Genomic DNA, 72,089 nt, shown 5'->3' with positions numbered 1-72,089 from the left:
GAGAAAGAAAATGCAACTGGTTATTTTTGATAAAAAGTTTTAAAGTACAAAATTGCCTCCACCTCTTCTCTCTTCTCATCTCTGTTTTTCTCTTTACATTTTACATCACACATATATATGTGGTTGAATGGTTTTCATACCCCTTTGGGTGAAAAGACACCCCCCTTTTAAATAAAAATAATTCCAAATCCCGAAATTGCCTTAGTTTATGTAATTAATTGTCACTTTACAAGTTGTCTAGGCATATTAGAGGTATTTTAAGGCTATTTTATGGGTATATAATGGATAAATGGTATTTAAATGATGTAAATACCCCCTTTGGTGCTTCACAATCCATTTTTTATGACCATTATTATGTTTATGTTATGGTTTCATATTGTGCAACAAATATAAAACATATTACTTGTACCTGTTCAATATATATATATATATATATATATATATATATATATATATATAGAGAGAGAGAGAGAGAGAGAGAGAGAGAGAGAGAGAGAGAGAGAGAGAGAGAATTTTTCTTGCTCCCTGTCTTGGAATTTGGAATTCTAAAAATTGCAAATTTTAGGGTTCCAACACCTGTCATAGGATATAATTCTTGTGTTGGTGCATGAATGAGATTCCCATGGATCTGACATTGTTTGCATTTTCTAGCATATGTCATAGTAGGCCAATAGTAACCCATATGAAGAAGTTTCTTAGCCAGTGTTAAGCCACTTGAGTGTGTGCCACAAATACCTGCATGAACTTCATTAAGAACTTTCTCAAATTCTTCTTGTTCCAGACATCTCAACAAAGTACCATCTAGACCACGCCTATATAGGATATCTGCAATAATAGTATAGCAAGAGGACTGACGGATAAAATTCCTTTTCTGATTATGGGATAGGTCAAGAGGAAGGATATTCTCTTTCAAGTACTGATAAGTTTGACCGTATAAGGATTGATTGGTTCTCGTTATATGGAAAATTCGGTAGATATGTTGGGATTGAATGGTAGGGGTTAAGATATCTTCCACGATAAATTCATAATGATGTTGATTCTCCTTATTTTGCAAGAGAGATGCTATTGTAGCCATTGCATCTGCTACTTTATTCTCATTTCTTGGAATCTAGGTGAATGATATTTCTTTAAAGTGTTCTTTAAACTCCTCTACCAGTTGTTTGTATGGCATGAGTTTATCATCCTTAGTTTGATAATAATAATTTATTTGGTTGATGATAAGTTGTGAATCACCATAGACATGTAATTCTTTGACATTCCATTCAATGGCCATTTTGAGCCCAATAACCAACACTTCATAGTCTGTAGTATTGTTTGTGCATGGAAACCGCAGTCTATATGATTTCAAAATTGTGTGTCCCTGAGATGTGATGAAAAAGATTTAATCCATATTATGTATAAGAACCATCAAAGTACAATTCCCAAAAGTTTGTACTTACTGTCAGAATGTCTACATTAGGAAATTCAATGTGAAATGGCATGTCATTTTGTAAAGGAGCTTCAACCAATTGATCAACAATGACCTGTCCCTTGATAGCTTTTCGGTCAACATACTCTATATCAAATTCACTCAGTATCATAACACATTTGGCTAGTCTTCCTGTCAATGTTGACTTGCTCAACAAATACTTTAGTGGATCTATCTTTGCTATTAGTTTCACATAATGAATCAACATATAATGTTGCAACTTCTGAGTTGCAAATACAACTGCTAGACATGTCTTCTCTATCGAGGAATAATTTAATTCATAGCCAACAAGCGTTCTACTAATATAATACACTGCTCTTTATTTTCCTTCTTCATCATGTTGAGCTAGGAGAGCTCCTAATGATACATTTGTCGCTGAGATATAGAGCAACAATGGTTTCCCTTTGGTTGGTGATACCAGTACTGGAGGATTCATGAGACATTCTTTGATTTGCATAAAAGCTTCTTCACATCTTTGATCCCATTTGAATGGAATGTTCTTATGTAGAAGATGGGTGAATGGACGCCATCTATCTGCTAACTGAGAGACAAATCTCCTGATTGATTGCAGTCTTCCTTGTAAAGATCACAATTGACTTATGTTCCTAGGTGACTCCATTTGCATGATGGCTTTGACCTTTTCAGTATCTACTTCAATTCCACAAGTTGATATAATGTACCCAAGAAGTTTTCCAAAGGTTACTCCAAATGCACATTTCTTTGGATTTAATCTCAACTGATATATTTCCAACCTGTCAAAAATCTTGCTTAAGATATTTAAATGTTCTTGTCTTGTATGAGATTTTGCAAGTATATCATCTACATAATCTTCCATAAATGTATGCATCATGTCATGGAAAATTGTCATCATAGCCCTTTGATAAGTCACTCCTGCATTCTTAAGCCTAAATGGCATAACTTTTCAGTAATATGTTCCCCATGCACAAGTGAAATTTGTCTTTTTCTTGATCTTTAGGTGCAATTCTTATTTGATTATATCCCGAAAAGCCATCCATTAATGAAAACATCTCATGTCTTGCTGATAAGTCCACAATTATATCAATCTTTGGTAACGGGAAATCATCTTTTGGACATGCTTTATTCAAATCTTTGAAATCTATACAGACTCTTATGCTTTTATCTGGCTTTGACACTGGTACAATACTTGAAACCCATTCTAGATAAGCAACAGGTCTTATAAAACCCACATCTAATAGTTTCTTCAGCTCGGTTTTTACAAGAAGAGCAATGTGTGGATGCATCTTTCTTAGCTTTTGCTTAACTGGTTTTGCTTTTAAATCCACATTAAGATGATGCATGATAAGATCTGGATTAAGTCCTAGTATGTCTACATAGGACCAAACAAAAAAAATTTGTCTTTGCTTAAGGAATTACATGTATTCTTTCCTCTCTTCATCTGACAATGAGGTAGCATAATGAAGTATTTTAGGGTCCTTTGATGTACCAATGTTTACTGCTTCTGCTGGTTCTATTAGGATAGCAGATCTCTCCTGAAAATATGCAGGAAGAATGTTAAACTTTCCATCTTCTGGCACCTCAAAGAGGTTTTCACCATTAGATACGTCCTTTATTTTCCCTTTTGATTGATCTAGTGTTGCCATGAAATGGTTTTCAACAGTAGGTCTCTTTCCTTGTTTTATTTCAATTTTGCGACTGGAAAGTTTGGCATTCTCCTGACTACGAGAAAATTTATTTGATTTTGTAATGGAAGATATCTTAGGTGTTATGGGTTCGATAACATTAAGATACATGACTAAGTCACGATCATTGGAAAAGACATCCAATTCAGGGTTTTCTAAATTATCCCAATCAATTAGTTCAGGATGAAGAAGGGGTAAGTCATAATCACTATCATCATTAGGTGCTTCAAAGTTCATGACATAATGATCATAATTTGGCATAGAGTAGGTAATGTCATAGATTGAATGATTTTGAGAATTGTCTCTCCCAAGCGTCTCCCAATTATTTCTAACAAAATCAGTATTAGTATTTTGTGGTTCACACTCAAATGGTTCTTCAACTGACGTTTGTCCCTTAAACGAATGGATTATATCAACACACGCATCTTTAATATTGCAAATTCCTTCTGATTATTTTCAAAGACTTCATTTGCATTTTGGAGTTGGCATACTTGTGTACATGATAAAGAGGATTCTTTTTCTAGATTTTGTCTCCTTTCAAACTCAACTTCTTCTGGACTAATAGTCAATCCTACTTGACTATTTCTTAATTCTTCTATGGTTCTGCCACATCTTGATACATCTTGTTCATCATTTGATAAAAATATTATATTTCCAAATGCTTGATCTATCCCAGTTTGTATTCTTGTGGCATTACTTCTTTGTCTTTGTCATTCCCTTTCCTTTGTTGTTTTGCATACGCCTCTTTTCTCTAAATTCTGAGTTCTTCTCGTCTTCTTTCTAACTCCATCTTTTGTTTTGTATTAAATAAGTCTTCCTCTGTAATAGATGTTTGTTCTTCATTGTTTTCCTTACTTGATGTACTAGATAAGACATATGGACCCCATTCATACTCATTTGAATATGTCTTTGAACCATGGTCTAGAACTACCCCGTTATACCATACAGGGATGTTACATGGTGCAAAAAGTTCCTTGATTTCTGCCATCTCTATTTTTATTGCTTCAAGAATATTTTGTTCAGATTCTGCATTTGCTTGTATTTCTTGAACTTGTTGACAAGATTCTTCTTTTCCTTTAATGGTAATCTCTTCTTCTTGCTTCTCATGTTCTTCTTGTTTCTTTTGTTCATTGGATACTATTTCTGCTGCTTGATGTAGTTTTTCTTGCCAATTTTCTTCTTTAGAGACTGATTTCTTTCTCCACTTTGATTGTTGATAATTATGGTGTTTTTTATTTGACTTTAGATATCCCAGTCCTGTCTTATCTTCTTTAGATTATGAGTGGGGACAAATTGGTTCTAAAATACCTTGATGTCGTTTACCAATTGGTCCTTTTCCTTCATATCCCATTTTTTGCATGATTTCATAACCTTTGCCACATTGTTCTGTGGGAATATTAACTTTTGTTGTTGTTGCTATAATTTTATCTTCATCCTTGTACAACAAACCAAGAATGTCCTTGTCTTCATTTTCTTCTTCAAGAGTTCTAGCTCTAACAAATGTTCCTTTAAACATATCTTTTGATCTTTCTGATATCTTTGATTGAATATCTGTAGGCTTTCCATATGGCTTAGGGGAAAGTGGAAAATTATGCAAAGAATATTTTCCCATTCCTTCATCATTTAATTTGAGCTTTTCCTCAAAGGTTTCCCGTAACTTTTCTTGAATTTCTTTGGTAGGATATACTGATTCTCTGTTATGTGGAACTCTTGTATCTTGTGTTGGCTTCAAATTATTGCAATATTGACTAGAATCTGCAACTATAGTGATCTCTTGTCTTTCATGAGGAAATTTTACACATTGATGATATGTAGAAGGAACTGCTTGCATATTATGAATCCATGGTCTTCCTAGAAGAATGTTGTAAGAGAGGTGCAAATCTAAAATCTGACACAATGTATTCCTTTCCACAGGTCCTATTTTGATTGGTAACACAACAGTTCCTTTAGAAGAACGTTCTACTTCATCATAAGCCTTAATGGTTATTTTCTTCTTCGGGTCCACTGCATTTTCTGAATATCCCAAAGCTTTTATCAAACTTAATGCACAAATATTGAAGTCGGCTCCACCATCTATGAGTACGCGTTTGACACGAGTTTTATTAATGGTGACTTCAAAATGTAAGGGAGCATTGTGAGGATGTTGTAAGGATGCATCATCATTTTCAGAAAATGATAAGCAATGAGGAGCTATAAGGTGTCCTACCATGTTTTGGAGCTGATCTATATCCAAGTCTTTTGAAACTATTGTTTCCACTAAAGCTTTCTCCAAAATTTCCTTATGCATAGGTGAAACTTTAAGAAGTTCCATAATTGATATTTGAGTGGGTATTCTTTGTAATTGCTCTACTAAATTGTATTGTTGTGAAGTGGATGTTCGGTCTTTTGTTATACCTGGAAAGGTAACCTTTGCTTTGCTTCTCGTAATAACATTGATTGGCTCTGAAGATGGATTATCTTTAACAATGATAATATTTACCACATTATCATATGTATAAGTATAATTCACTTTGGTTTTTCCTTTGTCATCTTTTAATTGGGATGGTTTACCTTTGTCATAATTTGGAAGTGGAGTTTTGAAAGCTAGGTGTGATTCATTTGACTTGTGGCTATCCACTGTGATAGTTCCATTATCGATTAGATCTTGGATAAGGTGTTTCAATCTTTGACAATCATTTGTTTGGTGTCCTTTATTCCGATGGTAATTGCAAAAATGATTGTCATTCCACCAATTCGGCTTGACTGGTGGTTCATAACTTCTTGCTTTTAATAAAACAATCAATTTGTTAGCAAGCAAAGTTTTTAAAGCTAATTCCAATGGTTCTCCAATGTTTGTGAATTTCCTCTGAGGATTGGAGAAGAAGGACTTGGTCTTATTATTTTCTTGATTGTTATTTCTTGGGATTTGACTTGATAGATTAAAAATTGGTTGTTGTTGTTTTGTAGAACTACTATCGTCATTTCCTCCATTGCTGACATTCCTATTCTTTGACTAGAACTTGGGTTTGTCATTGTTGTAGGAAATATTGTAAAGTTTTAGCTCTCCTTTCTTTACCATCGCGTTCTCTATTTTCAGACCATTCTCAATCATCTTGGCAAAGGAGGGAGGACATTGCATTCTTAGTCGGTAACTCATTTCAGTGATAAGATTATCAATGAATATGTCCATTTTTTCTTGATCGGGCACATCTCTTGGATACCTATTAAACATGTGTTTCCATCATTGTAAGAAGATCATAAAAGATTCACCATTCTTTTGTTTAACATTGCATAAATCCAACATTGTTATCTCATTCCTTATATTGTATGAGTATTGTGAAATAAATCTATTCACAAGTTCTTCAAAAGATTTGATTCTGAATGGTAATCTTGAAAACTCCATTGATTGTCCATTTAAACTCCTAGGAAAAATATGCATAAGGTAAGTTTCATCGTGGGCAAATTCCATGCTCATAGTACAAAACTCCCTAATGTGATCCCGAGGATCGAATTTTCCATCGTATTTGTCATATTTAGGGATCTCGCAATGTTGTGGAAATGGTACCATATTCAAATTTTTATCGAAAGGATATGGGCATATATCTTCTAATGAGTACTTCTTGGAGCTTGTTCCATTTTGCATATCTTGCATCTGTTGTTGTAGAGTTTGCATTTGTTGGGTGAGGTTTAACAACAAATTATCCATATAATTTCTCTTTGTTTCTTCGTAAGTTCTTTTATCACTACTCTCTTTTCGTGTGTCATCCCTTTCTTTTCTTGTCTCTTCATGACTTTCTTTATTCACATCTTTGTTATTTGAATCATCTGTGTTTTGGGTGTTACTTGCCTCCGCATCTTGTTTCAAGCTTTCTGAGTTAAAGTCTTGTGGTAATTTAGCTCCAAATTTTGCCAACATCAAGAGATATTTCTCTTTTTGTTTTGCCAACAATTTTTCCATTAGCCTATCAAATTTGAAATCTTGCTCAAGGTCTCTAATGGTATTATTGATTGCTTCTTCATCAACTACAATATACCCAAAAGTTTGGAATACAGGATTATCTTCTTCCTCCATTTGTTTTTGTTGTTTTCTAAGTTGTTTGTATTGAGCTCTAGTCCAAACTGACATGTGATTATTTCAAAAAAATTGAAATTTCCAAAGGATAAAGTCAATAGGTGATTATTGGTTTAGGAAGATATGCTTTGTTGATTTTATCACTATTGTTTGTTCACTGTGATTGTCCGTCTCTTTGTTGAAAATCACGTCCTTGCAAAATTTCTCAGTCAAACTTTGTACCGCAATCGCGTAAGTAGTGACGAAAACGGTGTAGGAATGTCCTATGTTTTAAATAAGATCTTGTGATTGATATACAAGAATCTTATTCTTTTTTGAGTAGCTTTATAGCTGGGTTTTCTTTTCTTAAGGTGATACTTAAAATTCATATAAGCATATGACAGTTTACAAGTTTGTTTGATTCCAATGTTGGTACAATTTTGATTTTGATATAACCTAGATTCAAAATAGGAAAGATATATCCAAGATTATGAACATAGGATAAATTGATCAAGCTTCGTGATAGAGTATTTGATTATCCTGATGAGAGACTTGACAATGATGTTGATCTTTTGCACTTAAGATGTTTGAATCAATAGCTTGTTGAATGTTTATGCTTATAGAAACCTTTCGGGAATAGCCCGTTGGATTAGTAACCCAGTTGTTGAGCTAGTTTGAAAATATGTGATGGTTTAGAGACAGATCTACTCAAGAAGTATTTTGATACTGATGTTTTTACACTTTAGTTTGATTTGGTGTTCAAATGTTGGAAAGCCTTTGTCTTACCCTTTTGATCAATTTTTCCGGCAATTGGTTGGATTTTTCCTCACTCGTAAATAATGATTTTCTTCAATTTTTGACCATTTGGAACATGTAACAGACATAGAAGACACAATGTTTAATAAACAAAATGCACAAGCAAGTACAAATCTTATGGCAGGCTGAGGCAATAATTGTTGAATCTCACATGGGGTTTCCCCCGAGGCTACGCTATTCAAAGTAGATATTTAGATGCTCGACCCCACTAGCTCCACCCTCGGCACTCACTTCTCTGAGGCAACCAAGCACTAGTTTCCATGAAAACTCCCCATGGAAAACTTTATATCTCTACTAAGAACTGTATGTGTGTGAGTCATTTCAGAGGTCTGACCTCCTGCGTCAACAACTAGAAGGATTTTGGCAACTAGTACAAGTGGTTTTTAGTAAAGGCTTCCGGTCATGTGGCCATACATGCGACACTTTCAGCTCTATAAATACAGAAGGTTCCTAGCCTATACAGGTTACGCTCCATAGGGTTTATAGGGAAACATAGTGTCGGTATGAACTTATCAGCACATGTTGTTTGGGACTTTCGTCACAAACACGATTTATTTAGAGTGGATTGGAAGGACTCGGTAATAGCTCGTTTCCACTTTAGGTCGTTCCCCTCTCACTGACCCCCTCAAGGTAGCTCGGGAAGGCAGGCCCTCTAAAGGATTTAATTGCTTGAAAGTAAAGAAAGCATAAAAGAGTGGGTTTGGCTTTTTGATCACCCAATTAAAGGGAGAGCATATACCTACCACTTTCAAGACACGAAATATAAGTGTTCTTTTTAACTTTCCATAGTAATGTGATCTATCCTCTATTTGGAGATGTTGCTCCAACACGCATGGTGTTTATTTTAACCTTTTTAAAAGTTTACGTGCAACTATTTTAGAGAAGTTACTCAAAATGCAAGTTGCATGCTGTCAATTTATCCCCTTAGTTAAACTAAATGAGAAAGACATGATATATTACTTTCCAAAATAGAGCTTTTAATTAACTAGGTGAGGAAATGCATAAAATTTGCCTTAAACACAATCCTGCACATGGATGTCAGTAGTTGAAAAATTCAAGTTCTTGGACATTCGGACCTGCAAGAAAATTATGTCAGTTGAAAACAAGAGCACTATTCTAACAAATGCGCTATCTTTCACCTCAAAAGCGCTAATCTTCAAGGCAAAAGCGCTAACCTGCACTATAAAAGCACTGCTTTGTGGACTCAAAAGCGCGACTTCTTTAACAAATGCGCTAATCTAGAGGACAAAAGCGCTAACCTGTGATGCAAATGTGCAAATTTTCAAACAAAAGCGCTAACCTACATGACACATGCGTTAACCTATGATGCAAATGCGCTAACCTGTGATGCAAATGCACTAACCTATTGAACAAAAGTGCTGTCAGAATTCACACATGCATGAATCTGCATTACAAATGCATTAATTTTACTTTTGTGAGATTTTTAAAGGTATATGCGAGGCCCATGAGCCCCACGGTGGGCACCAAAATGTGTCGACTTGAATTTCATCATCAGAATACTACTTGCAACATATTAGTTTCACAAAATAAAAATGGAAATGCTACAGGAAATCCAAACTCAACCAATGAAACTACATGAAATACATATAAAATAAAAGCACTATCATTACCTTCATGATTTAAGTCTCATTATGTCCCAACTCCACTGTTCCTGGTTGCAGATAGTGTGCTCTCAGACAATCACTGATAGCTTCCAAGATGACATATGAAGAATAGACTGATAACTGATAGTTAATTGATACTATGATATGCAATGCTAAATGATTATGCTATTTTCTTCAAGATTAAAACTTACAGATGCATAAGTTTTCACAAATGACTAGCTTTGAAAACTCACTTGAAGACTCACTCTCTCTCAACTAAAACTCTTGATTTTATAGACCTTGAGAGGATAAGATGATGTGGCCTGGATCAACGATCATGATCAGATCTGTAGATTTGGATGGCTGTGAGCAAAGGTGAGGGTTGAGAGAAAGGGGGAAGGAGAAGACAAGTGCCACTTATCTCACCTTGACTGGGTTGCTGATTGAGGGAATCTAGGGATGGTTGGAGAAAATTTAGGCATGAGAGGACAAGTGGACTCAAGTCCTTCCTAAGATGTAGGGATGTTGGAGAGAATATAGAAGGAGGTTATGAAATATGTGTACGTAGACAATATTTCATTAAGTTTGGAGGTTGAAGATAAATGATGAATTAATATTTAAGAAATATTAATTTCCTAAGCCATGTGTTTGATTAGTTGGCAAAGGGAAGATGAAGTGGAGATGAAAGGTGAGTTGGAAAAGGGGGATTAAATAATTTAGAAATTATTTAATATTTGAGACTATAGGATAGAAGAATAATCATTAAATATTAGATATTCAAATGATTGGAGAAAATAAGTAAATATTATATATTTAATTAATTGATCAGGAGAATAATTAAATATTAGATATTTAATTAATTAGAGGAATATGATAGATGGATTAATTAATAAAATATTTCAATTAAAGTAATTAATAGAAAGACATGAAATGAATTAAATAGATTAATCTTTTCAAATTAACTAATTAATAGAAGATAAACATTAAATAAATATAAAATTTAATTTAATTGCTCATAGCCATTTTTATGTGTATATAGGTGGAAATGATGGTTTTTGCAAGAAGGTTGCTGATGATATGCAAAGAGTTTGAGATGCGTATGCTTGGTGAGATGAAATTCTTTTTGGGATTGCAAATTTCTTTGTTGGATAAAGGTATTTTATATCTCAATCTAAGTATGTGAAGGAATTGTTGAAGAAGTTTGGTTTGGATGATGCAAAGCCAGTTGGTATACCTATGGTGACTAGATGTAAGTTGACAAAGAATGATGATTCTCCAAAAGAAAAACAGACTAGATACAGATCTATGATTGGTGGATTGTTGTATTTGGCTCAGACTAGACCTAATATTATGAATGTTGTTTGTCTTGTTGCTAGATTTCAAGCTGATCCTAAGGAATCTCATGTAGTTGCTATGAAAATAATTTTCAGATATTTGAAAGGGACAATTGATTTTGGTTTGTGGTATCCTAGAGATGATGATTTCGCTTTGAGTGCTTTTACAGATGTTGATTGGGTAGGTGATGTAGATGATATAAAGAGTACGAGTGGTGGTGCATTTTTCTTGGGAAAGAAATTGGTTTCATGGATGAGTAAGAAGCAAAATACTATCTCTTTGTCTATTGCAGGAGTCGAATACATTGCTGCTGCTAGCAATTGTACACAGGTGATTTGGATGAAGCAGATGTTGAAGGATATCAGAGTTATTTTTGATGAGCCTACTACTATATACTGTGGTAATTCAAGTGTTATAAATATTTCTAAGAATCCGGTGTTGTATTCAAAGACTAAGCATATATCAATCAAGTTTTATTTCTCGAGAGAGAAGGTGAATGAGAAGGAAGTCAAACTGGAGTATATATCTAGAAAGGAACAAATTGAAGATATCTTCACAAAGCTTTTGCCTAAGGATACTTTTGAGTATCTCAAAGAGAAGCTATGGGTGATTGTCCCTACTAATGAGAACTAAGATGCATGGAGTTGCATCAGTCTGATGGACTTCACAGAGATATCTTATGATCCAGATTGATGAGTGAGGCTTCTACTCAAGGGGAGTAGTCAGTGTGTGGTTTAGATGTTCAAATTTGTGAGCTTGTTCTAAGGGGGAGAGAATAATGATTTGTATGTGCCTTTTTCATTGATGTCAAAGGGGGAGAGAAGCATGTGAAAAACTGCTATATCATGTGCATGATCTCAAGGGGAGATTGTTGAGAGTTATGGATATTTATTGGTTGTTGATTTCTTTCTTTGCATTGATTGTTTTTTACATCCATATGTTGTCATCAATGCCAAAGGGGGGAGATTGTTGGATATTGTTAAAAAGTTTGCTAAAATGATGTGTTGACATTGATGTCAACATATTCTCGTGTTCCAGTGTTGCAGTCAGATTGGATGAGTTGGTTTGGTCAGTGTGTTGTAGATGAGTTGTTGCGGATTAATGGGTTTTGAGATAAGTATCTCTAGTTCATTCAACAGAAGTTTCAGAAGTCCGCATGATTATTTGATCGAGTCATGAGATCCGGTATTGAGGTTGGCTTTTTAGTTGTTCGTGTTATTTGATATTCTAGATTTTGTTCAACATTGCTTTGGAATTGCAATATCTTTGTTTGCAGATTTGGAAGAGTGTTTGGGACGTTCATATGTGTCCTCAATTCAGATGGTTCGTGATTTGAAGGTCCGCAAGTGAATCTTTTAGTTTGACAGTAAGTTTAGTTGGTGTTCTTGAGGCTCAGTATAATGATGATGAAGATTATAGTAAGTGGTGATGTTGTAGTTATTGCTATGGTAATTCATGTCACTTGTGGATGTTTCTAGATCGAGTCCTATTCGTATTGATGGTCCACATTGATCGTTGTGTGCATTATTGATCATTTTTTGATTCGACAATGTTTTTCGTGTTATGCGACATTCATGATAATTGTAGCGTGTTGTAGATGTTTGAGGCATAATCCTTGGAGGTGTTTCATATTCGAGGTGTTGGTTTAGGTCCCGACCATGTTTTAGTTCGCATGTATTGTTATAGCATGTGAGGTTATATTCTTTGTAATTTGTGTTGAGGGTTGAGCCAACCTTGAAATATAGGTTGATGATTTGTATAAATATATGTAATAATCATGTGAGAGATGTATCTGCATGTGCGAACATTGATTTGATCTTTCAGTAGCAAAGGAGAAGCGTGAAAGATGAGTTTGTGTTGTGTACTTAATTGGAACTGTAACCAGGCATGAGGAGATGCCATCTTATCAATTCATGATCCTCCAGATGTAATCCAAATGTTTTTGTAAGGCATCGAGCCTTCCCAAGGGTTGTAGCCCTTCTTGTTTTGTGATTTGAGTTGTGTGCTCTAGGCAGTGTGCCTGAATGCATGTGCATTCCCCATTGTAATATTTCATTTACTCCTAACAGGGTATTATCTCATTGTGGGTAGGTTCCCACCATGGTTTTTACCTTAACCGAGTTTTCCACATCAAAAATCTTGGTGTTTTGTGTGTTGTTAATGTGGTGTTGATTTGTGCTTTCATTGCTAATTATCAAATTTGAATTTAAGGTTGAGTTGAGTAGAGGTTGTGAGCAAACTGATTCACCCCACACCCCCACACCCCCCCCCCCCCCCCCCCCCTAGTTTGGTGCATTGTTGGCAATAGATTCATATGCTAATAGATCACACAAATCGAATATCACTTACTTATATAATCTTAATTTTTTATATTTAAATACAAATGAAGAAAATATTAAGCATTTTATAGTTTTCTCTCATATATAAAACTATTATTTATGTCCCTAAGATTATTTATTTTAAAATTGCATTTAATGTGAAAATATATATCCTGGAAAGCTACCTAGTCATTTGTAAAAACCCTTTTTCAAAATTTGCGACATAACTATATATGTTTATATGAATATTCAAGTTGTTTGTATGATTAAACTTTTTAACGTGACAAACACAAGGCCCCGTGGGGGTTTGAACCTTGGTGGTTACAACAACACCACCACTTAACCAACAAACCATGGGAAGAATTCCAAATCAAATAAAGGTCTTCAACATCATGATGCATTATAAATAGTATGAAATCAATTTTTTGTAAAGGTTTTAAAATATATTTTTGTAATTGATTGGTATTTGAGAGTGCAAATTAAGGTTTTATGAATAATTTAGCTAAGAGTTAAAGATTAAGGTATATTTAATACATGTTTAAATTGTTTAGATCATGACCTTCTCTTATCTTCAATAAAGTACATTTTTAAAAATAAAATAAAACAAAATATCATCTTCGTTATTAGACACTATTGAAGTCATTTAATATAATAATTTAATTTAAAATATTAGATTACAGTTGAATATACTAATCATAAAATAATATAAATATAATATTAAAATAATATCCATTAATCAATATATATCCCAAAGTGGGGTCCCCTTGAGGGGTATCCATTTTGCCCAAATTTGTTTGGGGCATTATCCTAGCCTCATCCCCTATGGTGTTGGGGCCTTGCACTCAACAAGACTTGATCCCTCATGAAGCAAGGTGTTGTTGACATGTTTATTATAATTTAAATAAATATATACACTAATTATAATTTTTTTGGTCAGTAATAGTATATTTTATTAATATTCAAAGCATATTACAAAGTAGAAATATCATCCATCCACCCTCCATAGAACTGTATCAAGAAAACTCAAAAAAGAGATGTTCAAAATCAGGTAAAACATTAATCGAACCCTACCTCCTCCTGCCAGATTCAACCCCAGACACCTATTACTACAAAGACATTGAAGACAACCATAGAGACAAAAAACACATATTGCCATAGCCTTTATTCAAACCCTACCCTCATCAACCAGAGATCCACCCAATTCATCCATACATACATTATAACAATTTTAAGCATAAAGTCCACACAAAAATACTAAAAACATTGAACAAGAAACATTTCCATTGTTTGTATCAGTTCTTTCTCATTGCTTTCAAGGGTCCATTGACCCAATAGTCTTTTAGCTCGAATCTCACGCTAGACTCCTCCTTGGTCTCAAGCTTTCTCTTGCCTCTGGGTCGTTCTTCTCCTTTGCACATAGGAACTGCATCAATGAATCCCAACCAATGAGAGCTTCTACCCGACGCTCATCTTTGTTTATCCCTTTTGCTCATCGTATGAAAGGCATCAATTGTTGGAGAGTATCATCCGAGCCCTTGTTTTCCTTCGTCGACATGAAACCCACCCCCGTAATAGCCCTCTCCAACACATATTGAAGTCCATACAAACAATCTTTTGCCACATACCCTTCAAAACCCATTCCACATCTTCCTTCCACCCAACCTCTAATCCCCATCCCGCCACTATTGAGACAATATCAATATTCGTCCGATACTTGTGCTCTATCTCCATGAAACCTTCACCAAGAAGTACTTCCATAATCTGTATGAAGATGTCATCGTTGAATTTAAAGAGGTTCTTTATTCCTTTCTCACTTATTTTACCCATAAACACCAACCACTATCAAGGTGTTATCAAGGAAAAGGTGGCCTCCATCTTGACTTGCATTCACCACCCGTCCTCAAATGTGGGCTCCAAAGCACCATCAGTAGGTTTTATTCCCAAATCAACCCCTGTCACATCAACTCATTACCACTTCTTTCCATTAATAACTTTCTGAAATGGCGACGTACCACCTCATCTCACAAATTGAGCTCCAAATTACAAAGATCTTCCACCGTACACTCCGTCCCATCATCAAATTACACAACCCATTTAGACAACCCATCTGCCACCTCATTTTCCAATCTCCTCACATGCCCAATTTCAAAATCTTCATAGGATTCTAAAATTTTCTTGGCAACGGATATGAATTCGTTCAACTTCCATGCATCTATTTCACCTTTATTCAATGCATTTATAATAATCGACGAATCTCCCTCTAGATAAATTTTTGAAAGGCCAAACCTTTTCCCCATTTCTAAAGCTCCTATAGTTGCTTGAGCCTAGACCTCATTGTTCGTTCCTTTCGCAAGCTTCAAGGCACCAAAAGATATAATTTTGCCATCCCAATCTCTTGCTGCAAATCCAACCCCTGATGGTCTTGGGTTACCTTTTGAAATTGTCAAAATTTATTATATACCAACCCTTCCTCGATTTAGTCCACTCCACCACCTTCTCTTGATCATCCTCTGAAGTAACCCAAACATATCCATTAACAAGCCAATATATACACTAATTATTATGTATATCACAAACTTAAATAAATAAAAAAGTTATTTCAAACTAAATAGAAGCCCCACAAATTTAAAAAATAACTGATTCCAATCAACGAGCCAAAAGGAGTAAGACCCAAACACAACCCCAAGGACCCAAACCCGGAAACTTACCCGAAGTCGACTACCTAAGGAACTTAAACCATAGCGAGGGGTAAGAAAGGAAAATAAAATTGAATTGAAGCGTCCAAAGACTCCAAACACTTCCCGCGCGGGCTACTTCACTGCGGACATTGGACAAATTCTTTATACAGTTGGTAAGAAGCAACAGGGTAAGCAGAAGCAAATGGAGAATCGGAGCGACTTTTTCTCTTCTTTAATCAAGGCCACCAAAACCTATGTTGGCGACGATCCTCTTCTTCCCTGGCTGCAGTAAGCTTCAATTCTCTTTTCTATTTTTTAATTTATTCTATCGATTGTGCTCTGCAACGGTAAAGAATAGTAAATTCCTTTTTCCAAGTGTTGTGGGTTTGTTTATTTATTTATTTTAAAAAAAAGAGGCATACAGAAGATCAGGGAAGCTCTTCCTCCTGAAGCCGTCAATCAGAAATTACCTCGCTTTCTCGAGAAGTGCACAGAACATTTTCAAAATGACAGGCGTTACAGAAATGACTTGCGATATCTGCAACTCTGGATTCAAATGGTACCTTATTAAGTTAATTAATCGATTATTTTAACTTTTCATTTTAAAGGAAATATGCAATAGATTTTGGCATTCATAATTGTTTCAAAGTTTCAGATTTAATGAAATCCGCACCAGAACATCAAAGTGGGTTTTCTGATTTCACTGTGTGCATGTAATTTTCCAGTTGGAATATGTGCCCAATCGAGGAGAAGTTCTATCTGTTATGGAAAGACATAAGATTGGGCTGAAGCATGCACTTTATTACAAAGCCTATGCCCTCCACTATGAGAAATTGAAGAAATTTCCAGATGCTGAGGCCATGTACAAGCTGGGAATCCAGAGGTTTGCAATCCTACTAGTTTTTTTCTCTTTTCTTGGTAAATCTTAGGTATGGTTATGGGATGTCTATAATGTTTTAAGGGCCACCTTATTGTTATGTGTAATTGTAATCAGCTTTGGTTACGTTGATGTGGCCTAAGCCATCTGTTGTTCCAATAAAAAACGATATTACATACGAAAGTTTGTAACTGGTCAATGCTGCCACATGTTGGAAAAACCCTTCCCGCGCTCTGTTTTCTTCATAAATTCCCTAAATTTTCTTAAAGAAGGTTATTTAGTCTGTTCCGGTGCTGTACTCAATAGTCTGTCGCATCTTATTAAACTTATGATTATACGACTTCTTGCTCGGTGATTTTGAGGTGGCGAGGCTTAGGGGAGAAACTTTAACCTGGGATTATTAGGACACCCTCGTTGAAAGTTTGGATGTGAATTCATTCTTCAGCAGGAGGCAAGGGATCTTGATGAGTTGCAATTACACCTAATCATAGGGTGAATCACCCTGGTGCAAGAAATGGCAAAAGTCCACCAGTCTCACCTCTGCATACCTTTCAAGGTTTGCCCAAGGGTCTTGACCTTGGTTCTTCTGTGGATTTTTATCTGTATCTTCAGCCAGGTCTTAGTTTGTCGGACCGCCAATGATCATTTTTCTTTGCGTATTACATAGTCTAATGTTGGGGTCCCATGGAAGTTATTACCGGTCTTACTTTCAGTGGACAGCAGCCCTTTGGAAAATTTCTATTGGAGCTATAGAAAAATATAAATCTCCCATTGAAAAATTGGAGAGGCAATTATTTTTGCGCAGAACTGGGGTAGGCACAAAGGTGCTGAAAGTTTATTATGTGCTTTAGCTGTTTTACGGTTAATTTTTTTAATATTACTTCTAGTTTTAATTTATTTTTCCACAAAAAGCTTCCAAATTTGAATGAAGTCATAAAAGGATAAAATGAGGATGATGATGGGGATGTCTGCAATAAGCCTAGATGAGATGGTGTACGAATGCGAAGTGTTGGCATTGTGGACGTAATTGGCGAGGAGAATGAAAGTGTAAGGGATGCTTGGGTTGAGGTTGGAGATAATAATGCTTGCAACATTTTAAGGAAAGTGTCCATTGGAGTAGTAATCTTGGGTTGGGAAGAAGCCATACTAGAAGATGGAGAAGGGGAAGAAAACACATTATGCATTGGACGAGGAGGAATTGCAACATTATTATTTCTATGTACATGGAGAGGAGCAGGAACATATACAACCAGGGAATAGGAGAAGCAAAGATATAGATAGGGAAAGACACAAGAGAAGAGGAAGTATTTATAAGAAGAGAACTTAAAATCACTTGTGTAGTAGAAGAGGCAGTGTTTACAAGAAGAGAACTTAAAATCACTTGTAGTAGAAGAGGATGCTTAAGCATAACTCGAAATTGAGGCTTCTTTATCCCAATTCTTGCTTGCTTTAAGGATCAAGTTTTGGATGATAATCAACTTTTCTTTCCTCATTATCATTCTTGTTTTTATCAATATTACCCTTAACTCTTGCCATGGATTTTCCCCCTTCCCTTGATTCTTGGATGCTTGTCATTCCTTGAGTTGTTTGTGACTTTTGTTGTGAGCCTTTTATGCTCGCCCTTTTTACCACATTTAGTGGTATTGGATGGGAACATACTTATAAATTTTAAAGGAGTACTTTAAGGTTGCTCTAGGTAAATAGCAACTTAAATAGATGCTTGCAGTGTCACTTCTTTTTTATGAATAGTCTAGGAGAACCAATCCTTTTCTTGGCCTAACTCCTAGCTTAGTCTTGTGTTGTGGATCAATGGAACCTAGGTACTTTAATGCATTGTTCAGATGTGTTCAATTTGTTATTGGTTTACCTTTGTTTTTGCAACAATGTCTTGCCTTTGCTAGATATTAGGCTTGTAATAATAATCTTGAATTGTAATAACTATAGGTTGAGAAATTGTAGCTTCATGTAGAGCTTGATGAGAGGGCATAATCTCTTTTGGTGACATGATCATCCTCTATCTTGTTTGAGTTAAGGGTGTATAAAGAATGAAAGGTCACAACAACTACATGTGCTACAACTTCATCCTAAAGAACACAAAAGGTTAAGGGATTGGATGCAATCAAGATACAAAGATATGTTCACTTCATTGGTAAGTGGGCCTCTGCATTTCTAAGTAAATCTTTTAATTGATCTCGTCCCTAGCATTCCATTGCCAAATGAGCCATTATATAGGCAATTGCTTTTGTAGAATAATGAGATCAAGCAATAAATCAAGTAGCTATTCCAAAAGTGCTACATTTGGCAAGTGTCATCTTTTAAAATTCCAATTGTACTCACTAGAAATAAATATGGAGCAAGGCAATTCTGTATTGACAATTAGGTCCTAGTTAACATCACTATTAAGAACATTGCCCTTAAATATAGGGAGGCCTTGTTTGAATGATTGGTTATTGTTGATGTGTTTTTAGGCACGATCAAACACAGAATAAAATACCAAAGTATCTTATCCTCTCTTTGAGCAAAATCTTCCCAAATGCTAAATTGTGTGATCAATTGGAAGACTCCAAGGTTTCTATTGTCGGGTCTCAACTTGTGGATAAGCTCGATTGGTCAATGTGATTGCTGTTACTCCAAGGGGTCTTACGTACTTCTTAAGGGAGGGATATCTATCTTTCAAGGAATGCTTTTCAAATGATATGCCATATAGCTCTCTTACTTACCACTACTACTAGATGTTTAATAAAGAAAATGCAAAAGTTGAGGGTTGAGGGTTACTAAACTATGCTTGGGATGTTGAAAATTGTAGCTAGCTCGGATACCTAACTATTGAATTTTAATGTTGGCAATGACAATTAAAATTCCTATGTATTATCTCTCATGCAATCCAAACCACTTAGGGCTGGGCCCAAACACATGTAACGTGAAGGCAAATGATGTAACTTAGGGCTGGGATCAAATACATGTAACTTGTAATTATATCTTGCTATGAATATTGGGCAAGACCTATATATAATGTAACTTGTGGATAGGATAGACCCTATATAAATGTAACTTGTAAATGATTATTGGTTTGACCCTATATTGGGTGCCAACCTTAAGATTATTATGAATTCAATTAGCAAGGCGGACCTAAGGCTTCTAGGTTAGTTTGTCTCATATATATACAAAGTCATTTACAATCATCAAATATACAATCAAAAAATCATCCTCTCATGATCAGCGAATTACTTCTGCTCATCCACAGCGAATTTGTTCTTCTAATCAGCAAACTCATTCAAGGTTTCATCTAGGGCTGGCGAATACATCTCTTAGATCAGCGAATTGCTGCTATGGTTGGTGAATACATCTCTGAGATCAGCGAACTGCTGCTATGGCTGGCGAATCCACACACAAGGCTGCAAACTTGTTCTAAGGTCTGTGTGTCACCTTCAGACCTAACGAATATTTTGCATCAGATTGTGAATTTCTCAGATAAGTGTTGTTCATTCGGCTGTGTGCCCTAATTCGGGTTATCTGCTGATTATACCACTTCATGTGTGAAGTGATACCACTTCATGTGTGAAGTGAAGTTGTTAGACTTATACTGATGTCTGAGTTAATACAAATTTAGACTTTGTTGCTGGTTTTTTCACCTCCAAGAAGGAGGTTTTCCCAGGGTACTGCTGCGTTATGTGTGTTTCCTTTGTTATTTTCTGCTTACTGTTTTTCAGTTTGATCTTAAAATTAACATGGTATCAGAGTAGGTTCCTTCTATAAAGCCTAACAACTTGAAGGTAGATCTTGTATTACTTCTTTTGCAGGACTAGGGCTAGCATGAATCAACAACAAATCTGGACAATATACCTGCTGGCAAATTGAGGGCAACGATGGGATGATAGCAAGAATAAGATTTCAGGTGTTCTCATTCCTCTATTCTCAATTGTAGGGTCCACTTGGTTTGGAGATTTGCATCTGATTGCCTTATTGTTACTGGTGCCTTATCTAGTGCACAAAGTTCTCTTGCTGCTTAACTATTTCATTTGAGGGCACTTTCATATGTCGGTTTGTGCACTTGTTTTCAGATCTCAGTATTCCTTTAAGGGTTGCATAACTATCTTCCTAGGGTTTGTAACAATCACCCTAGTTCGAGCTTTGTTCTTGTGTTAAGAATTTCTTCTAATCCAGTTTGAATTTTTGAAGTTAGTTATGCCCTACTCTCTATTTTGAGTATGTTTATCTCTCAACCTACTTGATGTGGTTTGTAATGATCCGAATTGATGCATTGATCTAAATACATCCTTGGCACTTAAGACTTCAGCATGTGTATTCAGATATAAATCTAGGAGTATTATGATGGATATAACAACAAACACAAATAGGAAGATGAATAAATTTATAGGAGATTCAGAAACAGGGAACCTTAGTCATTGGTGTGGTAGGTATGTAAAGGTAAGATGTCTTAGTCATCCTATTTAATATCTATGCCCAATGATGACCTTACTATCTTCATATTATGATCTGATCCTTTATGATACTTGCTGCATAGTTCTGATGCACCGTATGCTATCTAAGTCTTAAAATGCTCAATAGTCTTGCTGCTCTGGAATTATATACTCTTATGGTGTGTCTCTTGATTTGCATCAAATCTTTTATGGGCTGTATCTTCTTTTCTATGAGTGTTTTATGTTTGGATAAGGTTGTCATGTAGGGTTGTGACTGTGCAACTCTTGGTTCTCATCAACTCTTCGTAAAGCTCTCATGATCTTTGTTATCCTTTTATTATAACCTTGCTTTGCTCTTCTTGTGTAGAGGATTGCCCTTAGCTCTAATGCATTTTCTGTCATGTCTTTCACCATCCTCACATAATATTCATTGTGATATTATCTCTTCAATTTGAGCATACTACCTATTACATTCTTTGAAGTAAGTATTCTCTTGATGATGAAACCTAAGATGAATGAGGTATCTAACTTATTGAAGTTGTCTTTTGATCATACGCTTGTGCTCAAGTACAATGTGTTTCCTTTTGAGTGGTTGATACTCATATTTGATTTTACGCATTGGTTGGAAAGACAATTTGACTTATATACCTTGCTTATGGATTTTGTAAAATGTTTTCTAAAGTCATACACTTGCCTTAGTTTTCTGATATAGCTAACTCTCTGTTATTCAACTATGGAAAACAATTTTAGAATGTTGTGTAGCTTTACACTATGGTTGAAGTTGATCATAGACTGGCAATATCCTTTTGAGCAATCTTGGCATATGTTGTCAATGGTGGAAGTCTAGTCAATAAAGAGATAAGTTACTTTACATGTTAATTCATTCTATTGGGATATTTAATCATGTTGATACTTCTCTTCAAGAGATTCTTGAATTACCATGCCTACAAGCTTAAGAAGGAGCTTGGTTTCTTCAATTGAAGGTATGGCTTGATCATAATGATTGTGCTATGGGTCCATTTCGTTAAAGTGAAGTAACGAAAATATTGGCATTTCTCATCTTTGATTTATGGCTGCCTTCCTTGATTGAATTTTATATTATGCAATCTTCATGAGATTTGATTATCACAATTTTATATTAAGAATCAAGAGGGAGTTCCATATGGAAGTTTTTGAAAATATGAAGCTAGATGTGTAGCTCATAGTTAGAAGGAAACATTTGCTCTTGCTGCTAGATATATTAATATTAGAACCATTATAGCTAATGCTGCAGGCTGAAAGTTAGATATAAAGACTGTTTTCTTAATGTTGTCTATATTGAATAACTAGAAGGTTATGAGAATCAAGATAGAGAATCTCATGTGTGTAGATTAAAGAAAATCTCTTTACGACCTCAAGCAAGCTTCTTGAGCTTGGTATGAGAAGATTGACAAGTATTTGATTAGTTTGGGATCTTGCAAGAATGATGCTGATTCTAATCTTCACTTTAAAAGTATTCAATAGTGAACTGCTAATTTTGTTTTTTATATATATGTGAATGATTTATTTCTAACTGTTGGAGATAGTTTCATCATTAGATGTAAGAAAGAATTAGCCACTGAATTTGGAATGAAGGATCTAGGCTTAATGCATTACTGTCTAGGACTAGAAGTATGGCAAAGATCTTATCCTTAGTCAAGAAAATATGCCATTGATACGATGGATTGTAAATCTATGTCTACTCCTATGGAAACTAACTTAAAGAAGTTGAGTATTTCTGCAGCTAATTCTGATTTTGTAGATCCTTCAGAGTACAGGCAGTTGATTGGATCCTTGATGTATCTAGTTAGCACTAGACCAAATATTTGCTATGCCTTCATGAACCAGCCAAAGCATGTTCACTTGGTGGCAGCCAAACACATCTTGAGATACTTGCGTGGAACAGTTGGCTATGGGCTGAAGTATCCAATCAACACAGTGATCAATTTGGAAGGCTCCTCTGATTCTGATTAGGCTGGAAGTGTTATTGACAGGAAAAGCACTTCAGGAATTTGTTTCAGCTTGGGTTTTGCTATGATCTCTTGGGCCAGTAGGAAACAGTCCTCAGTTGCATTGAGTACTGCAGAAGCTGAATACATTGCTTCAAGTGTGGCAACTAGAGAAGCAGTTTGGCTTCGCAAACTTCTTGTTGGGTTGTTTGGACAACCTTGGGAATCCACTGTTATTTATTGTGATAATCAGAGTTGTATTAAAATGTCTAATAATCCCGTGTTTCATGACAGGTCAGAACACGTAGAAACTCATTATCACTATGTTCGTGATATGGCACAAAGAGGTGCCATCCAGCTGAAATATATCAGCACTAATGAACAAGTTTCAGATGTTCTCACCAAGCCTCTAGCTCAAGTGAAGTTTGAGTACTTAAGAGAGAAGCTTGGAATTGTGGAGAACACAACATTGATTGAGAGGGAGTCTCAATCTTAGTGATGCAATTTAGTTTGCATCTTCCACCCTCTGCGGGCAATGCAAGGTGGAGTCACCCTCTACGGGCAATGCAAAGTGATATTGTATCCTTCTCTGGGAGAAGGTTGAGGTGTAAGACCTCTTCCACCCTCTGCGGGCAATGCAAGGTGGATCCATCCTCTGCGGGCAATGCAAGATGGACATCATGAAATGAGTTCATGATATTTATGTGTTTTATTGCAGGTATACTCTATGGAGCTTATACATTCATCCTTGTGGGCAATGCAAGATGAAGGTCATGAATGGATCATGACAAGTGGCAGCTATCCTCCCTAGCTAAGAGGGAGTGTTGAAAATTGTGGCTAGCTCGGATACCTAACTATTGAATTTTAATGTTGTCAATGACAATTAAAATTCCTATGTATTATCTCTCATTCAATCCGAACCACTTAGGGTTGGGCCCAAACACATGTAACGTGAAGGCAAATGATGTAACTTAGGGCTGGGATTTGTTGGTGTCTGTTTTCTCATCTACCAAACATTAGGATAGGATACCCGAAGGTATTCTATCCTCTCCTGAAAAATCACTACTGATTCCAAGGTCTATATGTGCGAACAAGCGACTTTGGTGGAATAGCTTCTTGGGTAGTGTATGCTGAAATTTTCAAGGGGGACTTACGTTTGACAAGTATTCTTAAACTGCTGGACTTAGATGGATTTAGCAATTTTAGGCTCTTCTTTTTTGGGGAATTTTCTGGGATTTAGACTTTCAAAAGAAAGGGAAAAGGATAGGGTTTAGGAAGGCTAATCTAATCCTACGAATTCTGGAGACGGTATCAACTGGATGCTTTTGAGAAACCAAACCTTGCTTCGCCACACTAGGGACAACTACACAAGGCCGGTGCAATCTTCAATGGGTTGTGCTTATGATCGAGATGTTGGGATGCACAGGGGATGGGCTCAGACTAACTTTGCACGGTAGAATGGACATCATCCATTTACCAAAAGTATGAGCGGAAATACACCATCAATTGATACTTATCAAATCCTTCATTCAAATTAACAACAATGAAAACAAATCTAGATTAATTTTAACTAAGTGTTGAGGCAATTGAAACCATGCAAATCATTCAAATAATAGAGATTACAAAGCAGCGCACATGCAATATATTATCTGGAAATGACCTTAAGCAACAATACATCAAAAATGAGGGGAGGCAACCTTATATAGTTTCTCAAAAATAATTGAATGGTCGAGATCAAACAGTGATCAAGGGCCAAGATTGAAAGTCCTAAACCCTAATTAGGGTTTCTCGAAATACTATCAGTTCAAGCAAATGAAAGAGTGACAAGTGGCGTAGCTGCTAATTTTACTGAGGTGAGTGGCCACTTTCCTCTTTTAGAGATTCAACGTATCTGGACACCACGAGCTTGACCTCCTCCATGGTGACACTTGGCAAACTGCCAATCTGGAAGTCGACGAGATCCACATCGTCGGCGCACGTAGCAAGGATGCCTTCCCACTCTACTGCCTGGGTGAGGAAGTTGTCATCGATGGAGAGGAAGTTTGCAATCTTAGAAAGATCACCTTTGTCAATCATCCCTGAATCTCGGAAAAAGCTTGTCTGAATCCTGGCTCTTAGGTTCTCTGCTTGTAAATGCTTCTCCCTTAGGCTTTCCTTCTGCCAGATCTCTGACGCCACCCGGAATACCTTGCCCAGGATCTCTCTAACCCTTGCCTCTGTCTCAAAACACTTGATCTCGGATTTCTTCAGGACTTCGATCCGAGTGACCAGAGCGTAATACCACGTGCCGAAGTCGTACCTGTCTCCTGTCTGTATGATGCCTGCATCCACTAAGCTCTTCTTTGACATGCCTCGGATAACCTTTAGGTGAGGGAGTATTTCATTCTGAATTTCATCCACTTCTTCCCAATTGGATGATAGATCCTGGATACGATCAATCAAAAAAGAAGTTGCCTCATGCGCTGATACTAAGTTTTCTACCAGGGTGTCAGCACGTATCACAACATCTGAAATTCACTCCTTTTCTTGAGTGTACGATCCCTTCATCTCATCATAGTCCTTCATTGATCCCTGCTGAAGAGGCTGTGGTGGAGTAGCTGGGACTTCATGGTTGAGTGGGCTGGTAAGATGGAGAACATACTTCCTCCATTGTTGGTTTTCTTCCTCCACTTTCTTTCTCTTTTCTTTCTCATGAGCCAGCCTTGTCTTTAGAACATTACAGGAGTCGTCAAAATATTGGATCTCCTGGTCCCGGGTAGGCTTACCCATCTCTATGGTGGTGATCTTGTAGTCATCCGCAGTGACATTGTCCCTAGTCTTCCCTTCTTTGGGCATTGCTATTTGGACTGTCCTGAATCCGGCACTGTCTCTCTGAAACAAGGAGAACTTCTTGGCTGGCTTGGGTGGTTTAGCTGCAGTGGGCTCATTCACCTTCTCCAGGAATGTTGCGGTAGCCTCCTCGGTTGAGTGGACATCTTTGGGAACCTTGGCCTTTATTCTTGCTCTCAGCCAATCAGGAATGGTTGATTGTTCTAGAGTATTCCGATCAAACTCATCGTCTGCTTCTCCTGGGTTCGTTGGTATGTCATCCAAGAAAATTATAGGAGCTTCATCCTGTCCTCTCTCTGGAGTTCGGAAGACCTTCTCCACCACCTCCTCAGCTGGCTAAGAAAGAACTCTTACTTCATCATCACTCACATAGATATTTATCTCTTGTTCCCCAATTGTACTCTGACCAGGCGCAATGGAAGCAACACTTAGGATGGAGTGACTTTTGCTGGATTCTCTTCTTTCACCTACAACCCTTCTCCCTGTGCACTTTGTGGAGCTTCCACCCAACTCTTTTCTCTTTCGAGATCCAACACTTTCCGGATTCCGAACATCACCGGCGGAGGTACAAGGGTGGACGGACAGAGTATCATCCACTCCCATTAATTCATAAGTTAGAACCATACCTTTGGCCTTCAACTGTTTTGTCTTTTCAGATGCCCACCACCTTGAGTATTCAACTACTGACCTCATGAGGTCTGCTAGGTCTGATTTTTCTCCCTCTGTCCAATCTATCAAGACCAAAGGTTCATTCTTCATCTTCTCAAAACTTGGCTGCTGAAGTTCTAGGCTTTCTTCCACCTGATCGGCAACTTTGAACACCTTCGTTGCTCTCACCATACTTAGAGGAATTCTTGACCAGAACCTCTTCCGGATCTCGAAACTATCGGCTGCATTAGCCCAGTAGTCTTCCAGATCTAGTCTGTGCTCAAACGTTGTCCCTTCGATCTTCTTTATCCTCTGGAATGGATCGAAATCTTTTCTTGCCTTGTATTGGTAAAAGGGATACCAGGTCAGCTCTTTCTCAACGGTAGCTGCAGCTTGTGATGATGGACATGTTTCCAGCCCATTACCAATTGTAAGTGAGGATGTGCCTGCCTTCTTCTGCTTATCCCTTTGAATCACTATATACTCCTCCAATTGTCTCACAACCTCGAGCAACACCACTCAGTTGGTTGGGTAAGCTGGAAGCTTGTATGGGGGACCAGAGAATCCCTGAATCCAGAGGTAAGTGAACTTTGGATGTTGGATGTACCAACACCCGAACCGACCGATGAAGTCCATAGACTCTTGAGAGAGTCTCTGGTGCAGTCCACCTTGAAGGGTTCGAGTAATGTGCATCAGGAAGGCATCATTCACCCTTTTGAAATGGAACTTTTCCTTCATATGGAGCTGGGGATAGCAATCATATACTGGGAATTGGTTCTCCTTGTTCCCAACTTCTCCTCTGCAAGTGAGACCTCTGCACCTGTAGGTCCTGGCTAAAGAATAGAACAAGTAAGAACTCATGAAGAAAGTCCTGTTTGCCTCCAGATTCCTTAGCTGGTTGTCTAAACTGTCGCTGATCATTGGGCCCAGTCTATCATTTTTACTCCATTGATTATTTCATTAATGAAATAATACATCCAGGGTTCGAATGGAGCTCCCTGAGGATTTCCTATTATTCTATTGAGCAAGACGATCAGGTCCCCAATGTCCTCCTTGAAGTATGCTCGTACTAGGCTCTTTCTCTGGAGTTTAGAGGCACCCTTCCTCGGCTTTTCTAACCAGGAATGATTAACTATGGCATCATATTCTTCCAGGTGATCATGGTACAGACTGTCAGCTTCATCCTTGGTCATATATACTGTGTTGTGGTACTCAGGGATCTTGAAGGCCTCTCTGATGGCCTCATCGCTGACATTTGCCAACACTCTTCCATCAGGTGCAACAATATCCTTACTGATGGGGTTGTAGTGTTTGGCACATTCAACTACCAGTTCATTGCACTGCATGGTGGGGAGGAAACCGGCAGCGTGCACGATACCACTCTTCATCATTTTCCGCGCAATGGTGGTAGGCACAAGGTTGTCCAGACCAAACATTCGCTTCTTAAACTCCCTCAGATTGATGTGTCCGAGGTTGGTGTCGCTGATGTTCTTCCACTTGGAAGTCATCCTCGACTCAGGAGGAGCATCTTTATCTACTTGGAACTTCATGGTGCTCAAGACCTGCAGATAAATGATAAAAACTTTAAGTTAGAAAAAATTCTGCAGAATTTCGAAAAAAAAATAACGGGGCCGCGAAATGGCTAAGTGTTGGAAAATTTTCCATTTTTTCCACTCTCATACTTAGCCATAAAAATTGAATTTTCACCTCCAGACCCTCAACCTTGAAGTTGGTTGAAGTCACCATCAAGTGTTAAAACTTTCGAAAATTTTCATACTTAGACAAAAAAATTGAATTTTCACCTCTAGACCCTCAACCTTGAAGCTGGTTGAAGTCACCATCAAGTGTTTAAAACTTTCGAAAATTTTCATACTTAGCCAAAAAAAGTTGAATTTTCACCTTCAGACCCTCAGCCTTGAAGCTGGTTGAAGTCCCCATCAAGTGTTAAAACTTTCGAAATTTTTTTATACTTAGACAAAAAAGTTGAATTTTCACCTCCAGACCCTCAGCCTTGAAGCTGGTTGACGTCCCCATCAAGTGTTAAAACTTTCGAATTTTTTTTTATACTTAGCCAAAAAAGTTGAATTTTCACCTCCAGACCCTCAGCCTTGAAGCTGGTTGAAGTCACCATCAAGTGTTAAAACTTTCGAAAATTTTCATACTTAGCCAAAAAATTTGAATTTTCACCTCCAGACCCTCAGCCTTGAAGCTGGTTGAAGTCCCCATCAAGTGTTAAAACTTTTGAAATTTTTTTATACTTAAACAAAAAAGTTGAATTTTCTTTCTCCAAAATCATTTATTAAATTCTAGAAAAATATCCAGAAAATTCACAATTTTAATTTTACCTCTGACTTGGCTAGGCTTTTCTCTAAAATATTGAGAAAATTCAGAAAAGATGCCTTTCTCTAGAAATCTGTAAGCCTTTTGCCAAAATATTATCCGACTTCCAGCAATATCTAGAATTTCCTCCAGATGATCTTCAAACTGACATACTTTACTAAGCTCTCCTTAGTAATTTTGAACTTCTTGGTGTAATAATGAATTTGATAATGAAGTATTTGTAGACAAGTTTTAAGAAAAACCCCTAAAATCATCCAACTCATACTTTCCATTTTGATTTAAGTTCGAAGATATTCATTAATCCTCCAATATTCCCTTTCAAAAAAAAACTTTCCATTTTGAATTAATATCTTAATAAAAATTTAATATTCCCTCAATATTCTCAAAAAAACATTCCATTTTGGATTTATTTTGAGGATTTTTTTTTTTATTTAGATATTTCTTCATTTTGAATTTAATTTTGAAATCTTTGTGGATTTTGTGACATCATGTTGACTTTGTTTGACCTTCCATGTGTAGGTTGATTTTCTGAATTTTATTTCTATCTTTTTCAAATTTTGGCGAATTTAGCCAACCTCTCCGAGGTATGGCAGACTTTGTCTAGAACTCCTTCGTGGCTTCCTTCATGGCTGGGCGGACTTTGGAGTTACCTCCTTCATGGCCTCTTTTATGCCTTGGGCGGACTTTAAGTCTTGCACCTCCATGGTCTCCTAAGGTGGGCGGACTTTAGGCCTAGCGCCTTCATGGTCTCCATCAAACTTGGGCGGACGTCAAGCTCACCTCCTTTATGGCTCTTAAGCCTTGTGCGGACTTTAACCCATGCTCCTCCTTGGTCTCCTTTACCTTGGGTAGACTTTAAGCCATGCTCCTCCTTGGTCTCCTTTATGGCTGGGCGGACTTTGACCTTGCCTCCTTCATATCCTCTTCATGGCTGGGCGGACTTTAGAGTAGCCTCCTACGTGACCTCTTCATGGCTGGGCGGACTATATATGAAATATAACATTTAAGTATAAGTGGTATTTCAATATGTCTTTTCTCTTTCTTATATTTTAAGTTATATTTCATATATATTGTCAGGATGTTTGAGAGTGGTTTCGGGCCTCTAGGACTAATAATGCAAAATCTAGTTTTTGGAGGATTCTCCAATTTTCCAGACTTAGTCAAATTTCAGGATCAGGATGACATTCCAGACTTAGCCAAATTTCAGGACATTTGAGGATCAGGATGATTTTTCGAGCTGATTATCCTTTGAAGGTGCCATGACCCCCTAAAATATAGGAACTTAGCTTTTTGGGTCAAAACTTGAAAATTTTGGATCGTGGTCGAAGTAGGTCAATAGTACAAGTGTAAACCCTAGGTTTGCATCCCGAAAAAGCAAAAAGCCTAAAATCTAGGGATTTAGCTTTTTTAGATCAAAACTTGGAATTTTCGAGTTCCGATCGAAGCTGGCCAGTAGTACAAGTGTAAACCCTAGGTTTGCATCCCGGAAAAAGCAAAAAGCCTAAAATCTAGGGATTTGGCTTTTTTAGATCAAAACTTGGAATTTTCGAGTTCCGATTGAAGCTGGTCGATGGTGCAAGTGCAAACCCTAGGTTTGCATTCCGAAAAAGCAAAAAGCAGACATCCCTAAAAAATAGGGAAAACTTTCTAAAAATAGCCATACCGGGGATCGGGCTAAAAAGGCCAAAAACAAAACTTCCTAAAAAATAGGAAAAACAAAAAAGCAAACTTTCTAAAAATAGAAAGTTGTCCAAATTCGTCCAAATCAATTGCGATCTTCGTCCTTTGGCCTCTCTAAGCACTCTGGTGGTGTTCGCATTTCGGAATCACATAACTTGCAAAAACTAACTTTCAATCGTTAAGGCTTGAAATGCTCTGAACTAGACAAGGCTTGGTGAAACTGCAGCAAAAGGTCACAGGACACTAACAAAATCCTAGAAAGCAGGAAAAGAGAGGGTCCCCATTTACAATGGGGCGATGTGTGGAAAAGGTCACAACAGGATCAAATACATGTAACTTGTAATTATATCTTGCTATGAATATTGGGCAAGACCTATATATAATGTAACTTGTGGATAGGACAGGTCCTCTATAAATGTAACTTGTAAATGACCCTATATTGGGCGCCAACCTTAAGATTATTATGAATTCAATTAGCAAGGCTGACCCAAGGCTTCTAGGTTAGTTTGTCTCATATATATACAAAGTCATTTACAAGCATCAAATATACAATCAGAAAATCATTCTCTCATGATCAACAAATTACTTTTGCTCATCCACAGCGAATTTGTTCTTCTAATCAGCAAACTCATTCAAGGTTTCATCTAGGGATGGCGAATACATCTCTGAGATCAGCAAACTGCTGCTATGGCTGGTGAATACATCTTTGAGATCAGCGAACTGCTAGGGCTGGCGAATCCACACACAGGGCTGCAAACTTGTTCTAAGGGCTGTGTGTCACCTTTAGACCTAGCGAATATTTTGCATCAGATTGTGAATTTCTCAGATAAGTGTTGTTCATTCTGCTGTGTGCCCTAATTCGGGTTATTTGCTGATTATACCACTTCATGTGTGAAGTGAAGTTGTAAGACTTATACTGATGTTTGAGTTAATACAAATTTAGACTTTGTTGCTGGGTTTTTCACCTCCAAGAGGGAGGTTTTCCCAGGGTATTGTTGCGTTATGTGTGTTTCCTTTGCTATTTTCTGCTTACTGTTTTCAGTCTGATCTTAAAATTAACATGCAAGGATGAAGGATGACTTTTAGTGAAACTTCACTAGTCTTTGCTTTGACATACAAGATCAAATCCACAAAGACTAATGCAACGTTCTAAGGAAATTAAATGAATTTTCAAATTATTATCAAGCCCAAACACCATTAATTGAATGCATATCAATGATTGAATAACAATTGAACTTAAGCACATTCAAGGATTCCAATTGACCACACAAGGTGAATTTTCAATCAACAAACTGCTAGTGGTATGGATTAGGAGTTTCACCATGAATCATACACACCATTCTATCATTGAACTTAGGTACTTAAACAAAATTTAAAGCTTGAATTGAGAAGATGAATAACCATGCAAATGCTTCAAAGATTGAATAGAAACACCACACTTCAATGTTTTTTATTAATCCAGTAGCAAAATTGCAACAATTCTTCAAGTGTCTCTTCTTAGTTACAAATGAAAAATGGCAGCTTATATAAAGCTCCAATAGAATGAAGGGCCAAGATTATTCTAAAATCAAAGGCCAAGATTAAACCACTTAAGCCCTAATTAGGGTTTCCAACAAATTTTAGTAAATACTAAGCGATAGAAGTGGAGCATTATCTTCATTACTAACAACGAAGGGCAAGAACCAATGAGAAATTTGGATGACAACTAATTATCCAGCAAATTGTCCTCTAGATCCTTGTTTTCCTTATCCCTTTCTCTGATTTCAAATGCAATGAATTTGGACATAATTAACTCAAGTTCTTTTGTGGTTACTCTTGGCAAAGCGTCTAGCCGTAGATCTACCATGTCCAACTGATCAGAATAGGCTTCAAGATTTTTCTTCGACTTTGTTTGTCTTCTTTGGAATTGACTTATGAAGATCATGAATGTAAGAATATCATTCAACTGGCTTTCTGGAACAGACTCCAACCCCTGGAAGTAGACACCCTTTACCTTTTTCTTTAACTCTTCAAGATCCATACCATCTTCTTCATTCATTTCCCGTCCTAACAACTCCTCCAATGATACAAGGATCTTTAATTGAATTCTTTTAACTAATTCCTCCATCCTTTCACACTCTCCTTTCACCTTATCAAGTGTTGTCTTTATCATCATCAAAGAGTTATTGCAATGATGGAAGTCATAAATGTTACCTTCCTCAATTACACCTTCTTGTATCAATACTTGAATAGGAATATATTGCAACACTTTGAGACTAACAATCATCTTATCTTTTGCCATTGGGGAGTCTTCCCATTGATTTTCCATGCTTTAGAGTCTCCCCTGAACACTATCACCTCATTATATATTCTTACCACCTCCTATACAAATTCTTCTGCTTGCTTTGAGATGTTTTCTATCCATCTCTTTAATCCTTGGTTTGAGTTTCTCATTGCTTGAAGGCTCTCAAATGACTCTTGGGAGATGGAAGGAGGTGGAACAAATGTTTCATATTCCTGCCTGATTGGCTTCACTAGCCTTGGTATGTATTCCTTCAGTCTTGCATTTTCTGCTTCTACCTTGTCTTTATTTTCTTTTTCTCTATGGAGCCTTTGTCGGATTGATGTGAAAGTATCACCCAATGCTTGAAATTCTTGTTCTTCAGTTGTGTGGCCAATGTTGATTGTTTGGAACTCATACTCCATGGCGGTGATTTCTTCTCTTGGCTTGTCAATAGTAGGGACTGCTACTTGTAGCATGCGTGATCCTGAATCATCTCTAGAGATGTGGGAGAACTTCTTTGCCTTCTTTTGTTCTTTAGCTTGATTGATCCTTGCAAATAAATCATCTATGTCTCTAATAGGTTGAACTTCTACATCTGCTTTCTTTTTTATCCTCTCTTTTAGCCAATCAGGAACTGTAGACAACTCCATCCCTTCTTCCAATCTGCTATCTCTATTGATTCCTTTAAAGGTTGAAATGACAGCTTCATCTTGATTCTCACTTGTGTTTTGGTTATGACCTTCTAGATCTTCCATCATGATTATTCATTCTTCTTCCATACAATTCTAAATTGGTGGTGTTCCGTCTTGAACACAAGCAATTTGCTCCATTCTTTGCTTATTTCCCAAGTTGCCTTCTTCAACTGAAGTTCGATTCATTTCTAACTCTCCCACTGAGGAAGTGCTTGTGATTGAGGAGGTAGTGTTTGTCTTTGACTTCTTCCCTTGAGATTCAGTACTGGCAACTTCCTTTATGATACTTGTATTCTTCCTTTTCTTGGAGATTGGAACTTCCCCTTCACTATTTACTTCTTCGTTGCTCTTCATTGTTTCATCCTCTTCGGAGGAGGAATCTTCTTCCATCTTTCCATATGTGAGTGATATCCCTTGGCTTCTCAAGTTGTTGATTTGTTGATCAACCCGCCATCTTGAATAGTCCAACACATCCTTCATTAATATGTTGATATCAGTGAGCTTAGGTTGAGACCTATTGGTGTACGTTTTATCATTCATCGAACATTAGAATAAAATGTCAAGGACACTCTACTCTCTCTTGAACAAAATCACTACGTATGCCAAGATTGCAAGAAAGACCACACGACGACTCCAAGGTTTATATGTGCGAACAGGCGACTTTTTGTTGGATAGCTTCCTTGGTTATGTATGCTGAAATACAAGGGGGACATATGCTCAACTGATATCATTTACAAGTTTAGACTTAGACGAATTTGACAGTAAATGCTCTCTTTTGTTTTGGATTTTTCAGTTTTGGACTTCAAAAAAAAGGATAAAAGGATGAGGGTTTAGAAGTTCTATGCTACTCCTAAGAACTCAAGAGACGTTAAAGATTAGGTGAAACCACTAACAATACTTTGCTTCGCTACACTAAGGACAACTACACAAAGTAAGTGCAATCTTCTAGGGTTGTGCTTGAGATTTTCACACTTCGAATAATACCATCCAATGAACAATATTTATCCAAAGTAGAAGTTAAAGCATCCACGATATAAGCTCAGACTAACTTTACACATTGAACAAAAATCATTTATTCAAAGAAAGTATGAGCAATTGTTTCACCAATCTATACTATCAAATCCTTCATTCATCTAACAATTTTGAAAAAGCAAATTGACTCTAAGCAAATCTATTCTATTGTTGAAGAAAATATGCAACCATGCAACCACGTGATAATAATAAGGTTTCAAAGCAAACTGCAAGTGAACTTATATTACCAAAGTAGCTCTTAGTAACAATTTCATAAATCTCTCCACCAAAACAAAATGAGAGAATATGAGTTTATATAGAGTTTCGGAAAACAAATGAAAGGCTGAGATCAATCTAAGATCAACGGCTGAGATCAAAACATAACAACCCTAATTAGGGTTTCCCAAAATAACATCAAGAACAAAGGCATGAAGGACAAGTGGCACAAGGAGCTATCTCCTAGGAAGGTGCATCCTTATCCTCTCGAGTGGCAGTATGTTCAATGAATTTGGACATGATCAGGTTGACCTCCTCCATTGTGACATGTGGCAACTTATTTACCTTGAATTCCTATCCGTCCAGGTCATTTGCACACGTGGCAAAAGTAATCTCACACTCCAACTCTTGTTTTTGGAAGGCATCCCGGATGGACAAGAAATTCGATGCCTTAGCCAAATTTTGCTTTAGGACTGGTCCAGTGATGGCAAAGAAAATCTCTTGAGTTCTAAGCTTTAGACTTTCCAACTGCATATCATTTTCTCGGATGGTCTCCTTCTCAAGTAGATCAACAGTTACAAGGAAAATCCTGTTTTGAATCTCTCTAATCTGCACCTCAGCCTTAATACTATCAGCCTTCACTTTTTCTAGGACATCACTTCGTGCAACCAATGCACAGTGCCATGTGTTGAAATCATACGCAGCCCCTGCTGCGATTACTTTTCCATCAATCAATTCTTGCTTAGGAATTCCTTTCAATGCTCTAAGGCACGAGATAATTTTGTCCTGAATATCATGAAGGTCGTCCCATGCTTTACCATGCTCACAATTCTGGAGAGCAAAAAGGAAGTCTATCCATATGCCACCATTAATCTTTCCACAAATGTGGCTGCTTCTTCACTTTTGTTCGCCATCCACTCCTTGGCCTCTATGGCTGTCACCTTTTCTTCTTCAAAATCTTTGATTGCTTCCTATGAAGGATTCAAAAGTGGAGGAGCCATTGTATCACCTTGATTAAGAGGCTTGGTCAAGTGCTGAATATATTCCTTCAGGCGCTTTATTTCTTTCTTGTATTCTCTTTTCTTTCTTATTTCCTTTTCCAATCTCGCCTTCATGGAAGTGACTGAATTGTCCAAATCTTCAACCTCTTTACCCTTTGTAGTTGGTCCCAAGTTGATAGTGGTGATTTCATACTCCCGAGGAGTAATATCTTCCTTTGCCTTGTCCACTTTCGGTACAACAATCTGAATTGTACGACAACCTGTTTCGTCCCTCCGAATTGTGGAAAACTTCTTGTCTGACTACTTTGCAGCAACTTTCCCTAATCTGGCCAAATTGGTCGTATCATCTTCTTCTTGGACCTCCATAGGTACTTTTATTTTCAACCTTTCTTTCAACCAATCAGGAATTGTGGGCTGTTCAATGCCTTCTTGTTCTTGGTTATCTTCTTCACATGGAATATCTTGACCTCCTCGAAGAGCGGAAATCATTTCCTCTTGAAATTCCTCGCCCAGATATCCATTTCATTTTCTGATTCAAGTATCTCTATGCCTGTAGGAGATGGGGGTTCTTCATATTCCTGCTGGATTGACTCCATATTTCCCTCATGGATTGGAGAAGGAATATTTATTTCATCCAATGATTCATCCTCAATAGCTAACCCTAGAAAGCAAAAAGTGGGGGTCCCCATTTGCAATGAGGCGATGTGTGAATACCTCACAACAAAACCCTAATTAGGGCCTAAGTGGTTTAATCTTGGCCTTTTATTCTAGAATAATTTTGGCCCTTCATTTTTTGGAGCTCTATATAAGCTGCCATTTTTCATTTGTAAAAAAGAAGAGACTTGAAGAATTGTTGCTATTTTGCTGTTGAATTAATAAAGACATTGGAGAGTGGTGTTTCTATTCAATCTTTGGAGCATTTGCATTGTTATTCATCTTCTCAATTCAAGCTTTAAACATGTTTAAGTATCTAAGTTGAATGATAGAATGTTGTGTATGATTCATGGTGAAACTCCTAATCCATACCACTAGCAATTTGTTGATTGCAAATTTGCCTTGTGTGGTCAACTGGAATTCTTGAATGAGCTCAAGTTCAATTGTTATTCAATCATTGATATGCATTCAATTAATGGTGTCTATGCTTGGTAATAATTTGCAAATTATCTAGTTTCCTTAGAAGATTGCATTAGTCTTTGTGGAGTTGTTCTTATATGTCAAAGCAAAGACTAGTAGAGTTTCATCATACGTCATCCTTCATCCTTGCTTTCTTAGGCGTATCTTAGTATCTCTCAACCTTCAACTTTCTCAATTTCTTTATCAAACATTTAGGAGTAATAGTAAGAGAGCTATATCAAAAATCATTCGAAAAACATTCCTTGAAACCAAGTAATACCTCTTAAGAAACACTTACGTAAGGCCCTGTTGTGCGAATCGCACACCCATCCCCGTCTTGGAAAGGGACCCCCCAGTTTGGGCCTTTCTGTCCTGACCCTGAAATTTGGCTAAGTCTGGAATGTCTTGACCCTGAAATTTGGCTAAGTCTGAAAACTGAGGAAACCTCCAAAAACTAGAATTTGCAATATAACTCCTGGAGGTCTGAAACCACTCTCAAACATCCTGAAAGTATATATGGAATATAACTTAAAGTATTTTCCTTATATCCTTCTCCTTTCTTATACTTAAATGTTATATTCCATTAAATGATCCTTGGGCGAGAACTTGACAAACTTGCCCAAGTGCCCAAGCTCGCACTTCTTGAGAAAAACATTTAAAATCGCCCAAAATGCCCAATTTCGGACCCAGAGGCAAAAACTGGAAAATGTTTAAAAGTTGCAAAAAGCCCCCAGAGGTCCGAAAATCACTTAAGTCCTCCAATTTCGGACCCTGGGCCAAAAAGTGAAAAAGTTGACGAAACTAGTTGGAGGTTCGAAATTCACTTAACTTGCCAAAAGTGCTTTTAGGTCCGAATTCACTTAAGTCCCCAATTTCGGACCCTAGCTCCGAAATTTGAAATTTTGACAAAATTGCAAAAAGGTTCAAGAGCTCCGAAATTTCCAAAAGGTGGTTCAGGTCCGAAGTTTTTTTAAGAATTTGCAAAGCATGTTAAAAGTCTGAAATTCGTAGAAATTGTAGAAAGCGTTTAAAACTCCGAAGTTTTCTTGAGCGGTGAAACATGCGCTAGGGTCCGAAATGCCTCTAGTTCTCCAAAAACGCCTTCAAACTCCAAATTTGCAAATATGTCTATTTGTCCGAAGTTTTCTTTAAATTGCCAAAAGGTGGTTTAGCTCCGAAAATGATAGAGTTCGCCAAAAAAAACGCATTTAGCTCCGAAAAACACTTTGGATGCTCATTTTCGGACCTTGGGGAGAAAACTGAAAAACGTGAAGAGTTGCAAAGTGGCGTTTAGGTCCGAAGTTGCCTTTAAAATTTGCGAAATATGTGTAAGCTTCGAAATTTGCAAAAGGATGGCAAAGGTCCCAAACTCGCCTTAAGCATCCATTTTTGGACCCTGGGGGGTAAATGGGAAAGTGTATCGAGTTTGTAAAATCATCCCCTAGGTTCGAAGTTTCTTTAAAAATTCGCCAAACATGTCACAAGGTCCGAAATCTGCCTTAAGTTTTCTTTTACGGACCCTAGAAAGCATATGGGAAGTGTGTGAAATATTTGAAAAGGGACGCACTTGGTCCAAAAATCGCGAAAGTTCCCCCCAGCTTCAAAAATCACCAAGCGATTATATTTTCGGACCCTTTGGACCAAAGTGAAAAACGTGAAATGTTTCCAAAGGCGTAAAAACTCCGAAAGCACTTAGAAGCTTGTTTTCGGACCCTAGCTCCAAAATGAAAGATAAAAGGAAATCGCGAAAGTTCCCCCCCCAGCTCCGAAATTTGCCATAGTGCCCAGAATCGCGACGCATAGGCCCAAATATAAGGAATGCAAAATTGATAGATCCCCATTCATCCGAAGAACACAGCGCAGAAATTTTATTAGACAAAACGCAAAAACGCAGAGTTCATAATTTGGAAGATGGAGATGTAAAGTTTAAAGTCTGCAAAAGTGCCCTCCATTCTCCGAAATTCACCAGAAAAGGCATGAGAGTTAGAGTTTTAAAATTTGCAGAATCTCTTCAAACCTCCAAAGTTGCGCTATAAGAAGTTTTCAAAACGCCCAAGACTCCAAAGGTAAAAACACGCGGAAGTAAATTGCCCAAACACCATCAAGACCAAGGATTAGATTTCACATTCGAAGAGAAAGGAGAAGCATTTTCAAGATACATCTCACAAAGAGCTTCTCAAACCAGACGCCACTAAATTTAATATTCGTTAAATTAATTAATTAATTTTTCAAATTGATTTAATGAAATGAAATTGGTTGATTGATCGCAGGACGTCATTGACGAACCAGGAAAAGGCCCCAGATGCAAATCAAGGAAGGATCGCAATTCAAGGCCAGGCACTGAAGACTGAAAAAAGAAAAGATGCAAGAGCGCGAGAACAACTGAGCATTGGGAACCGTGCCGTTGAACAAAGATGAAGTTCATCGGCGAAATTGAAGGCAAAAGGCAAAAGAACACTCAGTCTATGCATTCTCAAAAAAACACACAGTTGGATTTAAGTCCAGAAATTCAGTTTTAAAACTGAAACTGCTTTATTGTAAATTGCCTATGGGTCCCGTGCAAGATATTTTTGTGGATAACTATTCCCAACCACCAAGAAGACCGGATAAACCTGAATTAAAGCCAAAAGTGGCAGGTAGTTGAAATTGTGGTTAAATGGATGACTGAGAATTAATTGGGCATAGGATAAAGCTGCCAGCTTCTAGAAGGCAGATCAGGACCCTTGGATGCAGTCCATCCTAGCCTTCGATTCAAAATTGTAATAACTATAAAAGGAAGAGGCCTTTCTTTTGTAAAGGGTTAGATTGTTAGATAGTTGGAGATTTTTGTCAGACAATTGGTTAGAATTTTGTAGTTAGATCTTAGAGGTTAGAATAGGTTAGATCTTAGCAGTAGCATAGAGATGCTGCAGAAGTTGTTGTAATAGGCAGATGAGATCAATATATAACCATTGATTTGGTTTTATTGTCTTGTTTTCATCCTGTTTGCATGGTTTCTCTGAGCATTTTAGATAGATCTTTCTATTTTGGGTGTGCAGGTATTTGATAGATTCGGGCTCATACCACTGAGGATATATTGATTGTGTATCCTTTTGTGTGGTTAACCTGAGCCTTTAATTGTGCTTAGTTCAATTGCAGGTGTTTGTCTGCGCTGCGCCAGAATTGGGTACTTAGCCGTACGTCTCCAGTCTGAAAATATTCCAAGTCCCTTTGAAGATTGCACCGTTCCTGCAAGGTTGTGAGCTATTCTGGCCAAGCAGGAATTGGTTATGTTGAATCCGTCTACCTGCATACCCATGTTGTTAGTTTTAGATCTCCTAACCCTTTCCTTTTCCTCTTTATTGCGTAATTTGAGAATCACAGCAGACTAGCTTGTTGCAAATCGTAAGTCCCTTTGTGTTTCCAGCAAAACACATCAAGCCACTGAAAAAATCCCGCAGTCAAGACCTGACAAAAGAAACCTTGAGGTAGTCTCCTTTGATCAAACTTAGAAAACATCATTAGAGACTTCCTTATCTCAAGAGAGAGTAGGATAATCAGTTGGCTATTCTATTCTGCGTTGGCTGTATGGAGTTTGCAGCAATGCGATTCCAGACACGTCAACAGAATTGGTGCTAGAAGGAGGGCATATGATGAATGTCTAAACAGCTAAATCCGCATCATATCAGTCCACAATTGTAAGGAGTAACCCTGAAATTTTTTTTACCCTCCGCACGCAACAAAATTGGGGAGGGCGCCTTAATAGTTCCTTACAGCAAGTTGAGTCTAATCAACCTTTTAAATGCTATATTCGGGATATGCAAGATCCCTGTTAAACCAGAAAAGCCAAAAAATCAGAAAATCTGAAAAATACCAAAAATATTTCTGAGTCAATATGTTGAGCCAGTCGCTTCATGAAGACTGTCTGCAGTCCGAAATTTTTCAAATCCAGCAAGAGCTAAGTTGGCGGCTATATCCAAGGCAGCTGTCCGAATTTGCATCTTCAGCTCATTGCAAAATTCATGACACCACAACGCACGATGAACTAAATTGCTTGACATTTTTGTCAAGGGTCGAGCTAGCATTACAGGGGCAAATATTCTTTTGGGATGTCCCCAAACCAGAGGCGACTGTACAGCCGTATATCCCCAGTCCTCCGTCCAGCATCGAAGAATTTACAAGATTCAAGAATTTGATTGAGAATTAGTTTGGTCTCGAAGAGGAGTTATGCTTGGAGAACGTGCTGTCACCTTGGTGGTGCAGAATTCACCGCACCCCACATTCAGAGTTCAGCTGCTCGCTATGCATGGAAGCAGTCAGTCAAGTTAAAGCCCAATTTGGATTGCGGGGAGAACCAGAGGAGAGCATCACCAGCAAAGTGTGGAGTGCCTACCTTGCCGTAGACGAGTATAGACGAACGCAAAATCAATGCAGCGCCGCACTCCCCGATGATGAAAGGATGCAGCTATCTAGTGTTGAGCAAGATGAACCAGTCAATCAGACCAAAGCAGCAGATGAATTTATTATCCCTACAACTGATGAGGATAGTGTTCAAGAGGACGATCAAGGGAGCTTTGTGGATCAGCCACAGGTTGAAGAGCAGTTTGCAGCAGCCCCACAAATGGACGATGCAGTCCAGGAGTCTATGGAGGATGTTTTTGAGAGCCAATCAATCAAAGAGTCTCTGTTGTTTGAGGAAATACTGATAGAAGTGCATAAGGCTGCATTGTTCACACGATATGAAGATGCACCAGCAGACGATGCACCCCTCTTTCCTGAGTTCGAGTTCGGTTTTGAGATCAACTATCAGCCTGCGCCACCCAACGAAAAATCTGATACTAATTTGCATACACCAGACGCTATTGAGATGTTGCACCACCAATGGCGACCTCCGGATACAGCTGCTGAAGCCTTCCCGCCGCACAACCCACCGTACAAAACTCTGCATGACTCGGAAACCTGTCAAGTTGTTTCTTTCCCTCCTGTTGTTAATTCTGAAAATTTTCCGTTTAATTTTGAATATTCTAGAAAAACAACCTGTAAATGGATTAACCACGGACCTAATGAACTCCCTCAATTAATAATTTTGCCCAATGTCCTGGTTAAATTCGAGAGTGGCCAACTGAAAATTTTCTTTTCAGAATATAAAGACAAACCAGCCAAACTGAGAACTGTTCCCACTGCCCTGTTACTGCTGCATATACTGAGAAATCACCGAGGATCAGGAATGCATGCATATAGTCCACCTTTTGTACAGTCGGTCTTTTCTTGTACATAGTTGGTCTAGGTTTTATTTCTTGTTTTGTGAGTAGTTTGTTTTCTGTTCTAGCTTAGTTTCCTTGTTTTCTGCTTTAGTTTAGTTTGCTTTCCGTAGTGTAGGTATCCTTTCGGAAGGGGTTGTCTCCTGTTGTGACCTTTTTCACACATCGCCCCATTGCAAATGGGGACCCTCTCTTTTCCTGCTTTCTAGAGTTTCTGCTAGCGCCCATGATCTTTCGCTTCAAATTCACCAAGCCTTACTCAGTTTCGAACAGTTCAAGCTCGGACTCTGGAAAATTAATTGTTGCAAATCATATGATTCCAGAGTACAAACTCCCTCAAAGTGCTTAGGGACGCCAAAGAACGAAGATCGCAATCGATTTGGATCAATTTGGACAACTTTCTATTTTTAGAAAGTTTGCTTTTTTGCTTTTTCCTATTTTTTAGGAAGTTTCATTTTTGGCATTTCTGGCGCAATCCCCGGTATGTCTATTTTTAGAAAGTTTTCCCTATTTTTTAGGGATGTCTGCTTTTTGCTTTTTCGGAATGCAAACCTAGGGTTCGCACTTGCACCACTGACCAGCTTGAATCGGAACTCGAAAATTCCAAGTTTTGACCTAAAAAAGCTAAATCCCTAAATTTTAGGCTTTTTGCTTTTTCGGGATGCAAACCTAGGGTTTACACTTGTACCACTGACCTACTTCGACCGCGATCCAAAATTTTCAAGTTTTGACCCAAAAAGCTAAGTTCCTATATTTTAGGGGGTCATGGCACCTTCAAAGGATAATCAACTCGAAAAATCATCTTGATCCTCAAATGTCCTGAAATTTGGCTAAGTCTGGAATGTCATCCTGATCCTGAAATTTGACTAAGTTTGGAAAATTGGAGAATCCTCTAAAAACTAGATTTTGCATTATTAGTCCTAGAGGACCGAAACCACTCTCAAACATCTTGACAATATATATGAAATATAACTTAAAGTATAAGAATACTTAAATGTTATATTTCATATATAGTCCGCCATGAGTTTGGAGGTCACGTAGGAGGCTACTCTAAAGTCCGCCCAGCCATGAAGACGTCATGTAGGAGGCTACTCTAAAGTCCGCCCAGCCATGAAGAGGCCATGAAGGAGGCAAGGTCAAAGTACGCCCAACCATAAAGGAGACCAAGGAGGAGCATAGCTTGAAGTCCGCCCAAGCCTTAGGAGACCAAGGAGGAGCATGGGTTAAAGTCCGCCCAAGCCTTAGGAGGCCATGAAGGAGGTGAGCTTGAAGTCCGCCCAAGTTTGATGGAGACCATGAAGGCGCTAGGCCTAAAGTCCACCCACCTTAGGAGACCATGGAGGTGCAAGACTTAAAGTCCGCCCAAGGCATAAAAGAGGCCATGAAGGAGGTAACTCCAAAGTCCGCCCAGCCATGAAGGAAGCCACGAAGGAGTTCTAGACAAAGTCCGCCATACCTCGGAGAGGTTGGCAAATTCGCCAAAATTTGAAAAAGATAGAAATAAAATTCGGAAAATCAACCTACACATGGAAGGTCAAACAAAGTCAACATGATGTCACAAAATCCACAGAGATTTCAAAATTAAATTCAAAATGAAGAAATATCTAAATAAAATAAAATAAAAAAAGCCTCAAAATAAATCCAAAATGGAACGTTTTTTTGAGAATATTGAGGGAATATTAAAAATTTATTAAGATATTAATTCAAAATGGAAAGTTTTTTTTTGAAAGGGAATATTGGAGGATTAATGAATATCTTTGAACTTAAATCAAAATGGAAAGTATGAGTTGGATGATTTTAGGGGTTTTTCTTAAAACTTGTCTACAAATACTTCATTATCAAATTCATTATTACACCAAGAAGTTCAAAATTACTAAGGAGAGCTTAGTAAAGTATGTCAGTTTGAAGATCATTTGGAGGAAATTCTAGATATTGCTGGAAGTCGGATAATATTTTGGCAAAAGGCTTACAGATTTCTGGAGAAAGGCATCTTTTCTGAATTTTCTCAATATTTTGGAGAAAAGCCTAGCCAAGTCAGAGGTAAAATTAAAATTGTGAATTTTTTGGATATTTTTCTAGAATTTAATAAATGATTTTGGAGAAAGAAAATTCAATTTTTTGGCTAAGTATAATTTTTTTTCGAAAGTTTTAACACTTGATGGGGACTTCAACCAGCTTCAAGGCTAAGGGTCTGGAGGTGAAAATTCAACTTTTTTGGCTAAGTATAAATTTTTTTCGAAAGTTTTAACACTTTATGGTGACTTCAACCAGCTTCAAGGCTGAGGGTCAGGAGGTGAAAATTCAATTTTTTTGGCTAAGTATGAAAATTTTCGAAAGTTTTAACACTTGATGGTGACTTCAACCAGCTTCAAGGTTGAGGGTCTGGAGGTGAAAATTCAATTTTTATGGCTAAGTATGAGAGTGAAAAAAATGGAAAATTTTCCAACACAGCCATTTCGCAGCCCCGTTATTTTTTTTCGAAATTCTACAAATTTTTTTCTAACTTAAAGTTTTTATCATTCATCTGCAGGTCTTGAGCACCATGAAGTTCCAGGTGGATAAAGATGCTCCTCCAGAATCAAGGATGACTTCGAAATGGAAGAACGTCGGTGACACCAACCTCGGACACATCAATTTGAGGGAGTTCAAGAAGCGAATGTTTGGCCTGGACAACCTTGTGCCTACCATCATTGCGTGAAAGATGATGAAGAGGGTATTGTACATGCTGCTGGCTTCCTTCCCACCATGTAGTGTAATGAACTAGCGGTTGAGTGTGCCAAGCATTACAACCCTGCTAGCAAGGACATCATCGCACGTGACGGGAGGATACTGGCGAACATCAGTGATGAAGCCATCAGAGAGGCCTTCAGGATCCCGGAGTATCACAACACAGTGTATATGGCTAAGGACAAAGCAGACAGTCTGTATCAGGACCACTTGGAGGAGTACGATGCCATCATTAATCATTCCTGGCTGGACAAGCTAAGGAAGGGAGCCTCCAAACTTCAGAGGAAGAGCCTAGCAAGGGCATACTTCAAAGAGGACAAGTTCACAGGCAAGGCTCATCCGAGCGTGAAGATAGCCAAAATTTGGCTAAGTATGGGAAATGCTTCACAAAGAAAATTCCAATTTCCTCAATTATGATGAAGGCATTAAGAAATTCTTCTCCAAATGTCAGGATATCGAGAAGGAGGACATGATCACAGCGAATGCCTGAACAACTTGATCCCATCATTTCATATTTACAAGGGGTTATCTAGAGCTTTTACCCTCCTCCCACGAACATAAAATGGCAACTGAAGGCAGGATCATCACAGAAAATACAAATGGAGTTTCAAGCCAAATTCAGAATTGAAGACGGGACCACAGGCAAGGTTCGTCTGAGTATAGAGAGGGCCAAAATTTGGCTAAGTATGAGAAAAACTTCACAAGGGGATTTCTATTCCAAATTCAAGGCACTTGAAAGAATCTCAAGGCATCAAGAAAGAAAAGTTCTCAGACTTGGTGAAAATATGGAAAAGCTAGATAAACTTCCAACTTCTTGAAGGATTTCATCTCCTAAAGAGGACAAGCTCCCAAGCAAAATCAAATGGCGACAAGAAGGAATCAAATTTCCATACTTGGACAATTTCTTGACACAAATTGAAGAATTCAAGGAAGACATCCAACATATTGAGATGGCGTCTCGTCATCTTTTCGACCAATCAGATTACTCCAAGTCAGCATGTCCAGGTTCAATGAACCTGACTTATCCAAAAGCTTCTAGAAGGGCACACGTCACAATGTAACAACCTTCTATTTTCATAAAAGATTTATTTTTAGCAAGAAGGACAAGTGTCCCAAATGTAATTGGTCGAAAGTAGTATTTTGGGGAAACCCTAATTAGGGTTTGTGATTATCGATCTTGGCCCTTGATCATTGTTCGATCTTGGCCATTCATTGATTTTCAAGAAACTATATAAGGTTGCCTCCTCTCATTTGAAAAGGGTGAGATTTTTGATGTATTGTTGCTTAAGGTCATTTCCAGATAATATATTGCATGTGCGCTGCTTTGTAATCTCTATTATTTGAATGATTTGCATGGTTTCAATTGTCTCAACACTTAGTTAAAATTAATCTAGATTTGCTTTCATTGTTGTTAATTTGAATGAAGGATTTGATAAGTATCAATTGATGGTGTATTTCTGCTCATACTTTTGGTAAATGGATGATGTCCATTCTACCGTGCAAAGTTAGTCTGAGCCCATCCCCTGTGCATCCCAACATCTCGATCATAAGCACAACCCATTGAAGATTGCACCGGCCTTGTGTAGTTGTCCCTAGTGTGGTGAAGCAAGGTTTGGTTTCTTGAAAGCATCCAGTTGATACTGTCTCCAGAATTCGTAGGATTAGATTAGCCTTCCTAAACCCTATCCTTTTCCCTTTCTTTTGAAAGTCTAAATCCCAGAAAATCCCAAAAAAAAAGAAAGAAGAGCCTAAATTGCTAAATCCATCTAAGTTCAGCAGTTTAAAAAAAATACTTGTCAAACGTAAGTCCCCCTTGAAAATTTCAGCATACACTACCCAAGAAGCTATTCCACTAAAGTTGCTTGTTCGCACATATAGACCTTGGAATCAGTAGTGATTTTTCAGGAGAGGATAGGATACCTTCGGGTATCCTATCCTAATGTTTGGTAGATGATAAAACAGACACCAACATCTCCCTGTCAGTTTTTGAAGGGGTTTGTTTGCTTTTCCCAGCTCTGGTGTACGAAGTCAGGAAGTTTTTTCCGGCTCATTTCTTGGATGCCGACTTTGGTAGAGCGCCTAATTGACGGTTGCCCCCGTAGTCAGTCCATTTTGGTTTAAGGCTTAGTCAGTCTAAAAATTTAGTTGCTTATTGCGTCTTGTCACCGACGTTGTGATCACTGCACTTTTAAACGCTTAAAACGCTTAAGTCTGTCGTTTTATCAAAGGGAGGTCACTGCAAGTGAAATTTTTTTGAAGCTCTGCTTCAGCGACCACTGTAACGCTCAATCCCACGTAGGCTTCACTGCTTACCAGCCAAGGTGAAAAAGTGAAAATAAAAGAGAAAAATCAAAAGAAAAGAAATTGAAAAGCAAAGAAAGATAAAATTGCTTGGTTTTGGGAATGCAGACACCTCTGCCGATTTTCAAAAAGAAAATTTATTGGAAACAGAGCAATCTCTGTGAGCTTACAGGCAATAACTCCGTCGAGGCTATAGACGCTTGCTGGCAGCGGGGCTCTATCCAGGTTGCTTTTGGAGTTAGAGTTGCTCTATGTAACTTGCATTAACTAAACAATGATATCTCAACCTTCTTTGGGCTTGAATGAACTTCACTGCACACAATCGATTTCTCAAGGTTGGTGACTTGATTCAGTTTGCGACCTCATTTTTACTTTGAATCTGTCTTCTGTCATTTGGGTTGTTTTGTGGGGTATATACCAGAGATTCTCGGGTTCGATCTGGATAGTCATCCTTGAAATGTTCAGGAACATTTCCCAGCCGAGTCGCCATTTGTTGTGCGAATCGCACACCCATCCCCGTCTTGGACAGGGACCCCCCAGTTTGGGCCTTTCTATCTTGACTCCGAAATTTGGCTAAGTCTGGAATGTCCTGACCTTGAAATTTGGCTAAGTCTGAAAACTGAGGAAACCTCCAAAAACTAGAATTTGCAATATAAATCCTGGAGGTCTGAAACCACTCTCAAACATCCTGAAAGTATATATGGAATATAACTTAAAGTATAATGTTATATTCCATTAAATGATCCTTCCGCGAGAACTTGACAAACTTGCCCAAGTGCCCAAGCTCGCACTTCTTGAGAAAAACGTTCAAAATCGCCCAAAATGCCCAATTTCGGACCCAGAGGCAAAAACTGGAAAATGTTTAAAAGTTGCAAAAAGCCCCAAGAGGTTCGAAAATCACTTAAGTCCTCCAATTTCGGACCCTGGGCCAAAAAGTGAAAAAGTTGACGAAACTGGCTGGAGGTCCGAAATTCACTTAACTTGCCAAAAGTGCTTTTAGGTCTGAATTCACTTAAGTCCCCAATTTCGGACCCTAGCTCCGAAATTTCCAAAAGGTGGTTCAGGTCCGAAGTTGTTTTAAGAATTTGCAAAGCATGTTAAAAGTCCGAAATTCGTAGAAATTGTAGAAAGCGTTTAAAACTCCGAAGTTTTCTTGAGTGGCGAAACATGCGCTAGGGTCCGAAATGCCTCCAGTTCTCCAAAAACGCCTTCAAACTCCAAATTTGCAAACATGTCTAGTGGTCCAAAGTTTTCTTTAAATTGCCAAAAGATGGTTTAGCTCCGAAAATGATAGAGTTCACCAAAAAAAAACGCGTTTAGCTCCAAAAAACACTTTGGATGCTCATTTTCGGACCTTGGGGAGAAAACTAAAAAACGTGAAGAGTTGCAAAGTGGCGTTTAGGTCCGAAGTTGCCTTTAAAATTTGCGAAATATGTGTAAGCTCCAAAATTTGCAAAAGGATGGCAAAGGTCCCAAACTCGCCTTAAGCATCCATTTTCGGACCCTGGGGGGTAAATGGGAAAGTGTAGCGAGTTTGCAAAATCATCCCCTAGGTTCGAAGTTTCTTTAAAAATTCGCCAAACATGTCATAATGTCCGAAATCTGCCTTAAGTTTTTTTTTTCGGACCCTAGAAAGCATATGGGGAGTGTGCGAAATATTTGAAAAGGGACGCACTTGGTTCGAAAATCGCGAAAGTTCCCCCCAGCTTCGAAAATCACCAAGCGATTATATTTTCGGACCCTTTCGACCAAAGTGAAAAACGTGAAATGTTTCCAAAGGCGTAAAAACTCCGAAAAGCACTTAGAAGCTTGTTTTCGGACCCTAGCTCCAAAATGAAAGATAAAAGGAAATCGCGAAAGTTCCCCCCCAGCTCCGAAATTTTCCATAGTGCCCAGAATCGCAACGCATAGGCCCAAATATAAGGAATGCGAAATTGATAGATCCCCATTCATCCGAAGAACACAGTGCAGAAATTTTATTAGACAAAACGCGAAAACGTTGAGTTCATAATTTGGAAGATGGAGACGTAAAGTTTAAAGTCTGCAAAAGTGCCCTCCATTCTCCGAAATTCACCAGAAAAGGCATGAGAGTTAGAGTTTTAAAATTTGTAGAAGCTCTTCAAACCTCCAAAGGCGCGCTATAAGAAGTTTTCAAAACGCCCAAGACTCCAAAGGTAAAAACACGCGGAAGTAAATCGCCCAAACACCATCAAGACCAAGGATCAGATTTCACATTCGAAGAGAAAGGAGAAGCATTTTCAAGATACATCTCACAAAGAGCTTCTCAAACCAGACGCCACTAAATTTAATAATCGTTAAATTAATTAATTAATTTTTCAAATTGATTTAATGAAATGAAATTGGTTGATTGATCGCAGGACGTCATCGAAGAACCAGGAGAAGGCCCCAGACGCAAATCAAGGAAGGATCGCAATTCAAGGCCAGGCACTAAAGACTGAACAAAGAAAAGATGCAAGAGCGCGAGAACAACTGAGCATTGGGAACCGTGTCGTTGAACAAAGATGAAGTCCACCGGCGAAATTGAAGGCAAAAGGCAAAAGAACACTCAGTCTATGCGTTCTCAAAAAAGCACACAGCTGGATTTAAGTCTAGAAATTCAGTTTTAAAACTGAAACTGCTTTATTGTAAATTGCCTATGGGTCCCGTGCAAGATATTTTTGTGGATAACTATTCCCAACCACCAAGAAGACCGGATAAACCTGAATTAAAGCCAAAAGTGGCAGGTAGTTGAAATTGTGGTTGAATGGATGACTGAGAATTAATTGGGCATAGGATAAAGCTGCCAGCTTCTAAAAGGCAGATCAGGACCCTTGGATGCAGTCCATCCTAGCCTTCGATTCAAAATTGTAATATCTATAAAAGGCAGAGGCCTTTCTTTTGTAAAGGGTTAGATTGTTAGATAGTTGGAGATTTTTGTCAGACAATTGGTTAGAATTTTGTAGTTAGATCTTAGAGGTTAGAATAGGTTAGATCTTAGCAGTAGCATAGAGATGCTGCAGAAGTTGTTGTAATAGGCAGATGAGATCAATATATAAACATTGATTTGGTGTTTATTGTCTTGTTTTCATCCTGTTTGCATGGTTTCTCTGAGCATTTTAGATAGATCTTTCTATTTTGGGTGTGCAGGTATTTGATAGATTCGGGCTCATACCACTGAGGATATACTGATTGTGTATCGTTTTGTGTGGTTAACCTGAGCCTTTAATTGTGCTTAGTTCAATTGTAGGTGTCCGTCTGAGCTGCGCTAGAATTGGGTGGTTAGCCGTACGTCTCCAGTCTAAAAATCTTCCAAGTCCCTTTGAAGATTGCACCGTTCCTGCAAGGTTGTGAGCTATTCTGGCCAAGCAGGAATTGGTTATGTTGAATCCGTCTACCTGCATACCCGTGTTGTTAGTTTTAGATCTCCTAACCCTTTCCTTTTGCTCTTTATTGCGTAATTTGAGAATCACAGCAGACTAGCTTGTTGCAAATCGTAAGTCCCCTTGTGTTTCCAGCAAAACACATCAAACCACTAAAAAAATCCCGCAGTCAAGACCTGACAAAAGAAACCTTGAGGTAGTCTCCTTTGATCAAACTTAGAAAACATCATTAGAGACTTCCTTATCTCAAGAGAGAGTAGGATAATCAGTTGGCTATACTATTCTTCGTTGGGCGTATGGAGTTTGCAGCAATGCGATTTCAGACACGTCAACAGGCCCCTTGGATTAACAACAATCACAACAACCAATTGAGTTATCCACAAGTCGAGACCTGACAATAGAAACCTTGGAGTCTTCCGATTGATCACACAATTTAGCATTTGGGAAGATTTTGATCAAGAGAGGATAAGATGCTTTTGGTATTTTTTTGTGTTTGAAGTGTTTAAAAAACACATCAACAGGCCCCTGGTGGAAAAACATGGGCCATCAGGACAAAAGTCAGGATAGTTGGAGAAAAATTCTCCTCAACAAGATTTTGAGTGGGGGAAAATCATGGGTCATTGGAAATTTGCTTAAAAACTTGGGAAAAAATGCCCCTTATCAGGATAATTGACCCTTAAACTTCAATTTAATGGATTTCCATCCGAAATTTGATGATTTCCACATTCAAAAACATCTAGACATGTCAAATTTCATCATTACGTATCGAGACTTAGTCAAATTTGTCCAAATTTGAGCAAGAAAATAGGGATTTCATCGGGATAAAGTGCAATTTTGACTTGAATTACCTCCTAAGAGCAAGAAAATAACCCCTAAAGGATCTCTTGATGCTCAAGCACAAAAATATCACTGACTTAGACACATTTAAACTCAATCACGCTAAAAAGTCCAAACTTGGACAAAATGAGGATCACCTGGACTTTTAATATTCTACATGCACTTGATCCTATTCAAAATTTGAAAACCCTAATAGCACTTAGGCATGATCATATCAAAACTTGAGACTTGGGCTCCTGATAGCTCAAAATTCTTGCTTGATTGCCAAAACCCTAAACTAACACGACACAAAAAGTGAGAAAGATGGGGTCCCCGTTTGCAATGGGGCGATGTGAAAAGGTCATAACATGTAGAAAGTAGGAAAGAGGGGGTCCTCGTTTGCAATGGGGCGATGTGTGAAAAGGTCACAATAGGTATGTGGTGGCATTATTGTTTTTGTTGCTTCTACAAGTGGCACCTTCAATTTGCTTGATGCCTTTTGTCTATTGAGAGCCTCTTCCACATCTTCATTTGCTTAGGTAAGGAAAGCACCTCCCAAAGTGACATTAATTGTGGATCTCTTGAGCTGATCTACTATGTTGAATGAGTTCTCCGTATATGTCGTTTGTCTTGTGAGTTCACACATTGGAGATGGAGTCTTAGTGACTTTTCCATTTCTTGATTAGGATGATCCCTACGAGACTTTTACTCACTTTTTGCACATCATGGGACCTATGTTCCAAGCTTTATGGGGCATTTTTGAGGTTGTGAGTCCTTTAGTTGTTTTGGATGGACCATATTAAATCTACCAAATTATGGATAAGGCTTCACACGTAGAGGGTTTGTACAAGAAGAATGCCATGCAAAGTTCACAGGAACTTTTGTTATTTGAGGATGGTTGGGGCATGACCTTTCATAAATGCATGAGCAATGGCTGCCTCCTCCCCTTGTCCTTCGTCACTTCTCTAATATAGAAGGTGTTTCATTTCTTAGCAATTACTGGGCACACCTTGCAATAGCATATCTCCTACTATAGTCCTTAATGTCTAGGCAATGTGACACATAAGAGGAAAAGGATAATATACTATTGGATTTAGAGGTCTGGAAGCATGAACTCTAGGCAATGTGACACATAAGAGGAAAAGGATAATATACTTTTGGATTTAGAGGCCTTGAAGCATGAGGCTTGTTTCAAGAGAAATTACACCAACAAATCCTACTCACCTAGGCATAAGCAAAGCAAGTTATTGAGGCTCAAGACAAATTGGTGATGGTTGAGAAGGAGGTGGTGTGGGAAAAGGGTAAAGTTCACAAGGCTGCAAAAATGGTAAATGTTCTTGGAAATGTGAATTTTTAATAGCTTAGCACTTGCATGAGTGAGCAACTATAGTATATGCCCTTCTTCCAAAACTAAAGAAGCACAAAGGTGACTGCAACAAATTATCTAATTCATGACCTCTTAAAGCTCCAAAGACGTGTTCTACTCCCCCACATACAACTTTTTGTTGTGTTAAACTTTTTTGTTGTTAGTATTGTTGGAAGGGACTCTTTAACTTTTGTAAGAAGGGGTATGATTTAGACTGTTGGTTTATTAATGTTTTGTTGTTGCTGAATTGTTATGTTTTGTCCGCATTTGGTAGCAATGTAATGTCGTGTTTCGTTGTTGACAGTTGTATAACTGATAACCAATAACCATAAGTATTGTCATTTAAACAGTAGGTCTATTTTATGGAAGATATTTTGTTTTGGGCCCTCTCTATATTGAACAATTGTAAAGACACTACCTATATGAAAATATTAGCTTATTTGGTATTCAATGTGTTTATTATTACACTCCAATTGTCATTTATATTGTTGCAATCTGCTATTGTGGAATCAGTAGCAAACATTATCTTTTTTTTTGGTGCATCTATCTTCATATTTGATATTTTTGCGTCTTTAGGATATGGAAATATAGGGTTTGAAAGAAAGACTTTCAGGACAGTCCATTGTAAGGCTAGGGTTTTTGAAGATTGCAAAGGCTTCCTAAATGAGATGCCTAGGGTTTTAGATAGAAATTATCACTCCAAAACACAACTCTTACGATTTTTGTCCAATTTTCATCCAAACTGTTATATTTATTTTGTCATAACTTTCACATTCAGACTACCTTTTTGTCTTCTTTGAAGCACCAAAAAGTTTTCTTTGCAAGCTACATGATGAAATGGTACTGATTTTGTTCCAATATACAAATCATGGAAGGGATTTATTATAAGTATATAAATGTTGCGTCATATTGTTCAGAATATACAGGTTATCAACATGAGTTCATTTAACCATCAGAGCAACTAGCACAGTCCTCTTAGTGACTTGACTTAGCTATTAGAGCAACCAAATTACTCTTCTCAGTGACTACTATTTTGGAAAAAGTACAAATTGCTATTTTAAGATTATTTCTAAAATTGTATTCAACTTTATTTGGAGTAGGACTATTTATCTAGACATAGCTATTTTTAGTAATTATAGCAAAATCTATTTTGATTTTTACTAGAATTTATTTTGAGGATAAGGTTAATTTGAAACTATTTTTAATTTCACTAAATCTCTATTTTTAATGCAATTTAATATTTGGAAGACACTCAATTATGCAAAGCAATACTTAGACACTCTATATAAATGGGTATTGTATTTGAAACAAACTAATTGTAAATTATGCTACACTTTGTGCAAAATTTAATTGTTCAAACTCTCCTTCCGTGTGATGAGATTGTCACGCTGTATGCATATACAACTACTTTGTGTTTGATTTATGAAGTGTTGTCTCTGGTGTGTAATCGAAATATTGAACTCAGCTTGTGTCCACATACTTCTTAGTGTTTGCTTTTTATCTAGAAAGTATGTGCGTGTGTTGTAATAGGTTAAGTTGTTTGTAGAGTCATAACAGATACAAAATCTCTCATTTGTGTGTTGAAGAACTGTTCAATCTTGTGCTCGTATCTGAGAAACAAAAATACATGTGATAGATTAGTTTATCTTCTATTTTAGTTGAAAGGTCCAATATCAAAGTTTGTTCATAAACTAGTATTAAAGGGTTTAAGTTTTTATTTTTATAAGTGAGCTTCGCTCTCTAATTTAAAGAAATATTCCACCTTACACATTGCTCTATTTTGTGTTGTCTTGAAAACGACAAATTGAAATGCTAATAGACAAATTAACAAAGTCTACAGCATTCCATCCATAGACAGGTGTGGAGACAAAGGTTGTCAACCTCAAGAATGTGCACATTCTCCATATATTTCACTCAAAGCATTCTCAGACATGGGACATGGGGTTTTGTCTGTCACAGTTTACTCTTCATGGCTCCACGAGATAGCCCATTCTAAGTCTGCCTCAAGTTCCAATTATTGGCACCTATTAATGTGGCACTGCTTTTTGTCTTGGATGGAGCATCACCCTATGCAGAAAAGGAACTGGATAAGGCTACCAGATTTGTGAAGGGGATTCAACACATTTAAAAATAGGTTTACGAGATCTTGCAGCAAAGTAATGAAAGGTACAATCAACATCATGTCCCTCATTTTGGTGAGATATGATGTGGCTGCACACTTATTATAAAGAGAGGCTTCAAGGCCCAAAGAAGAAACTTAGGCCTTTGTAGCATGGGCCATTCACTAATATCAAGTAGGTGGATAATAATGCATTTGATTTCAATTTCCCACTCTATCTTGGGTTGCATTTAGTGTTTAATGAAGAATTAACGAGGTCATACGTTTTGCCACTGTTGGATACAGTAGATGTTGTTGAATAATTGCGGGGCACATAATTGAACTCTGACAGCACCATGCTAGTTGCTACAGACAAATCATTGACGTGTTGGTCAAATTGATGAAGTATTAAGGAATTTCATTTTGTAGGCTGGTGATAGCAAGACATTTTTTGCAACAAGCCAAGGCATTTACCAAATTCTAAATTCATCAAAAGTTTCCTCATTTGGTGTAGAAACTAGAAGCAACGGGGTTCATTGCTTCTCAAGGCAGCATAATGAGCAAATAACTTGAAGTTAGTTGAAGTCCCAGGTTAGTGATGCCTCATAGTAATGAATTTCAAGAGATATTTTTATTTGCACACAGTTTGATGGTAATCTTTCTGACCTAGACTTATTGACTTATAAATTTTTTACTTGTGTTGCTTATGTGCAGGTATTCTACTGGTATATAGTTTTGTCTTGTATTTTTTCATTTTGTGTAACAATACTGTTCACAATAAGTCTGAACATTGTTCTAAGTTTCCAAGTTTATTCTTTCAGAAAGCTTTGGTGAAGCTATCTACCATTTGGTCTTGAATAGCATGTAATAGTCCAACTTAATTTCCTAATATTTTGCCTCTTCTTGAGTAAAGCATTGATGTACCTTATTTTTATCCGTCTGGTGAATCGGATTATTTACTAACTTGTCTAAAACCTTGAAAATGCCACAGAGAATCACTGTAGCTTCCAGTTATCAAAATTGCATATCACCTAGAGTTGTTCAAACCCATCTATTGTTTTTTCTAGAAGAAAAAGTGACAATTTTATTGGCAACTGATTCACGAAAGTGCACATAATCCTAGACATAATACTGTCAATCACTAGTCTTGAATCCCAGACATAATACTGTCATTTACTAGTCTTAAATTCCAGACATATCTCATCTTCTTGAATTCTTAAAATTTTTTCGTTTTTTTTTCAAGGAATGCATTGTTTATTTTTATTTAACCTGGAATCTTTTAGTTCCATTTAGTGTACATTCTTGGAGACAAGGCTCACAACATAGATTAAATCTAGGTTTGATAAATCTTGTGACCTTGTCTCATCATGTCGTAAGTTCATATTTGAATTTATGTGGTCATGATTGGAAAATAATTTCAGTCCTACCTCGATTTTGTGGCTGATATTTAGCAATTTTCTATGTTGAACTTTTCTAATAGTTGTTAAGCATGTTTAGTTTGAGATATGAAAATGGAGTTTTCCTTTTGCCACAACTCATTTTTGAAACAGAAAAGCAGTGAAACAGTATGATTGAAACAGTTTATTTATGAATCTCAATTAATTTTACTACTGCTAAGGTCAATCCATTTGTAAGCTTTGTTTTGCTGCCAATTCCTTATCCACTATAGGGAATAAGATGTAAATAGTGTAGATAGGTATTAACAAAACCAAGAATAAGGTATAATCTATGTTCAACCAAGTTTTTGGGATAGGGGGACGTCGGGATGGGAAGACGCGTTTCAGGCATGGATTTTTTTTGAGGCAATTTTTGGGGATGTGTTGTGACGTATTCACACATTGCTCCATTGCAAATGGGGACCCTTGCTTTTTTTTTTTGCTTTCTGGGGTTCGCTTTCTAGGTGTTTAGGATTTTGTCTGTTAGCCTTTGCAGGATGAGTGCTGTCGAGGGGATCGTTGGATTACAGGCTTTGCTTGAGCCAGGGTGAGTCCACAGGGCCGTAGAATTAGGGTTTCTTTGAGAGTCTTCCTTAGGGCCTGGTTTTGATCTTGTTGCTAATTGTGTCTTGCTTTGTGAGTGAGTATCATCCTTGAAGGTCTGAGTTAGGTCGAGTTGGTGAGTGATGAAGTCTGGAATGTCATCCTGATCTTCAAATGCCCTGAAATTTGGCTAAGTTTGGAATGTCCTGATCCTGAAATTTGGCTAAGTTTGGAATGTCCTGATCCTGAAATTTGACTAAGTCTGGAAAACTGAAGAATCCTCCAAAAACTAGATTTTGCAATATAACTCCTGGAGGTCTGAAACCACTCTCAAACATCCTGAAAGTATATATGAAATATAACATAAAGTATAAGTAAGTCACTTATACTTAAATGTTATATTCCATAAAATGATCCTGACGGAGAGTCCAAAATGTCAAATTTCGCTCCTGACCCTTCCAAAGGGTCCAAAGCGAATTTCGCTCCTGACCCTTCAAAAGGGTCCAGAGCGAAATTCTCCATAGGACATTCTACTTTGACCAAAACCTAGAACTAACGCGTTCCCAGGCTTGAATGAAGGAAAAAACGCTTGTTTGAATGAAGAAATGTGAAAATGAAGTCAGGATCTTGGCCAAGATTAGGAATTTCGCTCCTGACACTTCCAAAGGGTCCAGAGCGAAAATCTTTATAACTCTTGTTTTCCTCCTTATTTTGGCTAGGCGTTGGCTTGATGGGAGATGAATGGGTATGTTTTTGCCTCGAGAGGGAGTTTGATTGATTTTGAAGAACAAGATTTTGGCCTAAAGGAGAATTTCGCTCCTGACCCTTCCAAAGGGTCCAGAGCGAAATTCATTATAAACTTCATTTGCTACCTTGTTTGACCTTGAAACCTTCTTCCTTAGGTGGAAAATGATCTAAGTTTGCTTCTTGAAGTGGTTCGAAGTTTGAAAAGTGAGTAATCTAGCCTAGAATGAGATTTTCGCTCCTGACCCTTCCAAAGGGTCCAGAGCGGAAATCTTCTTAAAGCTCATTTCCTCCTAAGTTTGACTAATTTTTGATTTGCAGAGTATCTTGGAAGGAAGGATGGACATTCTTGTTGCCTTTGAAGTGTTTGAAAGCGTTGAGAAATGAAGGATTTTGGACCAAAAGGGAAATTTCGCTCCTGACCCTTCCAAAGGGTCTAGAGCGAAATTCCTAAAAGCTCTTATTTTTGCAATGAAGAAGATCAAGTTTTGATTTGTTATGACGTGGATGGAAGAGAAATAACTTGTCTTTGCCTCTTGAGGTCGTTTTGAAAGGGAGAAATGAAGAATCTAGCCCAAGTTAAGATTTTCGCTCCTGACCCTTCCAAAGGGTCCAGAGCGAAAATCTCTCTATGATGCATTTCTTTTTTTATTTAGCCAAATCTTGATGACCAAGACATGATGAGAAGAAGAATGAGCATGATTTAGCCTTTGAGAATGTTTGGAAGTTATGAAAATGAAGGATTCTAGCCAGGAAAGGAAATTTCGCTCTTGACCCTTCCAAAGGGTCCAGAGCGAAATTCCTTATAAACCTACTTTTTGACCTTTCTTGGACATGAAACCTTGTTTCTAGGGCAATGAAAGATGAAATCCTACCTTGCAAAGAAGTTTCAAGTTGAAAAAATGATGATTTTTGGTCAAGAATGAGAATTTCGCTCCCGACCCTTCCAAAGGGTCCAGAGCGAATTTTCTCAAAACCTCTTTTTGCTATCAAGTTTTGCTAGATCAAGTGTGGGATAAGGTAAAATCAAGAGGAAGTTGCCCATAAGAGTGACTTTTAGTTGCTAGAAACCATGAAAGATGAAGGAATTGAGCCTAAAAGTGATTTTTGCTCCTGACCCTTCCAAAGGGTCCAGAGTGAAAATCCTTAAAATCATCTTTTCTTCCAAATTTTGAGCAAAGCCAGGCTTGGACAAGCATGAGAGAGGTCATTTGGATTGCTTTGGAATGGATTTTGGTCACCAAGAATGCAAATTTTGAAGCCAAATGAGATTTTCGCTCCTGACCCTTCCAAAGGGTCCAGAGCGAAAATCCTAAAACCCATCATTTTCTCCAAAATTTGTACCAAGCCATGCCTAGACCAAGGTGAGGGATGCCCTTGAGATTGTCCTTGAATTGATTGTTGTCTCAAAAAATTATGATTTTGGGCTAGAAAGGGAAATTCGCTCCTGACCCTTCCAGAGGGTCCAGGGCGAAATTGTGCAAAACCTATCTTTTCCCTTAGTTTCATGCCAAATCTAGTGTGGATCATGATTAAAGAAGGCCTTAGGAATGACTCCAAATTGCCAATTATTATCAAGATTGAGGGAATTGAGCCAAAAAGTGATTTTCGCTCCTGACCCTTCCAAAGGGTCCAGAGCGAAAATCCTAGGATCACCTACTTTCTTTGCAAGACAAGTTAAAATTTTGATTTTTATGGCCTAGATAAGAGTGAGGCAATGTGTCCTTAGCCTTGGAGGTGAATTGAAGTTGAAAGGATGGAGGAACATGCTCAAAACTTGAAAATCGCTCCTGGCCTTTCCAAAGGGTCCAGAGCGAAATTCTTGGAAACTCATATTTTCTTCTTGGAGATGGTCAAATGCTTGAGTTTTATGGCATGGTTAGGTGGACTTTGATGTGTTCTTGCCTTTGAATATTGGATTGAGGTGATGGAGTAGCCAAAACAAGCTCAAAATAGGAAATTCGCTCCTGACCCTTCCAAAGGGTCCAGAGCGAAAATCTTAAAATCACCTTTTCTCCTTGCAAAATCAAGTCAAACTTGGGTTGGATGAGAGAAGAGAGGTGTTTCCTTGCCTTGTGAGGTGAATTCAAGTTGAAATGATGGAGAAGTGAGCTACAAGCAAAAAATTTGCTCCTGACCCCTCCAGAGGGTCGAGGGCGAAATTCTTATAGGGTTTGTCCCTGGAAAGAGTCTTGAACTAACTTCATTTTAATATCTTTTGTTGATGATTTAAGGTGTGAAATATTATGTTGAAATGAATTTATTATGTGTCCTTAATCATCTTTTGATTTATTTTGCAGATGAAAGAAGATCAAGCCAAGACAAGGACGACCTTCTCCAGTCCAGCATCATCAAGGACGACCTCCTTTAGTCCGGCATCAACAAGGACGACCTTCTCCAGCCCAACATCATCAGGGATGACCTCTTCCAGTTTAGCATTCGAAGGAAAGGTACACCATCCATCCTGCACATCGAAGACAAAGGAAGTTAAAGCAAGGGTTCGTTGAAAGCAGACAGTTTCAGAAGAGTTAATTAAAGCTAGCTTCTCAGCAACATCAAATTGAATATCGGCCAAGTTACAAGTGTCAGACAAGGTGGCATCCCAGTCATCACTCCTCCAGTCGGGTTGGTCCACTTCAACATGTCCAGATTCAATGTACCTGACTCATGGGAGATGGCACAAACTTCGATGTACCTACCCCAGTTCTCCATTGGTCAAATATTCCAGAGAAGACATGTGTCCAAATAATGCAATTATTTCATTGGCCAGAATTGAGTTTGTTGTAACAAACCCTAATTAGGGTTTCATTGTAAAATCTTGGCCATTGATCTCAAATTGATCTAAGCCATTGAATTGTATTGTGGGCACTATATAAGCCCTGGCTCCTCATTTGTAAGGGCTAATAGTTAGTCAATGGTTAGCTAATAGAGAATAGTTAGTCAATAGTTGATAGTAGGTGAATAATTAGCTAATAGTGAATAGTCAGTTGATAGTATAGCAATTAGAGTAGAATAGCAAGATAAGGCAAAGATTGTTGCCAAGATGTTGTTGTAAAAGACTTGTAAAACTTCATTGAAGAAATGGTGAAATCAATGGGTCGATTCAACAATTTGCATGGTCTTTATACTTCTCAAATTTGATTTCATGTTATTAGATGAGTGGAAGAAAAGTGTTTGATTGATGGTGAAATTTGTATATCCATACTACTAGCAGTTTGTTGATTGCAGACTTGCCTTGTGTAGTCAACTGGAATCATTCAGCTTGAGCTTAACTTCAATTGTCGCTTCTTCATTGACATGCATTAGCCTGATGGTGTCTATGCCTGTAGAGATTATCTGAACATCATAAAGCTTTCCTCCGAAGATCGCACTAACCTTGTGGAGATGGTCCTGGGATGTCAAAACAAGACTTAGTTAGAATTTCACCAAAGGTTATTCATTGCTCCTACATTCTTAGTGTCAGAATTAGATCCTTTCCTCGTCCTCATCCTTTTTCTTTTTTTCCAAAATCTAGGCTAGTGAAATCTTGTGATTCCAGTAAATCAGACGTTCAGGTCATCGAGTGTAAGTCCCTTTGTGATTCCAGCAAAATCACATCATACCACAAAGAGTTTATCCACGAGTAGAGATCCTACATAACAGGAACCTTGAAGCTTCTCCGATTGATCCTTCTGCGATATCTTCAACATTCGGGAGCTTTATTCAAGAGAGGATAAGGTACCTTTAGGTATTTTATTCTATGTTTGGTCGTGTACAAAATACACATCAACAGGATGGTAGGGGATGGCAAAGGGGATAGCTATATAAAAAATAGGAAAAATTCAAATATTCATACGATAACATTGATAACAACGAGAAGGCATTCATCATATTGACATATACATTATAGAATCCTTAAAACACCACAAAAGAGTTCACATAAGAGTGGAACAAATTAATATTTAATTGCTTCCATAATTCATTGGCAATGTATATATGATAGAAAATTAGAAAATAGTAATATTGCATACACCAAAATGCCCAAAGGCTAAAATTTTGCACTAAAGGTGTCAAAATGACAAAGTCATAAATGCCAAAAATATGGTGATAGAAAGCATGAGGCTGCCTCTAATCGATATCTCCCAACTTTGCATCAAAATCAGAGTTTGACTCTTAGTCACTGTCACTATGAGTACGAGGGGTTGTCTCATTTTATGGAACTCCAACCAATCCCTCCGTGTCTCTTCATCAATCTGGGTGGCATCCTCTAGACCAACATCCCATTGTAAAGCTGGTGTCTACCAATACTCTGAAGTTTGACAATCTTAGAGTCGCAAAGCACAAGGCACGTTTAGAGATAAGCCTATTCCTCTTGATAAAGTGAATGAAGCTATATGTGGACCAATTCCTCTTTGCAGAAGAGGAACTAGCAACCTATGAAAGGAGGTGAATAGTGAGCATCCTCAACTTTGGTGCATCTTTGTCATGCCATGCCCACTATTCCATAGGATCCTTTTGAGCTAATGTAGCTCTATCTATTTTTACTTTTGGTTTGTTGAATGTTGGACGACGGAGATTAGTAAAGGCAAGCCATTGTGTGCAAAGTAAACTTGATTCCTCAATTGAATGCATCTTTTGAAGGGCCTTCATTAACCCTTCTTTCACCTCTTCATCATCACATGAAGACAACCTACCAACTTTTGGTGCATACCATTTGGGATTGAGAGCAAAGGCTGCCATAGGAAGTGAGTTCATAGTGTTCCACTGCCACATCACAATGGGCTTAATGCGTTGCTCATATAATTCCACATTAGGATCCTTTTTACAAATTACTTGCTTCATTTTTCCAAGCATTGCTATCAAACTTATCATAAATCTCTTCAAGACTAGGAGAGTCCATATTAGCATATCTAATGACATCCACAATTGGTGAAGTGAAGGAGTAAATATATCTGCAAACAAAAATTTGAAAAAAGCCATGTTAGAAAATTAAAATCAACAATCAAATTTTAAATTTAAAGTTTATTAATAAAATGTAAATCACAAGTTATTAAAAATAACCATTTTTTACTTCACGTTGGACCATCAGTCATCATTAAGAACTTTTTGTTTGATGCTTTTTCTTTCCTCATTGTTTGCAGTAGACCATCTAGTCCACTCTTAGTTAACAATCATCAAATGTAGAGCTTCTTGTACCTCAGGCATCCTCTCTAGCAAAACAAAATAATTGACATACTTTGTTTCCATAGGTTTGCAGAATTGCTTTTTTGAAAATGTTCCAAAGAGAGCTAGTGAGGTGTGATGGTTGCAAATAAACATTTGAATATCTCTAGCTTCTATAACCTCTTGTTGCACCCAATCTATTTTCCTTATGTATTTCAATGTGTCGTTTAATGCATGAACACAAGGATGGGTCCAAAAGAGGTGCTTGTAAGCATTCTCCATCGTCATGCCAGCTAATTTGTGCACACACGCCGAATCAGTGGCCACCTGCACAACATTGGAGGCCCCAACCTCCCCAATGGCATCTCTCAAAATATGAAATCGAAATTTTGTATCCTTGCGCTTCCCAAAATGATCAATAGCTCTAAGAAAATATGAGCCAACTAAACATGTGACTATGATGTTGTAAGTGGATGATGTCTAATATTGGTCCTCCCATCTATGACAATAGACTGGTCTGTCCTAATCCAACATTGTCTCATGTCCTCCATCATCAATAGTGTGTAGTTTATGTTCTCTAGGGGGTGAATGATGGACCATTTGAAGCTACATCTTTGAATATTTGTTTGATGTATGGAGAACGTGCTACATGGAATAGGATGGCATGGGCATAGAATTTTTTTGCAATGGAGGAGTCTATTGACTTTGGTTGAAAGGACTGGAATACTGAGAGGGGGGGTGAATCAGTATTCCCACAAGTATTAAAAATTTTACCGAACTTAAACTTTTTGATCAATTAACCAAGAATGCTTAACACACATGAAACAACAAATGTAAACAAGAAAATCACAACCTCAAAAGGAACACTGGATTTATATGTGGAAAACCCAAATGGAAAAAACCACGGAGAGTGTTAACTCTCAAGAGAATACAACTAGTTATATGGTGTTTTACAAAAGCGTGGCTCACTGTTGGGTGGCAAAACGGCTCACTACCAGATAGCTCACTGCAAAGATACAAAAGACGGATAACTGCCGGAATGCTCATTGCAACATAAATGGTTGAACTGAAGACGATTGCATCTCCAAATGCATGAGATCGGTTCCTAGATTAAGCTCAGATCACAATTCACAACCTCTACAACAAATCCGGTGAAAGATCTATGTACAACTATCCTTCAACACTTGTAGCAGGTCCGGTAAAGGACTACTGCAACACTTCTGATTCTGCACTAACTGCCTTTGCTGTCCGCAACTCTCTATTTCTCTGCTATCTTCGCTGCCGTGTCTCCTTCGCTACTCACACACACACACACACACACGCCTCATACACTTCCCTTTTTCTCCTTTCGTTTTTTCACACACGCATCACACATCACACACATCTACATATATACCAAAGGACATATACAACGGGATAATGTGTCGGCCTATCTCAACATGTTATCCAACAAAAACATAAACAAAACAACCATGTCGGCCTCCACAAGATTTACACGCTTCATTTCACATAACTCTTTTACCGATGCATATACCTTAATTACCGAAATGGGGCACGGTCATCCAGACCCATAGAAGCTAACCCATTATCACAAAACTCAAGCACAACATTTCCAAACTCAAAAGATATAGATTCCACGCATACCAAGAGTACCACAACACGAAACTTGAAGGGATACACCTGACATGATCAAAATAGCTGATACGAGAACATGTAACTGATACCGGGACCAGTGTAGCTACAACATAGGACTTTGGAGAAAAGGATCTTCCGAAAATTACTCCATTATATCAACTCTATCTTACTGCATCATAACACATAGTAAAATCAAGACGCACAACACTTGCTCATATCAAAAACTGCTCATACCAGCTGCACACAATATCTAGACCAAACGGATAACATTGAACTGCATATACTGTCTGGTCCAAACTGGATAACTGGTTTGACATCAATGACAACAATATTCACACAAGTCTAATAGAGTCTGCCACCTCTCTTGCATGCACATTGAACAAACTTGCAATTGTACCTGGCTGCTCACCACTAATAGTCTTCCTCTTCCCTCTTGTGGAGACATAAACATCACCACTAGCACTACCACTAGTAACCCTTTAGACTTTGATTCCGCCTCCTTACGCAATCTATGACATTCTATCCTCTCATCCTCCATCTCTTCACAAACTTTCACCCCTTTGCTTTTATAGCCCAATAGATGAAAATACAGTCTTGTATAGCTCCCTCTAAAATCATTATTACAAATGTGACACAACAACAATCTAGTACCCCCAAATTTTTCTTTTTATCTTTTTCTGCTGTCACAAAAGAAGAGGTTTTAAGAATTAAAGGGTCCTTTTGTATAAGTTTTTAGAACTTTGAAATGACATTCAAATGGATATTTTTGAGGCTGTCCCCCTTCACCCATAGCACTCCCATACCTTGATGGACCCCTGAGTTGGTTTTCATTTCGTTCTTCCCTCTCATCATGCCCACTACTCTCACTTCTACCGCTCATGTTTTGTTTTGTGAATCAATATGCAAGTGGAATTTGGAAACTGAAAAAAAATAAAAAAATCATACATCTAATGTTTTAGACTTTAAAAAAAGTTAAAAAAAGGAACAAATTGAAGACTAACAGTGAACATACCTCTTTCACTTCTCTTTCTGGTTGCTACCTCACTCCATTCCTCACTTTTGCTGCTAACCAATGCTGTTTTTTCCAACAGCACTTTCAAACTCTGCTGCTTTGTCTTTCTAACTTGGCTGCAATTTTTGCTACATTTCAATTCTTCTTTTTGTAATGTTAGGGTTTGGAGGGTGTGGGGGCCCACAAAGAACATTTAATTTTTTTTGAAAATTTCATTTTTTAAGCAAGGCTGGGAAACGTCCCAGAAATGTTTCCGGGATATTTTCAAATTTTGAAGATGGCTGGGAAACATCCCCGAGCTGTCCCTATGTTATCAGAACGTCTCCCATGTGGGTACGTTGGAAAAAACCTTGGGGACGTGTCCCTGTGTACCCCTGGGTCTAAATGATGGGTTATACTCATAGTCACCAAGTTTGAATAATTTGATTCATTCAAGGGGTTAAAAAAGTTTGGATATCTGGATTTTTGTAAAAAGTTAGGTAAATTTTTTATAAGAATTGTAAAGTTTGGACTGAAACGGACACATCCTTCTGGTCCAAAAATTCCAATTCTGGTTGGATTAGGTTCAAAAAATCTGAATTTGGTAACTAGGGTTATACCTCTATAAGTGTTCTAACTTCTATCTATGTTTCCTTGTACTTTATTGTATGTTCAAAAAAATACATTATTGGACTCTAGACATCTTTCACAAATTGTTTTGATGGAGCTAATGTAGTTTTAAGCAAGGCTTAAACATTACATAATTGGACTCTAGACATCTTTCACTAATTTCTTGGATGAAGCTAGTGTGGGTTTGGCATAGTTTTTTTCATCCCTTTCTTATTTACAGCGGACTGAAAAATAAATTGAATGAATGATTCAATAATCGGATAATTACATTGAACGATATACACACGTATATATAGAGGTTACAAGACGATGTTCTATAAATAGGACTAGTCTTTAAAGTGAAATCAAATAAGCTAAAAATCTTAAAAAGCTAAATATAGCTTAAAAGGCTAAATAATAAAAATCTAACTTAACAAGCTAAATAAGTCGACTAAAAAGCTAAATAGCTAAATAAGTCGACAACTAAGATGACTGCAAAAAATAGAAGATGACCATTATAGAAGATATTAATATTATTTTAACAGGGACTATATATGTATGTTTTCCCCCACTGCTGCATTTCCCATAGCTGGAACATGGTACAATATATTTTTTCTGTATATAAATCCAAACCTAAGGCAAACCTTTCGCCAAACATCTTGTATAACAGAGTTAATGGCCTTGTATTTTAAAAGCAATCTTATACTAAACAGGACCATTTGAAGACTTTACAATGTTATCAATGTCTGCATGTTATGTTTAAAATTGTAGTTTCTAGTGCTATGGTGCTTTATGTGCCAGGAGGCATAAGACTAGTGCTAGGAGGGATAATGATTTAGATGTAAAGTTACCAAATTTGACCTGTATGTATTAATTGATGAAGTTCTACCATGTTTGGAGTGATGTACTCCAAAGATGTTATAGTTGACAGGGAAACCTACACGGTGTACAATTGTTGAAGGCTAATTGTGAAAATATCAAGACACAATTGACATCTTGCCACAACAAAGTTTCACTTGCTTCACTTTTCATTTTGGTACTGATCCATTTAACACAATTTGCAGACGTAGTAATCAACACCAGTGATAATGTACTAAATACAATGGAAACAAATATGTCAAATTATTTTCTCCATACAATGCTATTTGTTGTTGTTAATATATAATAGTCTCCAAATATATTGACAATCGACCTTTATGTGTATCATATTTCTTACGCTACTAGAATAGCCAACATGATAAAAATAAGATTTGAGTATAATCTATGGGAAATATAAGGATCAGAAAATAAATATATAAAATTTTATAAAGCGGACATTGTAGCTGACTTGATGAAGGTGAAAATTAGTTCATTACTATATTCATCAGTTTTCCCTCAACTTTGAAGGCATGTATTGCTAAAATCAGTAAATTAACATAACCTTGGCCGTAAAGGAATGGCAGAAAGACTAACTCATAATATTTCTGGTGTGGAAATGACTTATTATATCATTGCACTCAAACACTAGGATAACATGCAGGTAATAAGAGAATGGTGGAAAGAAAGGAACTTCTTGTCTGACAGTTAATGTGTGTTTGTTTCTCATATTGAATCATAGAGTGTATTTAAATACTTGTATGAAAAAGCTCTCCATGGGTCCAATAAGCTGTCTTTAATTGCTTATTTTCCGTGCTTTTCATGTGCCAAGGGCATTAAATCGGAGATGTAAACTGCCATACTGTTTACAAATAATGACACTTGTCAGTTGGGGTTACAATCCCTTTGTGAGAGTAATGTAAATAAGAGCTAGTATCTGGATTTCATGCACCACAATGTTATCTAATTAAAAGTTTCTAGAAAACCCAAGCAATTAATTTCAGTCAATGAGTTATAACATAAAGCTCATTTTTTACTGAGAGGATGGGCTTAGTTTTTTGTCATTCCTTGTTTGTGCATGCATAGACTTGCAGAACCTGCTGAAAGCTTACAGCAATCCTACGACAGCTTTCTTCACCGTATGGTTCATCGAAATAAAAAATTGAAAGTAAGAATTTTGTTTGACCTTTTATTGCATTTCATATTTATTTCTTTAACTGTGTACCTGTTTTGACCTTTTTTGTTTTTTAACTGATCTTTGTCCAGTCAAGAAAATCACGGGTGATGCTTCCATTTGAAGAGGTTCAGTCAAAGGGCTACCAATGTAATATGCTTAAGAGCCATGAAGAACTTGGCATTAAGGGTTGGTTTACTTTTCTTTGTTTTGTTCACCATGTTTAATTCAGATTGTAAATAGGACTCATCTGTAGGAGAGCTTTGACTATTTGGTGTGAGTTGCTTCTTACTTGTAATTCTGACAACCTTTTGCACTTCAACAGGAGGTGAAATTGAATCAGAGAATTATCCAGAAGGTGGAACTATTCTTACATATTCTGACAAATGCACTGTTGATGGTGAAACCTCTGACAAATATGTTCACAGAAATGAAAATTTGTTTAATAGATCAAAGTTACCGTCTGTAGAAGATAAGGAACAAAACAAAGGAAAAGTAAACTCAGAAGGGGAAAGCAGTATAGCACTGTTGGGGACAGTGGTTGTTTCAGCACCTAGTTTGGTTTCTAATTCCAGCTATCAAGATACTATCGGCTTAGAGGAAAGTCTACACTGTGAGCATGCTGAAGAAGTACATGATACATATCACAGTCCTTTTAATTCTATTGTTAACACAAAGGAAGTAAAATTGAGCATAAATCATGTTGATGAATCAATAAGAATGAATCCATCCCAAGCAATCAATGGCACTAAGCTTGCTGTTGAAAACTTTAAGATATTGCCCAGTAAAAATTTGGAAGACCGTGCTTTGAATGAACAACACAGTACAAAAGGAAACAACTCTTCTGTTCTAGCTGATCACATGGAACATGATTTGGCTCCTGCAGAGGAAAATGAGTCCGGCATTCAGGAAGACAATAGATTGGAGGAGTTGGTTCCTGTTAAATGTTTTGAAATGTTGACAGATGGTACTTTTATCAGCAGCCAAGAGCAGACTTCTAAAGATGAGAGAACGAGCTCTCTACTATTCAAAGATTGTAAAGATCTATCTGGGATAAGCAGCAGAGAGCAGAACAATGACAGTGGAGGGCTAGAGGAAATACAAAGTCATAAGCATTTAGGTGAAAGTTCTGGCTCTTTAATCTCTACGGAAGATACAGTTATCATACGCAAATTTGTCGATTCTACCATTGTTGGTGATACTCAACAAGTAGAGGATGCTTACCATCATGGACTGATAGAACCTACTATTAATACAAAGGAAGCCATAGCTGAAATAAATAATATGTTTGGGAAGCCACTGAAGTTTGAAAAACCCAAATCAGTAAATCAACCATGGAAGATGCAAACGGCAAAGCAACCTATGAATAGTTTTCAGGTATTAGTTGATGAAGATTTGAAAGCATCTGAGGGTGAAACCCCTATTAATCCATTGGAAAAGGACCTTCAAGTATTTATTGATGAAAATGTTTGCCATAATTCCCTTCAAGAATTTATTGATGAAAATGTTTGCCATAATTCCTCTGATGAATCTCTTTCATCTAAGAATTTTTCATCATTTCAAGAATCGCCAGTATTGGCTGATATTAGTATTAAAGGGAGTCAGGATACAGTCAACGACAAGGGATACTCTTCTGCACCGGTAGAGTTTTATGAAGATGGAATGGCTATAATAGAGAAAAGTGTTAATAACTCAAAAGAAAAAAATAGTTATAGACAGTTTGGAACTATTGGAGAAATGACTGATAATTCCAAATTCTGTAGCGAGGACACAATCGTCATACGTAAATTTGTAGATTCTGCTATAGTTGGTGATAGTAAAGAATTAGAGTCAGCATTCCATCATGGTCTTGTTGATCCAACTGTTAATACGAAGGAAGCAATGGAAGACATAAACATGATGTTTTTGAAGCCACTGCAATTTGACAAGCCAAAAAGTAAAAAGCAATCACCAAGTGCTAGAACTTTCAAACAACCTGATGAAAACTTTCGTATATTTTCTGATGAGGTCTTTAAGGAACAAGGAATGAAGCAGGGATGCTTTGTGAACAGTTTTGGGAAGACACATGATTCTTCTCTTCAATGCATCAAAGATCTAGAGATATTTGTAGATGAAAATCTTATGTGTGGTCCCTTAAAAGAACATACGGGAATGTTGAACTCATCTGAGGATGGACATATATCAATTCATGAAAGTTCTGAAAGGATGCAGAAGAAGACATTGAACAAATGCAGCACATTTGAAAACAGGGGCCCCTCCTTTCCACCACTTGAAGTATATCAAGATATACAATTCCCTCCAGCTGTTAGTTTGCCTTTGAAGTCCTGCAACGAGGACACAATTGTCATAAGGAAAATTGTAGATTCTACCCTTGCTGATACTGAAATAGAGGATGCTTGCCATCATGGTCTGGTTGAGCCTACTATCAATACAAAAGAAGCCATGGCAGACATAAATAATATGTTTTGTCAGACTCTTCCCTTTGACTATTCAAAAAGGAGTTGTCTGCCACTGAAGGCTGGAACAATTGAGGAGCCGTGCAAAGGTCCTTGGATACTGACAGATGAAGATATGGAAAAAGAAGATTTAGACCAGCGAGTTCTTTTGCCCAATAATACAAAGGAATACAATTGTTCTGTTCGAACAGCCAAAGACTTTAAGATAACTGTGGATGAAAATGGGGATTGCAAGTACACTAATAAGCGTATGATGAAATCCTGTTTATTAGGTGATAATGTATCTGTGCCCATACTAAATAATAATGACAACTCCCTTGACATACAGAAAAAGTCATTTATGCTATTTGAGAATTCTAAAGATGAAGATGTTTGTAAGCCAACAGGATGCTTCGAGGTGTTTATTGATGAACAATTCCAGGAATAGGAGAGGGAAAGATTTTCAAAGCGTTGGTTTCATGTTGCCAGCTCAAGTTCTTGATTTGTGGAAAATATAATGTGGTTTGAAGAATATTGAACCTTGGGAGCAACTTGCAAGCTGCAACAATTTTTATCATTGTTGGATGTGTTTGCTTGGTCTAGGGTTGACCTGGATTTGTTTCTGGATATCTGTTGTCACTATGAACAATAGTGCTGAAGAAAGATTTGTTTATCTGGAAGGTTCAGTGATAGGGTTCTTTATGCTTTGTGTACATGGTCATTTGCTACTGAGATATTCGTCTGAACAAAACTGCACAATAGGCATATACAATTTGCAATTAGAAAATGAGGACGTTTGCTGAATTTGTAAGTGGTTGTCAATGTATGAAGCTTTACATTGAGAAATGGCAAAATGGCTGCTAATCTCATTATCTCAACTGTAACAAGCTATATCAGTTTGGTCTGGGCATGCCTGCACTTGTTTCAAGTGTTGTTGAAATTTTTTGTGAACTGATGGTTTGTAGAGTGCATTTAATGCTAGAAGTACCATCTACTATTAGCTTACTTGAGCCTTTGATTTTCCTAAAAATTTCATACAGAACATAATTGAAATAGTAATTTACTAGCAACTAAATGTGTCAGTGTTTGAAATTTGAGTCACCCGTTCATTCAATTCTGTTAATGCCCAAGTTGGGATGCAATCTTATATAATGATGCCGTAAACTGTGTCCATTGTTGTATTGATCTGTAGCATTCATTCTTTTATTTTCTGTGCATGTATCTAATTATATGTATACTAGCTGTTTTAATCACCCTATAAACAAAAACATCATTCAACGAAGAATAGTAAGTTTACTGTTGTTTTGTTTGCCATAAAGAGTATAATTAGTTTAACCGTGCAGGCTGCCTGCGTTCTGTCATAGGTCACAGACTGGTTGGCTACTTGGCTTCCATATAAGGTGGTGAAGATTTTCTATGCTGAGACTCAGCATCAAGTTTTAGCCGTTGTGGTATTTCGGTAATGTCAATTTTCCACTTCATTTTTATTTTTATTTCAAATTCAATAAATTCCATGCTTTTAATTAGGGAAATTGGGCATTCCAGAAGCGCCATCTGAGATCAATATGCACATTCAGTATCTATTATTTCTTTACGAACATATGACAATATGTCGATACAAACACATAC

General features: G+C 37.5%; 1 protein-coding gene across 3 annotated transcripts; it reads left to right on the top strand.

The window, feature by feature from the left end:
• The first annotated feature begins 16,016 nt into the window (after positions 1-16,016).
• Positions 16,017-71,364, top strand: LOC131069232 (uncharacterized). 3 transcript variants are annotated; one of them, XM_058004593.1, is made up of 6 exons: positions 16,017-16,198; positions 16,325-16,469; positions 16,636-16,793; positions 67,938-68,019; positions 68,118-68,214; positions 68,351-71,364. In XM_058004593.1, the coding sequence occupies exons 1-6, from the start codon at positions 16,113-16,115 to the stop codon at positions 70,906-70,908; spliced, it is 3,126 nt and encodes a 1,041-aa protein (XP_057860576.1). In that variant the 5' UTR covers positions 16,017-16,112; the 3' UTR covers positions 70,909-71,364. The 3 variants fall into 3 exon arrangements, with proteins under 3 accessions (XP_057860576.1, XP_057860577.1, XP_057860578.1); XM_058004594.1 differs by having other exon boundaries at positions 16,061-16,198; positions 16,335-16,469; XM_058004595.1 differs by having other exon boundaries at positions 16,067-16,198; positions 16,338-16,469.
• Positions 71,365-72,089: the final 725 nt, after the last annotated feature.

This window comes from Cryptomeria japonica, chromosome 7 (genome assembly GCF_030272615.1).
Source record: "Cryptomeria japonica chromosome 7, Sugi_1.0, whole genome shotgun sequence".
In the NCBI taxonomy this organism is placed as follows: Eukaryota; Viridiplantae; Streptophyta; class Pinopsida; order Cupressales; family Cupressaceae; genus Cryptomeria; species Cryptomeria japonica.
The sequence above is the reverse complement of the archived record's forward strand: the minus strand, read 5'-3'. Positions and strand labels throughout refer to the sequence as shown.

Coding starts and splice junctions, on each gene's coding strand:
- LOC131069232 (XM_058004593.1), top strand. CDS start 16,113: ATGGAGAATCGGAGCGACTTTTTCTCTTCTTTAATCAAGGCCACCAAA. Junction 16,199..16,324: donor CCTCTTCTTCCCTGGCTGCA/GTAAGCTTCAAT, acceptor TTTAAAAAAAAG/AGGCATACAGAAGATCAGGG. Junction 16,794..67,937: donor TACAAGCTGGGAATCCAGAG/GTTTGCAATCCT, acceptor GTGCATGCATAG/ACTTGCAGAACCTGCTGAAA.